General features: G+C 43.0%; 3 protein-coding genes across 4 annotated transcripts; all 3 read left to right on the top strand.

Moving 5' to 3' along the window:
- The first annotated feature begins 27,064 nt into the window (after positions 1-27,064).
- Positions 27,065-29,327, top strand: aplnra (apelin receptor a). The gene has a single exon (XM_029678902.2). It carries the CDS (start codon positions 27,258-27,260, stop codon positions 28,341-28,343), a length of 1,086 nt encoding a protein of 361 aa, XP_029534762.1. The 5' UTR covers positions 27,065-27,257; the 3' UTR covers positions 28,344-29,327.
- Positions 29,328-47,683: 18,356 nt separating this feature from the next.
- On the top strand, positions 47,684-50,444 carry LOC135574726 (putative nuclease HARBI1). Its single transcript, XM_065026597.1, has 10 exons — positions 47,684-47,811; positions 47,899-48,073; positions 48,164-48,225; positions 48,308-48,394; positions 48,481-48,522; positions 48,591-48,765; positions 48,845-48,880; positions 48,978-49,530; positions 49,810-49,921; positions 50,016-50,444. The coding sequence occupies exons 8-10, from the start codon at positions 49,462-49,464 to the stop codon at positions 50,384-50,386; spliced, it is 552 nt and encodes a 183-aa protein (XP_064882669.1). The 5' UTR covers positions 47,684-47,811; positions 47,899-48,073; positions 48,164-48,225; positions 48,308-48,394; positions 48,481-48,522; positions 48,591-48,765; positions 48,845-48,880; positions 48,978-49,461; the 3' UTR covers positions 50,387-50,444.
- Positions 50,445-60,197: 9,753 nt separating this feature from the next.
- LOC115139952 (4-hydroxyphenylpyruvate dioxygenase-like) lies at positions 60,198-65,331 on the top strand. 2 transcript variants are annotated; one of them, XM_029677857.2, is made up of 15 exons: positions 60,198-60,315; positions 60,545-60,640; positions 60,824-60,850; positions 61,101-61,163; positions 61,505-61,609; positions 61,740-61,782; positions 61,911-61,993; positions 62,208-62,297; positions 62,388-62,491; positions 62,609-62,686; positions 63,377-63,539; positions 63,722-63,793; positions 63,899-64,021; positions 64,401-64,517; positions 64,698-65,331. In XM_029677857.2, exons 2-15 carry the CDS (start codon positions 60,638-60,640, stop codon positions 64,806-64,808), a joined length of 1,182 nt encoding a protein of 393 aa, XP_029533717.1. In that variant the 5' UTR covers positions 60,198-60,315; positions 60,545-60,637; the 3' UTR covers positions 64,809-65,331. The 2 variants fall into 2 exon arrangements, with proteins under 2 accessions (XP_029533717.1, XP_064882667.1); XM_065026595.1 differs by lacking the exon at positions 60,198-60,315 and having other exon boundaries at positions 60,501-60,640.
- Positions 65,332-72,089: the final 6,758 nt, after the last annotated feature.

Here is a 72,089-nt window from a genome sequence, read left to right as displayed (position 1 = left end):
TAACAATAATATGAACAGCAAGTTGATCCTGTGATATTAATTGAACCCTTGGTCTGACATGTATTTCTTAAGTAAAAAGTTCAACAAATCATACAAATTTAGATTGAATAACCTGCCGAATGACCTGCTTTGAAATAATATAGTTTACCTTCCGAGTCTTTAAGAACAGGCTAGACATGATGATAGTTTTGCTGTAGACCCACCTGGTGCCTTGTAGATACGGGGCGTATAAATGGAAAGTCTAGACAGGCTCAGTGGTCGATTGTCATCACTCAACTATTCTGATCATTTTATTAAGGTCCTCATTGTCACTCTTGGACACATGAGATCCAGTTTCTAGATTGTTCTTTCAGATTGTTCACGAGCAGCAGTCATGTGGATACCATCCACGACTGACCGTAGCTGCAAAGCCAGCAAAATGCCAAAAGTTTGTTTCAGACCTCTTTTCATGTACTATACAGATGTAGGATCTTAATTTGATCACTCTGTTGCAGGAGAACTTTCCTGCTAGGCAGGAAATGTAAAACTTGTAGTGTATTTGAGGTTTAAAAGATTCTGAAGTTTGTCATTTCTACTTAGAACTTTCAGAGTTGATTTTTCCAGAAAATGTGTCAACCCCTACAAATCTTTACCCCTGAGTTGAATTTGGAAAACACTGTTATTATTGCTTTGCATCAGAGTTTTTTCTCATCCTGCCAAATGATGGTAATTGTTCCTTTAGAAGTGTGAGGGGTGGATGGGGGATGTTGCAGCTGTCTGAATCAACTGGATCAGAGTCAGCTGGGTGGGGGTGGGGATGTGTGGGGTGGTGGAGGCAGGGAGCTCATAGGGGACCCCTATTCCTTTGTGCCACCATCAGCCTGCACAGCACATATGCCAGTCCCATGGCCACCCTGAAAACCTGGGCCCCATGCAGCCCTCACAACTGTAACTCTGTATAATAACATGGCCTGTTCTTCCACTAATGGATTCCTCCACCATGCAGCCATCCTCTTCACTTTTTCAATGCATTCTTTATTAAATTTGATTGACTTGCTCTGCTGTTTCACAACATCCGTACCTCCTTTCCGTACATATGGAAGCTTGAACATGTTGAGGGGCAGTTTTGGAAAGCTGAAAAAGTCAAGGGCTTTGTCCAAATATTTTCTCAGAGTTGCTGGCCCATATTACAGGGTAGTAAACCTTCCCCCACCAGGCTTGGGAGAGTGACACATGGCTTTGACATTGACTTTGGGCCTGTTTTGGCATCGTTAAAAGTACATTTGCCAGGCTTCAACACAAGGCGGACAGAGTGATGTGTTTTAAGGGGCCCCACGTCTGGGCCTTTTGTGTTTTAACAGTGTCCCGCTTCCTCTTTCAGAATCCCTGAACTACACGTCTAATGCAAAGTCAACGTCCACAACCTGTTGGTCCCATTTCACTATCAGGTGCTGATCAGGGACTCCTATTCAACAGGACCACCGCCACACAGGCCCTGCCCTGTTTGTATGTGTTTTCCTATTCCTTTCCTACATCCTCTAGTCCAATGAATGTCTGGTTAAAGGGTTCAGCCAGGCTCTAGGATAATAATCATGAGTGGTAATGAGGCTAATGTCATAATCAGCTGCCTGTTGAGGAGACGTGTGATAAGAGGAAAACCTCTCAGAGTCTGATGTGTGATGTACAGTAAGCACAGAGGCAGAGACAGAGCTATAGAGAGGAGACTGAGGTCTGCTCTGACAATCAGAGCCACTGTATGGCCCGCCTGATTAAGGGAAATGGCCCCAGAGGAAACTGTGTGTGTGTGTGTGTGTGTGTGTGTGCGTGCGTGCGTGCGTGCGTGCGTGCGTGCGTGCGTGCGTGCGTGAGTGAGTGAGTGCGTGAGTGCAATCTATATATATGTCCCCAGCAGACTCCAAATGTGTGTACATGAGCACTTTGCTTGAGTTGTGTTTTCAGACGCCAAGACAATAGCAACATCGAAACAGATGTAGAAAAGATTAGAGCGGGGTATGTTTTCACTTACTCTCCCCCTCGCCTTGTGATTGCACATCAAAGTTGCAGAGTAAGTGCTAAAGTGCTGGTGATTGATTTGATTGTGTAGCTCCTTGGAGCAGTAGTCTGTTTCTGAAGGAGCAATGAACCCTAGCTGTAGACAGAGGTGACATCACAGACAGCCTCAGAACAACCATAACTAGAAGTGTTATTTGTGTAACATATGCATCTCTTTGCTCAGCCACTGGCCATTGTCATTTACCCAACAGGAGATGATGCTTGATAGTGGGTTAGGTTGAAGGTTGTAATGGTACCTGGTAAAAGTGGTGAACAGTGAGAACAGCTGACATGGGTTAAGGAAGTGAGAGAGGCAGTGAGACTGGCACGATAATGGTGAATACAGACCTGCTGTTTGTTTGCTCCCAGCTTGGGGAGTTGGGCCAGGCTGCTTTCAAAACTCCCTGATTTACAGTTTGGTGCTGTCTATCAAGCAGCTGACAGATGGACCCAGCACTGCACTGCCCCCTCAGCAGCACAGCAGACACACATCACTGTCCAAACTCCCCCCATTTCCATCTAGAATGCTGAGGTGAAGTCCATGTGTTTTTGGTGGGAAGATTTAACAGGTACCATAAACGTCTTCTTGTAGAACATCAACAGTTCTGTTGTGTACCAGATTTGTCCATGGATCCACCTGTCATTCAAACAGCTAGAACATCATCTCACAGTTGGAGGTCACTGCAGGAGATTGAGACAAAGACCTGCCTCTGTTACACGAGATTCAGTGGCATTTGACACTATATATTAACTTTACACATATGGTGAATAAACATGGGTAATACTTGTTTAACCCTTATAAAAACATTGTTATTCGCAGCTCTGAAATAAGAGTGAGAAAGTTACACATCCCCTTGGTCCTAGCAGTACAGGCGTTGTCGTTCTGACAGACAGCCACTCGGGACAGAAATACTGTATAAATATGATGGCTTATTCCTGGCATGCTAACAGTACGGGCCACAACACACTCCTTAGTTTAGACGTTTTATAAAAAAGGGTTGATTTATTTGAGTTTTATAAAGATCTCTGAGGGTTTGACTGGCAAGGCTCCAGTTTAGGGTTAGACTGTTATATAAGTAGACTTTAATGTTGCTTTCTCAGGCCTGATCTATATACAGAAATAACAAAATGTTCAGTCTACAAATCACTCTTGCAATATATGGTAAATTATTGCCTTGATACAAAACATGTGATGGAAAAATAAGCAAATCTGTGATGTATTTGTAGGAGTCAAAAGCCTTGTGGCATCCGATCATGATACATTCCCTCCTTGTTTTTGCCAGTGAGACCTGAGACTGGGCTTTCATTCCCATCCTGATGCAAGGTATCATATGACAGCCAGAGGTTCCGGGCGGACATTGGTTGTGTGTGGAAAGTCTGAGCACCTGGTTTTCGCGTGGCCACTGTTTGGGTTTTCACTAAGCCTCTGCATGACAGGGATAACCATTGAGTGTTTTTGAATCTGGGGGAAGGAGAAATAACAGAATGTGACACCCTCATGTATAAAAGGGTAAATGTCAATTATGGAATGGTTAGACATATCCAAGACTCCTCTTACCATATGTCCGAGGTTGGCCAATGGTTTAGAACGGTAACCGTAATGTTAAATGGAGACAGGCTAGCCTCACAGCACCTTATTTCCACCTAATTGAGTAAAAGGAGTTTTGTTTTGTCAAGAGATTTTGAGCCAAATTGGAGTCAGATTCCTATAGATCTCCTGGGATGGGTAGGCAGGACAGGGGCAGTTCAACCCCTCTAGTGTCTACCGGGGCCAGTGGATCCCAGCTGTCTCCAGCTCCTAATCCCTGTCATTTTCCACAGAGCTGGGCTGTCTGGGCCAATAAACAGGGGAGACTCTCCTCCGCCAACCCCAACCCTCTCATCAGCCTTAGCCTTTGTCCTTCTATTCCTCCCTTTTAAAAGAGGGGAGTCTCGTCCTCCTCTCTTTCATCAGCTTTATCTGTTGCCTCTCTATTTTTCTCCTCTCATGTTATTGTTTCTCATGTTTTCATCCCCTTCTTCTCTCAGGTTTCCTACCCCCCTTCTCTCAATCTTACTCCTTCCATGGAGTGGCCTTGCAGAGAGACTGCAAATGAATGTGTCTTTCAGATCTACTTAAACTTATTTCATCAATATTGCGACTGTTCTTTTTATTGCTTTGGTACTATAGGCTTCCCTAAATATCTATTTATAAAATCATTTATCTTTCATCTCTCTGTGTCTTCATAATTTTCCATCAATTTGCAAGTGGCTGAATCTCACTGGAGAAATCATCTGAGCGAGGGAACCAGCGCCCCTCTGTCGCAGTATGTGTAGCCCATGTATCTGATGCTGTCTGGACAGGGAACCAGCGCCCCGCTGTCTCAGTATGTGTAGCCCATGTATCTGATGCTGTCTGGACAGGGAACCAGCGCCCCTCTGTCTCAGTATCTGTAGCCCATGTATCTGATGCTGTCTGGACAGGGACACAGCGCCCCTCTGTCTTAGTATGTGTAGCCCATGTATCTGATGCTGTCTGGACAGGGACACAGCGCCCCTCTGTCTCAGTATGTGTAGCCCATGTATCTGATGCTGTCTGGACAGGGACACAGCGCCCCTCTGTCTCAGTATGTAGCCCATGTATCTGATGCTGTCTGGACAGGGACACAGCGCCCCTCTGTCTCAGTATGTGTAGCCCATGTATCTGATGCTGTCTGGACAGGGACACAGCGCCCCTCTGTCTCAGTATGTGTAGCCCATGTATCTGATGCTGTCTGGACAGGGACACAGCGCCCCTCTGTCTCAGTATGTGTAGCCCATGTATCTGATGCTGTCTGGACAGGGAACCAGCGCCCCTCTGTCTCAGTATGTGTAGCCCATGTATCTGATGCTGTCTGGACAGGGACACAGCGCCCCTCTGTCTCAGTATGTGTAGCCCATGTATCTGATGCTGTCTGGACAGGGACACAGCGCCCCTCTGTCTCAGTATGTGTAGCCCATGTATCTGATGCTGTCTGGACAGGGACACAGCGCCCCTCTGTCTCAGTATGTGTAGCCCATGTATCTGATGCTGTCTGGACAGGGACACAGCGCCCCTCTGTCTCAGTATGTGTAGCCCATGTATATGATGCTGTCTGGACAGGGACACAGCGCCCCTCTGTCTCAGTATGTGTAGCCCATGTATCTGATGCTGTCTGGACAGGGAAACAGCGCCCCTCTGTCTCAGTATGTGTAGCCCATGTATCTGATGCTGTCTGGACAAAAAAAGTATAACATGTTGCCGATGTAGCATTTGATTGATAGATGCCAGCAAGCATTTGGCCTCCCATGATGATTTCTTAAATAAAATAATTGAGCTCAACTCAATTCACCAAGAGATGCCTTTTTGGATTTGGCTTCAGACCAATCAAATCACTTCCTAAGCAAAACGTAATTTTCCGAAAAGATTGCTAAATCGTCCCTTTCCTAAACCATGGATGGAGATGGAGATTTCAACTTGTGGTTTTGACTCAATTCTCTCAGGCCAATGATAATGATGGTGATTCTGTTCTAACCATAAATGAATATGTTGTGCCCCTGGCCTGAGACGACGGAAGGTCAGTGTGTAGCCTAGATGTAGTCTAGTAGGCTCACATTAACTAGCTAGCTAACTTAGCTGGTTCATTGTTGCCCATGCAAGGAAGTTAGGCTAGCAAGCATTTTAGATAGGTAGCCTATGACAACAAAAACGAAACGTGTACTGTATGACAGAGCCATAGACTGTTTTGCTGGCATTGGTGTTCAACTAGTCTACAAGCAAGGTGAGTGATTTTATTTTTATTTTTTTACATGCGCACGCACACACACACACACACACACACACACACACACACACACACACACACACACAAAGCAGTACCATGGACAGCCACATGATATTTATCCACATCGATTGGACTCAATTGTTTTTGGCATCTTTAAGTTTGTTTTCAGTGTATTAAACTAAGCATACAGTATATAGCCTTGTTGATTTGATGATGTTTAAATGTTTCAGTGTAAATGGTGCTGGAAGAGCGGAGGTAGTGATCCTGTTGTCTTTGTGCTGACTTGCGGTAACTCTGTGGTTCTAAATCACTAGCTGTATAGTAAGCTGTAGAAAACATTAACTTGCTTGACCATGCTGCAGGTAACATACTGTTTGTTACATGCAATATTTGCTTTGTGGACTTCACCGGATAGACGTTGCTCTCCGGTTTTGTGATGAAACAAACAAATGTGTAGTTGAATGTACGTATTCTGCCACTGTGTGACTGTTGTCTTTTTGTTGTCACAGCCTTACTGTATATCACGGTGGTGCATGAACGAATGAGTTATAGAGCAAACAACGCAGTTATCCCAACATAGGCTGTAATATAGCTTTTTTACTGGCTTGTTTGGCTTCCTCAGTGATTTTACCCATGCACCGCTACTGACTCCGTGTAGGTTTACTGTCAAATACAGTGGGGAGAACAAGTATTTGATACACTGCCGATTTTGCAGATTTTCCTACTTACAAAGCATGTAGAGGTCTGTCATTTTTATCATAGGTACACTTCAACTGTGAGAGACGGAATCTAAAACAAAAATCCAGAAAATCACATTGTATGATTTTTAAGTAATGAATTTGCATTTTATTGCATGACAGAAGTATTTGATACATCAGAAAAGCAGAACTTAATATTTGGTACAGAAACCTTTGTTTGCAATTACAGAGATCATACGTTTCCTGTAGTTCTTGACCAGGTTTGCACACACTGCAGCAGGGATTTTGGCCCACTCCTCCATACAGACCTTCTCCAGAACCTTCAGGTTTCGGGGCTCTCGCTGGGCAATGCGGACTTTCAGCTCCCTCCAAAGATTTTCTATTGGTTTCAGGTCTGGAGACTGGATAGGCCACTCCAGGACCTTGAGATGCTTCTTACGGAGCCACTCCTTAGTTGCCCTGGCTGTGTGTTTCGGGTCGTTGTCATGCTGGAAGACCCAGCTACGACCCATCTTCAAAGCTCTTACTGAGGGAAGGAGGTTGTTGGCCAAGATCTCGCGATACATGGCCCCATCCATCCTCCCCTCAATACGGTGCAGTCGTCCTGTCCCCTTTGCAGAAAAGCATCCCCAAAGAATGATGTTTCCACCTCCATGCTTCACGGTTGGGATGGTGTTCTTGGGGTTGTACTCATCCTTCTTCTTCCTCCAAACACGGCGAGTGGAGTTTAGACCAAAAGGCTCTATTTTTGTCTCATCAGACCACATGACCTTCTCCCATTCCTCCTCTGGATCATCCAGATGGTCATTGGCAAACTTCAGACGGGCCTGGACATGCGCTGGCTTGAGCAGGGGGACCTTGCGTGCACTGCAGGATTTTAATCCATGACGGCGTAGTGTGTTACTAATGGTTTTCTTTGAGACTGTGGTCCCAGCTCTCTTCCGGTCATTGACCAGGTCCTGCCGTGTAGTTCTGGGCTGATCCCTCACCTTCCTCATGATTGATGCCCCACGAGGTGAGATCTTGCATGGAGCCCCAGACCGAGGGTGATTGACCGTCATCTTGAACTTCTTCCATTTTCTAATAATTGCGCCAACAGTTGTTGCCTTCTCACCAAGCTGCTTGCCTATTGTCCTGTAGCCCATCCCAGCCTTGTGCAGGTCTACAATGTATCCCTGATGTCCTTACACAGCTCTCTGGTCTTGGCCATTGTGGAGAGGTTGTAGTCTGTTTGATTGAGTGTGTGGACAGGTGTCCTTTGTACAGGTAACGAGTTCAAACAGGTGCAGTTAATACAGGTAATGAGTCAAGAACAGGAGGGCTTCTTAAAGAAAAACTAACAGGTCTGTGAGAGCCGGAATTCTTACTGGTTGGTAGGTGTTCAAATACTTATGTCATGCAATAAAATGTAAATTCATTACTTAAAAATCATACAATGTGATTTTCTGGATTTTTGTTTTAGATTCCGTCTCTCACAGTTGAAGTGTACCTATGATAAAAATGACAGACCTCTACATGCTTTGTAAGTAGGAAAACCTGTAAAATCGGCAGTGTATCAAATACTTGTTCTCCCCACTGTATAATGAGTACATTGGTTAAATCACCAAAACACAACATAATGATATCGTCTCAATTTAGATATTTTAACAGTTAATCCAATAACAAAAACATGTACAATTGCCTTTTGAATGTAGTATGCTACAGTACTGTAAATTACAGTACATTTACACTGTTTTCACATTAGGTAACACTCTTACACTACCCATTAAAATTGTCTGAACATCACATTTCCATCATTTCTATCCCATGTGTGATCAAAAGTGTGATTATTGTAGACATATTTCACAATGTAATCAAATTAAATAAATTAAAGAAACATAGTGTTTAGCAGGCACTAGTTTGCATCAAGACTGTTTTGAGCATTTGGCCATAGGTTTTCGTCGAAATCGCAGTAAATATCCTCATTGTTCATGCACCTGGGGAAAAACCTTCTGGCATGGTGAATCCAAGCCTGACATAGGTCTGGATTGAAATCTTTGCATGTCTCATCCATGGCCTGAAGGAGGGTGGTACGCTCAAGGGTCTGGAAATCATGCATCTTCCATCTGTATAGTAATTGTATTGTATTTTACAGCATTGTATTGTACTTATGTATTGTAGTGGTCCTGTACATGGTTCCATTCATAAGAGCATGACAATAGCAACACCAGAGTTGTGGGTTTGGTTCCCACTGGGGTCACATAGAAAAAATGAATGGACTATTGTCACTGAGGATAACAGTGTCTGTTACATAAATTGCATATATTATGGTATCATCAAATCAAATCAAATCAAATTTATTTATATAGCCCTTCGTACATCAGCTGATATCTCAAAGTGCTGTACAGAAACCCAGCCTAAAACCCCAAACAGCAAACAATGCAGGTGTAAAAGCACGGTGGCTAGGAAAAACTCCCTAGAAAGGCCAAAACCTAGGAAGAAACCTAGAGAGGAACCAGGCTATGTGGGGTGGCCAGTCCTCTTCTGGCTGTGCCGGGTAGAGATTATAACAGAACATGACCAAGATGTTCAAATGTTCATAAATGACCAGCATGGTCGAATAATAATAAGGCAGAACAGTTGAAACTGGAGCAGCAGCACAGTCAGGTGGACTGGGGACAGCAAGGAGTCATCATGTCAGGTAGTCCTGGGGCACGGTCCTAGGGCTCAGGTCCTCCGAGAGAAAGAAAGAGAGAATTAGAGAGAGCATATGTGGGGTGGCCAGTCCTCTTCTGGCTGTGCCGGGTGGAGATTATAACAGAACGTGGCCAAGATGTTCAAATGTTCATAAATGACCAGCATGGTTGAATAATAGTAAGGCAGAACAGTTGAAACTGGAGCAGCAGCATGGCCAGGTGGACTGGGGACAGCAAGGAGTCATCATGTCAGGTAGTCCTGGGACATGGTCCTAGGGCCCAGGCCAGTTGAAACTGGAGCAGCAGCATGGCCAGGTGGACTGGGGACAGCAAGGAGTCATCATGTCAGGTAGTCCTGGGGCATGGTCCTAGGGCTCAGGTCCTCCGAGAGAGAGAAAGAAAGAGAGAAGGAGAGAATTAGAGAACGCACACTTAGATTCACACAGGACACCGAATAGGACAGGAGAAGTACTCCAGATATAACAAACTGACCCTAGCCCCCCGACACATAAACTACTGCAGCATAAATACTGGAGGCTGAGACAGGAGGGGTCAGGAGACACTGTGGCCCCATCCGATGATACCCCCGGACAGGGCCAAACAGGAAGGATATAACCCCACCCACTTTGCCAAAGCACAGCCCCCACACCACTAGAGGGATATCTTCAACCACCAACTTACGGCACAACCCAAGGGGGGGGCGCCAACCCAGACAGGCTGACCACAACAGTGAATCAACTATGTTGGCCAATGCAAGCATTTCTCTGCACCTGCTGTTACATTTGCTAATCTGTGTATTTGACCAATACATTTTGATTTTATTTGTAACTGTAACGCCGGGTGAGTGATGGGTGTGGAGTCAGACGCAGAGAGCAGAAAGTGAACGGGGAAAAAACGCTTTAATGTCCTCTACAAAGTAACAGGTCCAAACTTGGGTGAAGCCCTAAACACAGGTGCAAACAAACCCAAAACCACTGTTACGAAAACCCGGATAGCGAAAACCCAAAAGACAACGATACACCACTAACGTAACAGTAACAACAAGCCCGCACAAACACCAGCGGGCTAAACAAACTTAAATAACACCCATCCCAAAACCCCAACAAGGAACATGTGAAAACAATTAGACCAAAACAAAGGAAAAGGAAAAAGGGATCGGTGGCAGCTAGTAGACCGGCGACAACGACCGCCGAGCGCCACCCGAACAGGAAGGGGAGCCACCTTCGGTATCAGCTAGTAGACCAGCGACAACGACCGCCGAGCGCCACCCGAACAGGAAGGGGAGCCACCTTCGGTGGTATTCGTGACAGTAACATACAACACATATCTGATCTTGACAATATCAGATTTACTTGAAACTCATCAAATAAAAAAATCATAATAGTCATCATCATAGTAGTACATTTGAGTATGTATCATACTTTTGATATTTCTACTTTACAGACATACATGTACATTATGTAGTTCTCCAAATCTGTTACAGACAAACCAGTTTACCTGTCAAATCTACAGGTTCACCAAATGTTTAAGTGGTCATCAATTAAGAGCAGTCGGTAAAGTAGTAGTAAACTGTATTTTAACAACAATCATATCAAAAGTAAGTAATGTGATGTCAAAATGAATGTGAGCATTTCATTATGAAAGGCTATTACTTTAATATAAACAGGTATTGCAATGTGAAACAGGTATTTCTAAGTGAAACTGAATAAGTTTGGTGAAAAGTGATTGTGTGATTTTGTGCGTTGCCTTTTTGATGTTCTGTTTTATTTTTGAAAGGCTCAACATGTCTTTTGAAAATTCTGTACTTGTAATCCATATGTATGTGTTTATTTTAGTTTTAATAAGAATTGTGAAAATGTACCACATACTTGTGACAATTGCACCAAAGTCATTAAAAACTGTAATATCCAAGGCCTTCAGCACTTTGCAATATGTAAGTGTCTTTAAGTTGGAATATTTCAATATTCTTTCATGTTGCATCTTCTCTCGTGAATTAAAGCGTTGACCTATTTTTACTACACTATGAAAACAACCGGGGATGTACGTTTTTATTTAAACACAATATTTATAATTATCAACCAATCATGCTGCCTCTACAACAAATAGCTTACCTTGAACGACCATTAAACAAAAGTTTGACTGAAGCATCTCGGTTGGAGGACAAACTGTCCCGTTATAGCACATCCTGTTGGGGCTGCTGTTTTGTCCATTGACAGGGGGGCATGGTGCAGAGTGGATGGGGTGGGGGTGGTCCAGGGTCCTGAGTTGGGAGAAGGGAAACACCTTGTGACCCCCTTGTTCCTCCCATGACATGACACAGCTACTGGAGGTATAGAGACAGGGACGGACAGAGAGGAATGCTGCCAAGACAAAAACGAAATCTCCACTATGTTTGGATGCAAAACTGTCTGCCCATATTAGGATATGAAGTTACTGATGGTCTCTGCAGGTCAAGTATAGTAGGAGAAGAAATCCAAATTCACGAAGTTAAGAAAGTGAACCGGCTAACTTGATCACAGCAGAAATGAATTGAAATGCAGAGATAGAACTGGAGAGGCACCAGTCTAGCCATTGAGCTTTTGTTTTATGCCTTTCTTGGCTATGATACAGCTGCTTGGAAGATAAATAAGTCATATGTAAATAAACAGAATCTTGTTTCTCATAGCAACAACAACAATGAGGTCTCAATCTATCAGATCAGAGTTTTTTTTTCTCTGCCTGTTGTTTGGGTTTTGATAGATGGCTCCCATTGTTTCCAAGGCTCAGGGAACGGTCTGAAACTCCTTGGTGCAGGAACACAGACTAATGAATGGACTGCCCTGTCCAACTCATCCATGGAAGTAGAGTTCTGCTTTGATAGACCGCCAGGTCAATTCCTACACTTCTGCTTTTAATAACATTGAACAAATAAAGGCTAAAATACTGCGGAGGCTGCAGAATGAAGTTTCCAGACTGCAGATAACGATGGTCTTTTTACATAAGCAGATCCCCCCCCACTCATTCAATTTTGGGATGTTATTTTCAGCTTTATTATCAGATATTTTGAGCATTTCCCCTTCCAAAAAAATAAAGTCAAAGTTTTCGACTGTCTGTGATGTGGTGCGTAGCAGTGCACAGTGCAGGATTTTTTGATCTTCCTTCGTACAACAACAAATGTTGGTGAAAATCTAGAGGAGAGCTCAGACTGAAAACAGATGTATAGCTCGTTAACAGAAACGTGCTGAGGGCAGAAATGAAACAATAGATGAACCTTATCAACCCAAACACTTCTTACAATCAGGTGGGGTTCTATTCAATTCAATGGTGAGGTCAAGGCAGGACAGCTGTGGGAAAAGGATAGCAGTTTGTGTGACCTGTCAGTGACTTCATGTTTGAGAGGCTAATTAGGTCCACCCAACGTCTCCAGGAAGTTGTTAGGGGCCAAGGCCTAGTTATGGTAAAGGAGAGCAGAGTTTGATTTGTAATAATGCCTGGGGTGGCAGGTAGCCTAGTGGTTAGAGTGTTGAGCCAGTAACTGAAAGGTTGTTGGATCAAATCCCCAAGCTGTTGTTCTGCTCCTGAATAAGGCAGTTAACCCACTTTTCCCCGGTAGGCCGTCATTGTAAATAAGAATTTGTTCTTAATTAACTGACTTGCATAGTTAAATCAAGGTTCCGTAAAAAAATAATTGCACTCTGGTTCCCATCGGGATTCACTCATTTCTTTATAACCTTTTGCACAAGATACAGCAGCTCACCCACAAGTGTGTCACTTCAAGTGACCTAGAATCAAGAGCAGGAACATGCAATCTTATCCAAAACACAGGACAGTGCTCATCATCTGTAAATCTAATGAAGTTGTAACAAGTTAGCGGCTCTGCGGATCACCACAGTGGGAGCTGTGCCTTCACACAGGGGGTGGTGGGTGGGAGTGGTGCTGTTGGTCTGTGGCACAGAAGTCCCGATGCTTAGAAGGCTGATGTGAAAGGAAGCCGCGGTTTATAGCAAGCTGCTGTAGGTATCAGCACAAGTGAGAAGAGATATACACACAAATATCAGACATAGTCTACTATATTAGACTCACCCTCACCAGTATTTCAAATCAAATCAAATCAAATTGTATTAGTCACATGCGCCGAATACAACAGGTGTAGACCTTACAGTGAAATGCTTACTGACGAGCCCCTAACCAACAATGCAGTTTTAAAAAAAAATACAGATAGGAATAAGAAATAAAAGTAACAAGTAATTAAAGAGCAGCGGTAAAATAACAATAGCGAGACTATATACAGGGGGGTATCTGCAAACATGTCAGTCTTTTTATTGGCTCTCTAGACATACACACAGAAACAAATGCAGTGTAGTCTACACAGACAAAATATTTTGTATCAAATCAAAAATCAAATCAAATGATATTTGTCACATGCCCCGAATACAACAGGGTGTAGACTCTACCGTGAAGTGCTTGCTTGCAAACCCTTCCCAACAATGCAGTAACACCAAACAAAAATTGTAACAGGAATAAAATACCCAAGAATGAAGTTATATACAGGGAGTACCAGTACCAGATCAATGTGCTTGGGTATGAGGTATTTGAGGTAGATACTGTATGTACATGGAGGCAGGGTAAAATGACTAGGCATCAGGATAGATAATAATAAGAGTAAAATAAAGAGTAGCAGCTGTGACGACCCTCCCACTCTGTCTGACGTATTCTTTCTCTTTGCTCTTGTTTTCCTTATTAGGATGTCGGCGCTGGGAGGATCGTCAGCACCTGGGCCCAGGTGTGTCCTGGGATAAATACACCTTTTCCCCATTCATTGAGGAGACTCTCTCCATGCAGACACACTGTTAGATTTTGGTTGTGGCATGTTTGTGGCTGTTTGCTTGCTTGTTTGTTTGTTTGTTTGTTTGTTTGCTTGTTTGTTTGTTTGTTTGCTTTGGCACCTTTCAACACCCCTCATTATCACATTTGTGCACGCAACCACTCACTTACACTACTGACTACACACACCATTGTTAATTGTATTTACGTTACCTCAATTAATAAATATATTTTTTGTTATTCCTAATCTCCACTTTGTCTCCCTTTTTGTTACGGACTTCGAGCCGGTTCGTGACACAGCAGCATATGATGTGTGTGAAACTGTGTGTGTGTGTGTGTGAATTGTGTTCCTAATTAATTGATTGATTCATGGATCAATGTGATTGTCTCTGTTTATAACCCGTTTCCTTTGTTTGAGGTGTGGCCACCCAGTGGAAGGCACAAGTGAGAGGGAAGCTACGCTGTTTGAAGCTGTGACAGAGCTCTTTTGGAAGCCTTGGGGTTTTTTCTAAGATAAGTATAGTATTACCTTGATGAAATAAAGATTTAAGTTAAAGAGAATGTTAACACTTTCCCTCCACCTGCACGGAAACCTGTTTGGTTTGTATTTCTGGTGTTATCCTCCCTACATTTGTGCTGAAGTGGGTATGGAAACAACTTGGCAGATATGGTGAACTGTGAATTGACATGCCTCTGATCCTCATTTAATGTTCTTCCACTCAACCCCAAACTGAAAGAACCTGTGTAGCCAATGGTAGTGTTATCTAATCACAACCCCTCTCAGCCAGGGTGTGACATGTATACTGTATACTATATAGTCTTGTGAATGTGCATAGAGTCAGTGCAAGATGCGATCAATGCAGATAATTAAATGGTTACTTAGCAGTAAATGGGTGAACAAGTCTTATGACTTGGCGGTAGAAGCTGTCTCGGAGACAGTCTGTGAGCTGTCTGTGAGCTGATGCTCCAGTACCATTTGCTGGACAGTAGCAGAGTGAACAGTCATTGGCAATTTTTTGGGCCTTTCTCTGACACCGCCTGAAAGAGGTCCTGGATGGCAGGGAGCTTGGCCACAGTGATGTGCTGGGCCATCCACACCACCCTCTGTACTGTTTTGCGATCGAGGGCAGTGCATTTGCCATACCAAGTGGTGATGCAGACAGTCAAAACGCTCTCGATGATGCAGCTGTAGAACTTTTTGAGGATCTGAGAGCCCATCTTTTCAGCCTTCATCTTTTCAGCCACTCTTCACGACCGCCGGTGTGTGGACCATGTTAAGGCCTTAGTGATGAACTTGAAGCTCTCAACCCACACCACTACAGCCCCGTTGAGGTGGATGGGGGCTTGCTCTCCCCTCTTTTTCCTGTAGCCCACGATCAGCTCCTTGGTCTTACTGACGATGAGGGAGAGACTGTTGTCCTGGCAACACACTGCTTAGCCTACCTCATCGGTGTCTGTGATCAGACCTACCAACATGTTGTCAGCAAACTTGACGATGGTGTTGGAGTTGTCATTGGCAATGCAGTTGTCGGTGAATAGGGAGTACAGGAGGGGACTAAGCACACACCCCTGAGGGGCCCCCATGTTGAGGGTCAGAATGGCAGAGGTGTTGTTGTCTACCCTCACCACCTGGGCCCGGCCCATCATGAAGTCCAGGATCCAGTTGCTGGATCAGTCCCAGGGTCCCGAGCTTGGTGATGAGCGTGGAGGGGACTATGTTGTTAAATACTGAGCTGTAGTCTATGAACAGCAGTTATTTATCCTCTTGTCCAGGTCGGAGAGAGCAGTGTGAAGTGCAATTGACATTGTGTCATCTGTGGATCTGATGGGGTGGTAAGAGAATCAGAGTGGGTCTAGGGTGTCTGGGATGATGGTGTTGATGTGTTTCATAACCAGCCTTTCAAAGCACTTCATAATTGTACTTTCGTGGCTGTTTATTTACCATCACAGAGAGATGCTGGACCGCACTCAGTCAGCTGTATAAGGAAATAAGCAAACAGGTAACCACTCAACCAGAGGCGGTGCTCCTAGTGACCAGAGACTTTAATGCAGGGAAACTTAAATCAGTTTTACCAAATTTCTATCAACATGTTAAATGTGCACCCAGAGGAAAAAAAAATCTAGATCACCTGTACTCCACACACAGAGACGCATACAAAGCTCTCCCTCGCCCGCCATTTGGTAAATCCGACCACAACTCTATCCTCCTGATTCCTGCTTACAAGCAAAAATTAAAGCAGGAAGCACCAGTGACTCGGTCTACAAAAAAAGTGATCAGATGAAAGCAGATGCTAAACTACAAGACTGTTTTGTTATCACAGACTGGAACATGTTCCGGGATTCTTCCAATGGCATTGAGGAGTACACCACATCAGTCACTGGCATTATCAATAAGTGCATCGAGGACGTCGTTCCCACAGTGACTGTACGTACATACTCCAACCAGAAACCATGGATTACAGGCAACATTCGCACTGAGCTAAAGGGTAGAGCTGCCGCTTTCAAGGTGCGGGACTCTAACCCGGAAGCGTACAAGAAATCCTGCTATGCCCTGCGACGAACCATCAAACAGGCAAAGCGTCAATACAGGGCTAAGATTGAATTATACTACACTGGCTCCGAAGCTCGTCTTATGTGGCAGGGCTTGCAAACTATTACAGACTACAAAGGAAAGCACAGCCGCGAGCTGCCCAGTGACACGAGCCTACCAGACGAGCTAAATCACTTCTATGCTTGCTTCGAGGCAAGCAACACTGAGGCATGCATGAGAGCATCAGCTGTTCCAGATGACTGTGTGATCACGCTCTCCGTAGCTGACGTGAGTAAGACCTTTAAACAGGTCAACATACACAAAGCTGTGCTGACCAACTTGCAGGTGTCTTCATTGAAATTTTCAACATGTCCCTGATTGAGTCTGTAATACCAACATGTTTCAAGCAGACCACCATAGTCCCTGTGCCCAAGAACAAAGACAACCTGCCTAAATTACTACAGACCTGTAGCACTCACGTCCCTAGCCATGAAGTGCTTTGAAAGGTTGGTAATGGCTCACATCAACACCATTATTCCAGAAACCCTAGACCCACTCCAATTTGCATACCGCCCAAACAGATCCATAGATGATACAATCTCTATTGCACTCCACACTGCCCTTTCCCACCTGGACAAAAGGAACACTTATGTGAGAATGCTATTCAATGACTACAGCTTAGTGTTCAACACCATAGTACCCTCAAAGCTCGTCACTAAGCTAAAGATCCTGGGACTAAACACCTCCCTCTGCAACTGGATCCTGGACTTCCTGACGGGCCGCCGCCAGGTGGTGAGGGTAGGTAGCAACACATCTGCCACTCTGATCCTCAACACTGAGCTCCCCAGGGGTGCATGCTCAGTCCCTCCTGTACTCCCTGTTCCCCCACAACTGCATGGCCAGGCACGACTCCAACACCATCATTAAGTTTGCAGACAGCACAACAATGGTAGGCCTGATCACCGACAACAACAAGACAGCCTATAGGGAGGAGGTCAGAGACCTGGCCGGGTGGTGCCAGAATAACAACCTATCCCTCAATGTAACCAAGACTAAGGAGATGATTGTGGACTACAGGAAAAGGAGGACCGAGCACACCCCCATTCTCATCGACGGGGCTCTAGTGGAGCAGGTCGAGAGCTTCAGGTTCCTTGGTGTCCACATCAACAAACTTGAATGGTCCAAAAACACCAAGACAGTCGTGAAGAGGGCACAACAAAGCCTATTCCCCCTCAGGAAACTAAAAAGATTTGGCATGGGTCCTGAGATCCTCAAAAGGTTCTACAGCTGCAACATCGGCCTGGACCAGCAATTGCTCGGCCTCTGACCGCAAAGCACTACAGAAGGTAGTGCATACGGCCCAGTACATTACTGGGGCTAAGCTGCCTGCCATCCAGGACCTCTACACCAGGCGATGTCAGAGGAAGATCCTAAAAATTGTCAAAGACCCCAGCCACAGACTGTTCTCTCTACTACCCCATGGCAAGCGGTACCAGAGTGTCAAGTCTAGGACAAAAAGGCTTCTTAACAGTTTTTATCCCCAAGACGTAAGACTCCTGAACAGGTAACCAAATGGCTACCTGGACTATTTGCATTGTGTGCCCACCCCCCCAACCCCTCTTTTTACGCTGCTGCTACTCTGTTTATCATATATGCATAGTCACTTTAACTATACATTCATGTACATACTACCTCAATTGGGCCTACGAACCAGTGCTCCCGCACGTTGGCTATCTGCATTGTGTCCCACCCACCACTTGCCAACCCCCTCTTTTACACTACTGCTAGTATTTGTTCATCATATATGTGTAGTCACTTTAACTATATCTACATGTACATACTACCTCATTCAGCCTGACTCACCGGTGTATGTATGTAGCCTCGCTACATTTATAGCATCGCTACTGTATATAGCCTGTATTTTTACTGTTTTATTTCTTTACCTACCTATTGTTCACCGAATACCTTTTTTCACTATTGGTTAGAGCTTTTAAGTAAACATTTCACTGTAATGTCTACACCTGTTGTCTTCGGCACACGTAACAAATAAACTTTGATTTGATTTAATTACAGATGTGACTGCTAGAGGGGGACTAGGACAAGGAGAGATTGAAAATGTCCGTGAAGACACTTTCCAGCTGGTCTGCGCATATTCTGGGAATGCATCCTGGTATTCTGTGTGGCCCAGCAGCCTTGCGAGTGTTAACCTGTTCAATAGATTTACTCACATCGGCCACGGACAGCGACAGTCATCTGGAACAACGGGAGCTTTCATTCAAGACACTGTGTTTTCCTTGAAGCAGCCTTAAAAGGTATTTAGCTCGTTTGGGAGTTCTGCATCACTGGGCATCTCACGGCTGGGTTTCCCTTTGTAATCTGTTAACGTCTGTAAACCCTGCCTCATCCGATGCGCTTCAGAGCTGGTTTAATAGGATCCCACCTTCCTCCTATATTGTCCTTTTGTATATTTGTTGTCTTGTTGGAGGTCATAGCGACTTTCTTGTGTACATTCATGTAACGTGTCCCGCTCCTTGTAAGCGGTAGCTCTAGCCTTTAGCCCAGCCAGGATATTGCCTGTAATCCATGGTTTTTGGTTTGGATATGTTCGTATAATCACTGTCGGGGTGACAACGTGTATGCACTTATTAATGAAGCTGTGACTGATGTGGTGAACTCCTCCATTGTACTAGCAAAACAGTCTTGTAGCCTTGCATCATTGGACCAATTCCGTATTGAGTGCGTCACTGGTACTTCCTGTTTGAGCTTTTGTTTGTAAATAGGAAATAGGAGGATAGAGTCGTCATCTGATTTGCAGAAGAGAGGACGAAGGAGGGCCTTGTATGCGTTTCTGTGAGTAGAATAAAAGTGGTCTAGATTTTTTGCACTCCTAGTGGAAAAGGAGATGTGTTGGTAGAAGTGAGGTAGAATGGTTTTAAGTCTCCCCACGTTAGTCTCCACCTACCAGAAACGCTGCAGCTGGGTTTTTGCGGTTTCTTGTTTGTTTATGACCCCATACAGTTTGTTGAGTGCCAAAGTGATGTTGGCTTGTGGGGGGGATGTAGACAGCCGTGATATTTATGAATGAGAACTCTCTTGGTGAATGAAAAGGTCTGCAGCTTACTATGAGGTATTCTATATCAGGTGAGCAAAAGCTTGAGATTTCCTTCACACGGAAGCAGTGCACCAGTTGTTGTTTATGAAGAGGCACACCCCTCCCCCTTTGGACTTTCCCAAGGCGGGTATCTTCCTATCATTCATGGAGCAACCGCTGAGTTCTCTGTTCAGCAGCCAGCCAAGTTTCTGTAAGGCATATAATATTATAGCTTTCCAAGTCTCTCTGATGGGAGACTCCAGAACAAACCTCATCCATCTTATTCTCGAGTGACTGGACATTTGCGAATAAAACGGAGGGGGGCGCCGGTCGATTTTTCTCTTTATCGCAGTCTCACCAGGACGCCAGCCCATCTATCGTGTCTACGCCTGCAGCGTTTTGGTATCCCATGAAACCAATGATTAGGGTGTGTTATGACAATGGTATAGCTGAGTCTAAGTCGAAATCGAGGTTAGTAACTGTCGATTGGATGATAAACACGAAAAAGTAACTAAATAGCAAAGTCGGGTTGGAACTCGTAAGATGTCTGCCTTCTCTATCAGTGCTATCTTTCCTTAGTCCTTTACAGAGAGCATATTACAATGTTATAATATAACATAACTGGTTTCAAAATGTCAGAAACAGGGTCAAGAACCTTCCCCACAGTTCTTCAGGAGCTGACAGACACCCTATGCCTAGTGTCTTACCTCAACCACAGGCCTACTCAGGTGACTCCAGGCTGTGACCCTGGCCCCCTCGTCCCCCTGGCCCTGGGCGCCTGGGTGTGATTTGTTGGGATTGGGGTCTGGTGCATTGGTCCACAAATCAGGAGGGACAATCTGTTTGTGGCTGACAGCTTTATGCTTCAAACAGGTCCCTGGTCACAGATGTCCTTCCAACCATTGCTCCTCACCAGACTGGAGCTGACATGTGTCCATTATAAATGTCCCCAAAGTTCCCTGTTTCTGATCTCACTGAACTTTGTGTGAGTGAGATAAACAACAGATAAATTGTACCCTCTGCTCACTTGCTGTTCAGGGTATATTGGACATTCATCAAATCCAGCTGTGCACGTAGAACCTGTTGTTTTATATGGAGGTAATTTAAGGCAATCTAAGCCAAAGATGGCTGTCAGTCAAAACTCAATTCAAAGAATATGAAATATGGGAATTCTTGAACATCCACTCCCTGAGGTGATTGTGGAATTTGGTTCTTTCCAGAACACTCAAGATGACCGATATTCTGTTTGGATTGTTGGAAGGGAAACAACCATGTTTATTCCTCCAGCTCCTAAGATGGTTAAAACGTGTTTCTTAGAGTCTGCAGGCAGAGCAACACAGTCGTGATTTGACCAGGGTCACAGTGAGACAGAAGCAGTCATATTGCAACAGCAGGGTCATTTGAACGCAAAATCAAAAGCACTCACAACTGTGTCAGGGACACCTTAGCCAGCTCTCACATGTGTGGTCAAACCCTGAGACGGCAACAAAAAAAACTCTGGGACAGGGAAACACTTTTACCAAGGTCACAAAATACACTTTAGTAAAATGGTCACCGTGTTAGGAATATGTACATATATGTGAACAGATGAAGCAAGAGAAATCAATCCAATCTTGATTATAATCTAATAAACACAGATTTAAGTATGGAAAGATAGTTTCATGTGCTTCAAACGTTCAATATTAGTTAGTAGGATTTGTTTTTATCTGTAAGGATGTCCCAGAATGAGACGATGGGCTAATCTGACCATCTGTTTCTTATCTGTCCTCCTTAATTTTCTACATTTGTAAATGTATTTATCTAAAGACTTCTAGGCCTGAAAACAGCATGCAGCCAAACCTCTGCCTGGGGGGTGAGATGGAGGCGGAGCACTGCCTAGATGTGTGTGCGTGCGTGACTTCATGGGGAGGAGTGTGCTTGTCTTCAAGGACTAAATGCATAGTTTTTGCCTGACAATATTTCCTTCCCCTTTATTGTGTTGTCGTCCTGCAAACCAAATCTATTGAAAAAAACTTGTTTTTTTTCGGAGAATTTTATAATGTACAGTACTCACACATGTAACAAGGTGAAACACTTGAAGATCTTGAATGCACCCTAAGTCAATGCCAGGTGTTGGTAATTGCCCATTAAGGGTGGGCCTGCCAAATGCCCAGGTATAAAAGTTGTGTTTTTAGTCATTTAGGGGATAGATACCCTTAATATGTAGGTGATTTGCCAGAAAGAATACAAATATTGATTGAAATGTATACATTAACGATTGAATGCCTATAAATGTGGTGAGGAAACTGATGATTTAACGCTGAAGAAATTCGGCTTGTCACCAAAAGCACTCACAAACTTTTACAGACTTCTACAGATGCACAATCGAGAGCATCCTGTCGGGCTGTATCACCGCCTGGTACGGCAAATGCTCCGCCCACAACCGTAAGGCTCTCCAGAGGGTAGTGAGGTCTGCACAACGCATCACCAGGGGCAAACTATCTGCCCTCCAGGACACCTACACCACCCGATGTCACAGGAAGGCCATAAAGATCATCAAGGACAATAACCACCCGAGCCACTGCCTGTTCACCCCGCTATCATCCAGAAGGCGAGGTCAGTACAGGTGCATCAAAGCAGGGACCGAGAGACTGAAAAACAGCTTCTATCTCAAGGCCATCAGACTGTTAAACAGCCACCACTGACATTGAGTGGCTGCTGCCAACATACTGACTCAACTCCAGCCACTTTAATAATGGAAATTAATGGAAATTGATGGAAAAATGTATCGCTAGCCACTTTAAACAATGCCACTTAATATAATATAATGTTTACATACCCTACATTACTCATCGTATATGTATATACTGTACTCTATATCATCTACTGCATCTTTATGTAATATATGTATCACTAGCCACTTTAAACTATGCCACTTTGTTTACATACCCTACATTACTCATCTCATATGTATATACTCGATACCATTAACTGCATCTTGCCTATGCCGTTCTGTACCATCACTCATTCATATATCTTTATGTACATATTCTTTATCCCCTTACACTTGTGTGTATAAGGTAGTAGTTGTGGAATTGTTAGGTTAGATTACTCGGTTATTACTGCATTGTCGGAACTGGAAGCACAAGCATTTCGCTACACTCGTATTAACATCTGCTAACCATGTGTATGTGACAAATAAAATTTGATTTGGATTTGATTTGGTTTGCTTGTTATTCATCTTTTTACCTTTTTCTTTTAACCAGGAGAAGCCCATTGAGACCCAGTCTCTTTTTCAAGGGAGACCTGGCCAAGAAGGCAGCAACAATCAATACATTACAGAATTACAACATACTACAATACAACAACATGATCCAGCCTAAAAAAAAGCATTTACACCCCTCCCTAACAGAGTCTCCCATCAAGAAGTTGTTGGCAGCAGTGATTGCAGCAAGCCCTAGCTGCTGAAGATGGTGTCCGAGATTAGCTTTCATTGAGTTGCTTGAGTAATTGAGAATAAAACCTATTTCTGTATACTTCTGGCCTGATCATTCTCATGCTGCATTTCTTGATATGAAGAACATGTGCATTGTTAGCTTAGGCCCGAGGACCTCACCTTGTTTGTAAAAAACAAGTGACATAATATCGGCTACAGGAAGAGATATTTATGTTTATTTCCCCCACGTTACACACACACAATAAATAGCTGAGAGCTATTGGCTTTCAGGAGGATATTAGACAGTGAGTACTGCTGACCTGAGCGGGTGTTGCGTCTACTGGGCAACAGCATCTCCGTGCTGATGAACAATGGCTCAGAAGTGTAGTGAGTCCAATCATCTTTGTGCTCTGACTCCTCCCAAATATCCCCATTGCTTTGTCTCTGTCTCTCACTCTCACTCACTCCTGAGAAGCTGCCCAGGGCTTATTTTGTAAATCAGGAGGTGCCTGAACAAAACATGAGCTCGAGAGGGGCGTGACCTGGGGAGCTCTGAGGGGCAAAAATCTACTTTTTCTTGTTCTGAGAAATCAAGGCTATTCCATGCGAGAAACTGAAGATCTGGTACAACGCTGTACTACTCCCTTCACAGAACAGCACAAACTGTCTCTAACCAGAATAGGAGTGGGAGGCCTCGGTGCACAACTGAGCAAGAGGACAAGTACATAAGAGTATCTAGTTTGAGAAACAGACGCCTCACAAGTACTCAACTGGCAGCTTCATTAAACAGGGCCCGCAAAACATCAGTCTCAACATCATCAGTGAAGAGGCAACTCCGGGATGCTGGCCTTCTAGGCAGACTTCCTCTGTCCAGTGGCTGTGTTCTTTTGCCCATCATAATCTTTTATTTGTATTGGCCAGTCTGAGATATGGCTTTTTCTTTGCAACTCTGCCTAGGAAAGGGCTTTATTTCTGGCCATTTTGATCCTGTAATCGAACCCACAAATGCTGATGCTCCAGATACTTAACTAGTGTAAAGAAGGCCAGTTTTATTGCTTCTTTAATCAGAACAACATTTTTCAGCTGTGCTAACATAATTGCAGAAGGGTTTTCTAATGATCAGTTAGCCTTTTAAAATTATAAACTTGGATTAGCTAACACAACGTGCCATTGGAACACAGGAGTGATGGTTGCTGATAATGGGCCTCTGTACGCCTATGTAGATATTCCATTAAAAATCAACCGTTTCCAGCTACAATAGTTATTTACAACATGAATAATGTCTACACTATTTCTGATCAATTGGATGTTATTTTAATGGACACAAAATGTGCTTTTCTTTGAAAAACAAGGACATTTCTAAGTGACCCCAAACTTTTGAACGGTAGTGTATATACTGTATTTTATACCATCTACTGCATCTTGCTGCTTGGTCAATGCTCATCCATATATTTATATGTATATATTCTTATTTCATCCCTTTAGTAGCTGTTGTGGAATTGTTAGATTACTTGTTAGATATTCCTGCACTGTTGGAACTAGAAGCACAAGCATTTTGCTACTCTTGCAATAACATCTGCTAACCATGTGTATATGACCAATAGAATTTGATTTGATGCACAGATCACTCACAGGTGATGGCCAATGAGCTCAGTGCCAAACATCTCTTTCTCTTTTTTTAAACTAAAACAATATTTGGAACTTGATAACATATTTTGGTAGGCTACACAAGACAGATAAGTATTGTCTTTTCAGTAGGAGCCATTTTCCTTCCAACCGGTGTTTTCCCGCGATTGCATTTCAAATATTGCGAAAGGCCTGTTTTGTTTGCATGCTGTTCACTGACAGATTTACCGCGTTCCCGACCGCTATGCCTTTTTGTTGGGCTACACACAATCCACAGCGAAGCTATTTTTTTATTTGAACACGTTATTGTTGATCATCTGTGGCTAAATTATAAGCCTTCTAATTGTGTAGTAGGCTATTCTGAATTATTTCATTTATTTCTGAAAAGACAGGAGTAATTATATAACTTTGGCAAATGTATTAAACATTTTCAGGGGTGCGGCAGCTCCTCCAGAACTGTTCGCGCGGCTATGATTCTACAAGGAAATAAATGATGAAGTGTAACGCTGGAGAGATGAGAGTTGCAGGCTCATGTCTATCAGAGCAGAGAAAGGGAGAGAGATCATAGAAGGTGAATCTCGTTCTAGTTCTGTGAGAGATGCAGGCACGCTTGTCGCACAGGCACCACAACGTGTAGATCGAAAACATAGGTTAGTTACAATGTTGCGCAAACCATAAACTCGTTCCGGCCCAACCCGAATCAACACTTAGAAAATCAGGCCTGGGCTGAAAATCTACTTTTCACATTACGTTTTTTTAGGTGGCAGAAGAATAACGAAGAGTCACTGAACTGACCCTCCAAACCTTGTTTTGTATTTTCCTGAAAATACTCTTCTATGATCAGAAAGATTTTGACATGCACATTTGGAATTAAAGACACTTTTATGTTTCTTGATTGTTTGATGAACATCATATTCTACATACTGTAAACGTTTCATCTACCCATTCATCTCAAATATTAAAGGAGGCTTTAACTGTGTGTGATCAGAAACTTAAAAAAGGAGTTGGGTGCTTATATTTATCCTATTTCAAGTGTGAATTGAAAATGTTTTTTTTTTTGCATATGCCAACTCCCCCTGATCCACCTTTGGGGAGTGGGTCACAGCCCCCCAAAAAACAAGATCTAGCTGTAGCCTACAGTTGAAAAATCACTGCACTTGTTTCCTTAAGTGCATAGGGACTGAGCAGAACTTGGGCGGTGGGAAGAGGTCCAAATAGGCCTAACATTTTCCCTCAACACAATTTTTATTTCAGTTTCTAAACAGTTTTTATTTAAAAGCCGGAGTATATTAGTTTATGTGTTTTAATTTTGGCATTAGCAAGTTGAGCCAATAGGCCAAATTACCACGGTCAAAGTGAGTCAATCAAAGATGGGTTAAGGCGAAAACAGCGTTTCCTTTTGTTATTGTTTATCCTGCATGTTTTTGTCTTTTTATCATGGAAATTAATCCCTAGAGGTGAGAATTAAATTCACACACCATCTGAGCTGTCTGTTTACATTGAATTTAATCGTTAAAACCGTTGAACCAATTGAACCAATTCTAAAGTGCCCGCCTATCAATCTAATTTCAATTTCAAGTTTTTATCCAGACACACCGAAGTTCTGCATGCAACAATGTTGCATTGGCAGCTGAATAGTATCCCTTATTATTGTAATATGTTAACTATCCTATTGTTATTGTTGTTTTAATTAGAGCATGTTGATATCCAAATGTAAGTGGCAAGACCATCAGGTTAGGAAATAAGCACTTACTTTTAGCATTGTTGCATTTACATTGTAACGTAGTAGTTCAGTCGTGAATTAGAAAACTTGCCTGTCCAGACATGCGGTGAACCCTAAAGATTGAGCAATAGTTCTCCAAATCAGTTGAACATCTTTGAAGCCGTGTGTTTAATTGATTGGTCTAATGTTGAAATCATTGCAGGTGCACCAAACATGTTGTCCTTTTACAATATCTTAACAAAAACATTTGCATTGGAAGTAGCACTATTTTCTATGAGCTTACTGTCTATAGTCTCACAAACCTGTCGAATTAGTCTGTATTTTTTCTGCACTATTTTCAAAATGAAAGGTTATTCATTTAAATTGACATAACTTAAATTGATGTAAATTCTAAACAATAACCTTTTCAAAAATATTGCAAAACATATACGTTTTTAGGGAGCCAATTTAACCGTATATTTTCGCTTTTCTTTCCATTTTCAAATGATATGAATAAAGCTTGACGGGGCGTCATCGCAACTGGATAAATCCTAGTGTGTGCTGTGCTAGAGAGAGGTAAGAGGAGGGTGGTGCCGGGGCTAAGTGTTTAATGGGGAGGGGGATTCGTCCTGGGAGGGAGGGAACAAGGGGTGTGGAGCACTGAGTTTAAAAAGCCAAGCAGCATTGCCCCACTCACTCATACTGTCTGTGTTCTTCTCCAGCGACTGATAGGGACTGACCATTCCTGTAACATGAATGTTTCTCTCGTTTTCAGCGTTGACAATTGGTTTATTTGAATTTTACTGAACCAGTTTTGGACTGCACAGAAACGGGTTTTTTCCACTCTAACGGATTTTTAGCATTATAATTTATTTTTCGTTCCAAACAAAAAATTGACTTCAGCATGGATCCAACTGTGGAGTATAGAGATACCGATGATTATTATTATGGTGACAATGAAACTATGTGTGACTACTCTGAGTGGGAGCCGTCCTACTCCCTCATCCCTGTCCTCTACATGCTCATCTTCATCCTGGGCCTGTCTGGGAATGGAGTGGTCATCTTCACCGTGTGGAGGTCCAAGTCCAAGCGCCGAGCAGCAGACGTCTACATAGGCAACTTGGCCCTGGCTGACCTCACCTTTGTGATCACTTTACCCCTCTGGGCGGTGTACACTGCATTGGGCTACCACTGGCCCTTTGGTGTGGCCCTGTGTAAGATCAGCAGCTATGTGGTGCTGGTCAACATGTACGCCAGTGTCTTCTGCCTCACCTGCCTGAGCTTTGACCGTTACCTGGCTATCGTCCACTCTCTGTCCAGCAGCCGGCTGCGGTCGCGGGGCACAATGTTAGCCTCCCTAGGGGCCATCTGGCTCCTCTCAGGCCTGCTGGCCGTGCCCACTCTGCTGTTCCGCACCACCATGGACGACATCAACAGCAACCGCACCACCTGTGCCATGGACTTCAGCCTGGTCACCCTGAACGAGAGACATGAGTCCCTGTGGATCGCAGGGCTCAGCCTGTCCTCTTCCGCCCTGGGCTTCCTCCTGCCTTTCCTGGCCATGACCATCTTCTACTGCTTCATTGGCTGCACCGTCACACGCCACTTTAACAACCTGCGGAAGGAGGATCAGAAGAAGCGTCGTCTGCTGAAGATCATCACCACCCTGGTGGTCGTGTTTGCCATCTGCTGGACCCCATTCCACTTGCTGAAGAGCATGGATGCCCTCTCCTACCTGAACCTGGCTCCCAGCTCCTGTGGATTTGAGCGCTTCCTCCTGGTGGCCCACCCTTATGCTACCTGCCTAGCTTATGTCAACAGCTGCCTCAACCCCTTCCTGTACGCCTTCTTTGACCTGCGCTTCCGCTCCCAGTGCCTGTGCCTGCTCAACCTGAAGAAGGCCATGCATGGACAGATGAGCTCCATGTCCTCCACGCTCAGCGCCCAGACACAGAAGTCAGAGGTACAGTCTCTGGCCACCAAAGTGTAAAGAGAGGGGACGGATAGGTGGAGTGGAACCGCTGGCTGGATCCCTGTGCCACCACAGGAACACTGACTGGCAAACGCACAGACTTTTGGTGTCCGTAATGAAATGCTTTTAAGGTGTAAAAGAGACAATGAACCATATCAGATGAATTGACTTTGTTTTCCTGAACATGGGTTTGCATATATGTTTTCATTCTTGAGTGTATGTGCATTTCTCTCCCATTTCCAACCCAACGGGTGCTTCACTGGGTAGGGGAGAAGCCCAGGGAGTCCTCGACCCTACAGAGGTTCCCTCTAACCCCTGGACTGGACCCTGAAGCTGGGGCCAGCTGGCTGATCTCCATATCGCTGCTTCCTTTTCTTCCACAAACTTTCAGAAAGTGACAGAGGTAAATATTATTTTCAGACACAATCATTTTCCTGTTGTCTTTTTCAAATGTTATTCTTTACTCTACAAGGGACCAGAATTCTGAACAAAGAGGCAGACAGTCATAGAGGGTTTATTTGTGTTGTTGTTATGTATTTCATATGCAAACCTGTTTACACTGGGTAAATCACAAATTTGTACAGTATTTTCGTACTTTTGCTGTTTAAGATGTGTTGATATTTTTTGTTTTATTACAAGCACTTGTTAAATGAATTAAATGTTAAAGAGGGGAAAGTTTGTTTGCAAAGAGACTATCTTCTTAAGCTTGTTGTTTGTGAAGGTAGGAGACTGGGCGGAGGGGGGGGGGTGATGTAAGAAGAGCTAAGGTGTTGCAGCTTAATTACATACTTTGAGGAGGAGACAGGGGGGGGGCAGACAGGCAGATGGCAGCAGACAAATGTTGTCGGGGAAGCAGGTGGGGTGGGGGCTTTACAGTGCACTCTTGGTGTCAGATGGGAAAAGGAAACTTCATGAATGTTTTATTATTATGCATATATGTTGTATCTTTTGACATCCGTGTAACTAACTACTGTATTAAAGAAATATGTTCTATAAAAATAATGTCCTTGTTGATCTTTTTGTTGAATTTCCTCAAGAAATACGGGTATGTGTATTCTCTTTGCCTTTGGTTCTGTTTGAAATAACACACAAAGTTCTGTCTTTCATGAAATTCAGGACTAATTGTTATGGTGTGTTAATGCTTTATTCATTCTGCACATGTGAACTTTCACATTAGTTTCATCAGAGAGTATAGGATTTCAACATCATTCTGTTATTTCAGTGATAAGGATGCCCAGAGGGCTGCAGCTCTGCTATGAATGTCTTGCTCTTGGTTTACAGCACTGGACCAAACACTCAACCCTATTCAATCAAAACCGGTATACAGATCTGAACGATAGGGAAAAACAACATTCCTACTACACTATTGCTTTTGTGTCTGGATACAGGTTTTGATTGAATAGAGCCTTGACTGGATCACACTATACTGATGTGATTTAAGCACAGCAAGGCGTGAGCTTGAACTTGTCTTTAAACATATTTTCATTGAGATCCTTTATCAATTACCTTCCAGGCAAAGGTTTACTTAACTGTGTCTAGAGACTTTTACAGCATGCCACATGTTTCATTCCCTAGAAATACAAACAAATATTGGCACAGCGTTGCACCAGTAGGGGAACTAGTTATACTGGGCTGTCTATTCGGTGGCAGTTATCTTAGAGGTTAGAGGGTTGGGCCAGTAACTGAAAGGTTCCTAGTTTGAATCCCAGAGCCAACAAGGTCAAAAATCTGTCGATGGGCCCTGAAGCAAGGGACTTAATCCTAATTGCTCCAGGGTTGCTGTTGATAATGGCAGACCCTGGCTGTAACCCAACAGTCCGAGGGTGTCTCAGGGAGAGTTGGGATATGTGTAACAGTATAGCTTCCGTCCCTCTCCTCGCCCCTACCTGGGCTCGAACCAGGGACCCTCTGCACACATCAACAACAGCCACTCTCGAAGCATCGTTACCCATCGCACCACAAAAGCCACAGCCCTTGCTGAGCAAGGGGAACAACTACTTCAAGGTCTCAGAGTGAGTGACGTCCCCGATTGAAACACTATTAGCGCGCACCCTGCAAACTAGCAAGCCATTTCACATCGGTTACATATAAAAATCTAATTCAGACATGCGTATTAATACACACTTGTACATGTGTGACATAGGACAAATGTAAGCACCAACCAAATTATGATCATTATTCACTGAGAGTTTGCGGGTCAACACCCCCACATGTTGGCTGAATAACGGGGTCATTACCAATGAGTGACTCCTATGAGGGGCCCTTTGATTTGACAGTAATGAGCTCTGTTGGACATAATCATGAGTTTTCGGGTGCTAGGTTCCCAATCCTGGCATAAATTGGGCTGCAGGACAAGTCGATATTTGTCCCTGTTGACAAGAGATTGCAGTCAGAAGCACTGAGGAGGGACGAGGTGGGGGGAGGAGGGGGTGTCTGCAGATGCTCCAACCGACAGACGCCGAAGATAAAAGTGGATGACTCTGCCTGCTGAGATCAGAGGGAGAGAAAGAGAGACAGACAAAGGGAGACAGAGTGGGAGAGAGTTATTGGACAGGATCATCATTTTACAGTTTTGTCAAATTTCATCCTTTGGCACAGCCAAAACTAACTACATATGTGAAATAGTGAGAGCGAGAAGTGATTCATCTTTCTGTGTGTGAGAGATCATATGTTACTCATTTGCCATCTGGGAAAGGGAACGTATTTGACAATGATAGAGCATAAAATAAATCCCATATGATTGTAATTCTGAATTATGCCATAACCTAAACCCTTAAAGGACCACACAACAGTCAGAGAAAATTACACAACTAAATGCAAGCATTCAAGTTTGAGAGACTACTCATGTTGATTGTTACACCTGGTTACCTGATTACAAACAAACTACTAATAACAGATCATGTAAGAAGAGATAGGATGCAATCTTGCATATGGTCGACTGGCCAGACCTGTTGTTGTTATTGAGATGAGTCGGACTGACAGCTTGTCTGATGGTGTTAGCCAGTGGCAGTTTTTGGATAAGTCACCCAGAATACCAGCTGACCAAGGCAGAGTGGGAATATGAAGGCTACAGCCAGTGAAAAAGCATCAGTGTTAGCTTTTTAAAATCCCAGACACGCTTTCTGTGATTTTGTGTGTGCGTGTGTGTGCGTGTAGATCAGTCTTTCTTAAAATACGGGTCGCGGACCTGTTAATGGTGGGTGGCGACATGTCAGAGTAAATGTATCATCATTTCATGAATTACTGGAATTGATTTGGCCAAGAGCAACTGATGATGTGCTGTCAGCCAATGACTAAGGATGATGTGCTGCCAGTCATTCCCACTCACTCACTTCTGTCATCAGATGGAGTCAAGCTAGCCGCAAGTTCTGACTGAACTCAATTGTCATGAAACGCAAGTACCGCGATGAGTTTCTCTCTCTTGGTTTCATACAAACTCGGAGAAATAACTGATACTGCAACCCTAAGTAACAGTACGTATGAAGATGAAAAAGGATCAGGCCTACTGTTCATCTTAATGTAGAAATGATTGGTGGAAAAGGTCTAGGTTGGAACTGTCACTGTTAAAATACAAGTCATATTTTTTTTAATTCTGAACTGGAATAAATTGAAGCAAGATGCTTTTTGAGGAAAACCCACTCACACAGTCCAGGGTTGCTCATCTACAGCAGGAAGCGGTCTCCTGCCTGGCTGAGAAAGCAGTAGATGTTCTGATTCAGTTTGGTACCACATACTTATGCTAGTCAGGGTTCTCAAGTACTAGCATAAGTAACAAGTACTTAAAAACAAGTACAGAAACAGTGTCAATGCTGAACATGACCTCAGTGTTACACTGTTAAAAACTGAACCCAGAATAGACTTGCTGGTTGAATCTTCAACCAGCCACACCTCTCACTTCTCAACTGTATGTGTTTCTGGTCTACATCTGTGTGATGTGATCAATCAGTTTATTCCAGTTCAGAATACAAATGATTTATTATATTTGAACAGCAACAGTTCCAACCTAGACAGATATGTAAAAGTGTTTTTAATAGGGGGAAATAAACATGAATAGCTATTTATATTATTATATTTCATTTCATTGTTATTTGTCTATATTGCATTTGTTTTAGGCTGACATAAGGGAAATTAAATGTACTAATATTAACGTATAGTTGCATGTTTTCATAAGGTTGGGTTCCAGGAAAACACAGAATTTCTCATTTGGGTCCCAGGCTGAAAAAGTTTCAGAACCCCTGGTTTAGATGCTCTGTGTTCTACAGGTTGTCGTCCTCATGTTTTGTTGTTGTTCAAAAAAGTGTCAATGTTCAAGACCCCAACCCTATGAATAACTGAAATGCCTCATCAGGGTGGGGGCATGGGAGGATGGTTGTGCTCAGGGCCGGCTCGAGCCTATTGGAGGCCCTAAGTGAGATTAAGTTGGGGGCCCCCCAACCCCGTCAACATTTTTTGTTGATGTAAGGTTTAAAGTTAATTTCCTGCAATTCTACACATTTTACCATGGGGCACAGAGAAAATGTTGCAGTTTAAACACCAAGTTGTCTGCATTTCTACACATTTTGCCGTGGGGCGGAGAGAACTTTGCAATTTTATAAAAAATGGAATGCAATTATACTTATTTTGCCATGGGGCTTTGAGAAAAAGTTATTTCCAGAAATGTTACGCATTTTATCATGACTTATTTCATGCTTATATAATATACCTGAGTATGAATTACTAACACAAACATTGGGGGGCCCCCTGGAGGTCAGAGAACCTGGGCACGTGGCCTGCATGCCCGGTCGGTATTCGGCCATGATTACTACTATTTTAGATAGCTGGCTAAACTATCTACTAATCTAAAAATGTTTTGCTGACATGGCTAATTGAGTGGCTGTCAGTGACTGACATACACTACATGACCAAAAGTATGTGTACACCTTCTCGTCAAACATCTCATTCCAAAATCATGGGTATTAATATGGAGTTGGTCCCCCCTTTGCTGTTATAACAGCCTCCACAGGTGAAAGGCTTTCCACTAGATGTTGGAACATTGCTGCAGGGACTTAGCCACAAGAGCATTAGTGAGCTTGAGCACTGATTTTGGGTGATTAGGCCTGGCTCGCAGTCTGCGTTCCAATTCATCCCAAAGGTGTTCGATGAGGTTGAGGTCAGGGCTTTGTGCAGACCAGTCAAATTTTTCCACACTGATCTCGACAAACCATTTCTGTATGGACCTTGCTTTGTGCACGGGGGCATTGTCATGCTGAAACAGGAAAGGGCTTTCCCCAAACTGTTGCCACAAAGTTGGAAGCACAGAATCATCTAGAATGTCATTGTATGCTGTAGCGTTAAGATTTCCTTTCCTTGTAAGTAAGGGGCCTAGCCCGAACCATGAAAAACAGCCCAGACCATTAATCCTCCTCCACCAAACTTTAAAGTTGGCAATACGCATTCAGGCAGGTAGCATTCTCCTGGCATCCGCCAAACCCAGATTCATCCATCGGACTGCCAGATGGTGAAGTGTGATTCATCACTCCAGAGAACACGTTTCCACTGCTCCAGAGTCCAATGGCGGCAAGCTTTACACAACTCCAGCCGACGCTTGGCATTACGCATGGTGATCTTAGGCTTGTGTGTGCCTGCTCAGCCATGGAAACCCATTTCATGAAGCTCCTGACGAACAGTCCTTGTGCTGACGTTGCTTCCAGAGCCAGTTTGGAACTCGGTAGAAGATGAAATAGCCGAATCCACAAATTTGAAAGGTCCACATACTTTTGTATATTTAGTGTAACAAGAGAAAAAATGCTGATGTGCAACCAAATATCGAAATTGCACCTCTAGTATTCTACTATTCTTACCCGACTGAGTTCCTAAAAATATATATATATAGTGACCAGGGGCCCTAAGTGACCGCTTATGTTGTTTATGCCTGGAACCAGCCCTGGGGGTGAGTATCAATGTTCACACAACTGTCACCCCATGTCAAGATGGAGAAAGCCATGCAGCATATACCCTGCTTAATTGATGTTCACCACCAGTCCAACTCACCTCCCGTAGTCCCCACTCCAACCCCAGAAACACAGGTGTCTGTCCTTGAGTGTTGTCATCAGCGTGAGCTGCCACACTCAAATGGAGCATCTGAGCACCCCACAACTGAACCTAAACACAACTGCAGGTCGCTACTCCGGACCTCCCCTCAGATCTCCCTGCTGTCCTATCCCACCCACACAGCTACAAATGTCCACGCATTTCAGGCGCACCCAAGCACATACAAACACATAGTAATTAGTGTGTATGCATGTGCGTGTGTGTGTGTGTGTGTGTGTGTGTGTGTGTGTGTGTGTGTGTGTGTGTGTGTGTGTGTGTGTGTGTGTGTGTGTGTGTGTGTGTGTGTGTGTGTGTGTGTGTGTGTGTGTGTGTGTGTGTGTGTGTGTGTGTGTGTGTGTGTGTAAACAGAGATCTGACACATTCCACAGCCTGTCAACACTATCCCTACTTTCCCCCCAGCATCCGTCCACCTGTCTCATGAACATACACACACGCACCCGCACACACACACACGCACACACACAGTATCATATGTCAAAATAAAGTTACAGAAAACACCTGAGATCAGAGAATGGAGCCCATAACACATTTGCAGGCCTTTAAAAATACAAACAGTAACTCAAATACTCAAATGTTCATCAAACAAACAAAGCACTTGCTAAAGGCCTGTGTACTCACAAAGATCCTGTTAGAACCTCACATCATTAACAAAAAACAATTAGTGAAGTTACATATAGAGAATGGAACAAGAGAGCTGTGAGAATAGAGGTTTAGGGACCCCTCACCTCCCCTCCCCCACTACATCCCTCCACAGAACAGGGAGGCCTGGGGTGTCATCCTGCTTAGCACAGGGCATAATTATTAGACCCTACCCTGGCTACATGTGAGCTGTAACACAAAGGAGCCACTGGAGCCCACGTTCAGGGGATCAGGTGAGGGGCACTTTAATGGGACACAATTTGGTCCCATTGGGGGGGGGTAGATAGAAAGAATGAAAGGACGGTATCTACTAATGAAAAGTTCTCATTCAGAATTTTAGGGGTGAGTTAAATGTAGAATGACAGAGTGTGTCAGATTCAACAAGTCTTTCCTGGTCACATCGGATTTTAGTGACCACCTTAAAAACACAACCAACATCAGATATGACCATAAGCCACGGATAGGTTTGAAGTGAAACATGATATAATTGGATGTACAGTGATCACTAGCTCGAGCAGTGTGTTATTGGTGATTGTACGAGCACATGCTGTCTAACGATAAAAACAGGCTGAGTTGAGACTGTGGCCTTGTGGAGGGACTGAAGTCTGCTTGTCTGTAAAGGGGAAACCCTATCTGGCTGGAGGATTAGGACTCTCACACAACAGTGTTAATAACTGAATGCGTCTGTGCATGGGCTCCACACCAGTCTAGACAATAGAGCTTCTGATCCATCAAAACACATGGGCCAAACATGACCAAGTCTGACCTCTGAGAACCCCAGAAAGTAGCAGGAACCCCTTTCTTGTCGGGGCAACCTGGACTCAGGGGTAGACATAACATAGTAAACGTACATCCAGGACACTCCAATTAGAATGATATGTTTTGTTTCATATGGTTTCATATGAATTCCAATTTGTTGTGGCTAACGTTAGCTAGGTGGCTAGCGCTTACATTAGCTATGTGGCTAACATTAGTGAGGCTAGGGGTTAGGGTTAAGATTAGGAGTTAGGTTAAAGGGTTAATGTAAAGGTAAGCTAACCTACTAAGTAGCTGCAAAGTAGATAAAAAGTAGTAAGTAGTTGCAGAGTTGCTAATTAGCTAAAACTGTCTGTGATGAAATTTGAACATGCAACTTTTAGGTTGCTGGACATTCACGTTATACTCATACCCATCCATCCCAACCAACCACCCAAATTTTTTTGCCTTAAGTAACCTATTGCCTTATGTAACCATACCTCACATAGCAAACATATCATACTAATTTGAGCGGTTTGGATTTCAATTTACTATGTTATGTTTAGTCTATGATACCAGGCTGGTCGGGGTGGATGAAACTGATTCCTTCCCCAGAAGATGAAGGAGTTAGCTTTATCCTATATAAGGACATAATGGTATTTCATTAAAAGTCCTTGTGTATATTTCAACTAAGTTATTTGCCGATTACCAAACCTAAATACAACCAACAACCATCCAACAGCTCCAGAACCAACTCATTGGAATGCCCCCACCCCATGACCCAACTAGCAATTTAGGACTCTTAATATTGGGATGGTATTTTTCCATGGGTTCATCTCCCTGCCTGTCCTGTGCGTTTACAATACATCAGTTCCACACACCCTTCCACACTGTGGGTTTCTCTCTATTTGTCTTTCTCTCGCAGAGGAGCCCCCCAAAGTGAGTTCCTTTGATGTTTTAAATACCCCCCCACCCCCATCTTGCTTCTCCACAGCACTGTAATGAGCAGTTTGAGAAGAAAATAGAGAAAGGTACATTAACTTGAAGTTAAACAACACTTTATAGGAGACTACTCAACCAATGTCAACAATCTCTGACTTCACCCCAGTTCAAAGGAACCATTTATCCTTCTGCAAAGGAGACCAGACAGTGTTACAGTGTGATAAATATTCAAAGAGCTTGCAAAAATGAAGCGTAATGGCAGTCTAAAAGTAAGTAAATCACTGAAACTGAGAACAGTTTGTCTTTTGGGAACCTCAAAGTTCAATATCCTAATATCTCTTGTGAGATTTAAGCCTCCACTTTCATAATTTTCAAATTATTTCATGCCATGTACCTTCTGGAAAATTCATTTTGACGTTTTGCAAAGCAAGCCTCCATAGCAGGGCTTGAACAATTGTTCAGCTATGTCCGATGCACTTCAGCCTGAACCAGCTGCCTTGTGTTGTGTGGAAACCTCAGTTTCTGTTCCATGCATTCCGATCTCTCTCCCCTGTTCTTAACGTGTGTGAAGCACTCATTCTGCACACATGCTCACACCATGGTATTTGTGAGCCCTGCCCTGACACACAGCCAGCATTCCTGTGTGTGTGTGGCGTAACCCCAGAAATTGCAGGTTGTGAGTGAATTAAAGAGGAGAGACGTAGATGAGCAAAACCTGACTGAGAAAAATCGTATTTCCATAAGTATTTTTCAACCCTCAGCCAAAGGGCAGGCCGGTGGGGAGCCTGTTAATCCACCTGGCTGGTTCCAATCTGTTGGGGTCAAAGGGCAGACCCCCTATACACTCTGACAGTCCATGGGTCACTCTGTCAGGACCCCCTCATAATCCTCCTGTGACCGCAGGACAAACATTAACTCATTTCACAAGGTCTGATCCATCAACAGACGTCTCAGGGCAGACCTCATCCATTCTCTGTGTGGACTCAATTCTCTCCACTCTGAAAGGTCAGAAAGGACAAATGGACCCCCAGGCAAAGATTATCATTGTTGATCAATGCTGCAAGCTTATCTCACCACTCTTGTCGCTTATTTGAAGATTAGGTTTTTCATATGTTTCATTTATATATGTCACTATAGTTACGAAATCGGTTTTGCGGAACAAAACATTAATACGAAGCTCCATTGATAGTGATTGATAGGAATGACTATAATTGCTGTCTTTACAGTAATGAGCTTGTTTTTCTCCAAAAATACTATGGTGTCTGCAGTCTGTCTTCTCTGTAAGACACTCATGTGCTTTGATGAATGGTGACTTAAATAATATCCATAATGGACGATGGACGTTGAAAAATCGAGATAGTGTAACTTGAGGATGGGGGAGTATTGTAAAAAAACAAAACTTTTCTATGTGGCCAGCAAGTTGTCAACAATCACTCACTGATTGGGATTTAAACCTAAACAAAGATAGCAATTGAAGATCTTGTAATCTGAGCTAATGGGATAATACAGGTCTTTATGCATTACAATGAAAAGGAGAACAATTGGACGGTCAATACACAACCATGATGTTACAGTGTCTAGAACCATTATCTTTAATCCTCCTCCTCTCTCTCTGTCTCTGTGTCTCTCTCTCTCTTTCTCTCTGTCTCACCCTCTCTCTCTCTCTCTCTCTCCCTCTCTCTCTGTCTCGCTGTCTCTCTCTCGCTGTCTCTCTCCCTCTCTCTCTCTCCCCCCTCTCTCTCTCTCTGTGTGTCTCTCTCTCTTTCTGTGTGTCTCACTCTCTGTCTCTCTGTAACTAACTCTGTCTTTCTCTGTCCCTGTCTCTCTCTCTCTTTGTGTCTCGCTGTCTCTCTCTCTCTCTCTCTCTCTGTCTCACCCTCTCTCTCTCTCTCCCTCTCTCTCTGTCTCGCTGTCTCTCTCTCTCGCTGTCTCTCTCCCTCTCTCTCTCTCCCCCCCTCTCTCTCTCTCTCTCTCTGTGTGTCTCTCTCTCTTTCTGTGTGTCTCACTCTCTGTCTCTCTGTAACTAACTCTGTCTTTCTCTGTCCCTGTCTCTGTCTCTCTCTCTCTCTCTCTCTCTCTCTCTCTCTCTCTCTCTCTCTCTCTCTCTCTGTCTCACCCTCTCTCTCTCTCTCTCTCTCTCCCTCTCTCTCTGTCTCGCTGTCTCTCTCTCGCTGTCTCTCTCCCTCTCTCCCCCCCCTCTCTCTCTCTCTCTCTGTGTCTCTCTCTCTTTCTGTGTGTCTCACTCTCTGTCTCTCTGTAACTAACTCGGTCTTTCTCTGTCTCCTTCTCTCTCTGTCTCTCTCTCTTTCTTTCTCTCTCTTTCTCTCTGTAGCTGTACTACACTGTACTGTGTCTCAGATAATCTTCCCCTAGGCTGTATGTTGAGTAGTGACCCATTACATCATCAGCTGTCCTGTTCGACCAGGAAGTGCCCTTCCCTCACTAACCTGTTACACCAACACACTGTACAGGTGAGATAGCCCAGACTTGTACTGTCTACAGTAAGGCAGCAGTATTGGGATGTGTTACGGATAAAGTTATCCTGTGTGTGTGTGTATCCTGTGTGTGTGTTTCTTTTCTCTCCTTCTCCCCTCACAGGTGAAAATCATCACTCCCCAATCAGTCAACAATCAATCATCAATCAGAAGACACACCTCCTCCTACTTCCTACCCTATCACAGTTCCTTCCCCATGGTTTAAAAACCCCATCATTTGTTTGTTCTAAAGCAATCTCTAGCTCAATCTCTAGCTCAATCTCTCTGTAAATGCCATGTCTGTAGGTCTCTGTGTTTCACTCTCGCTTTGTGTCTTAACCTCTCTTTTGTTTAAAGCCCCTCCATAGCACTTTGTCATCACCTGTGAGTATTGTTTTTGGTTATGGTGTTTGTTTGTTGCTGGTGGGAAAAGGGGGAAACCAAGACAAGTCACCCATGGGCATACACTACCCGTAGGTGAACTTTGTTAAATACACTAGTTAGAACTGGGCGGACCACCCACTGTATTTTTGGTTAGTTAGTTAGCTGTTGTTAAAGTAGGCTAGTCTAGCTTAGGGGTGTTTTTGAATACTTATTGTTTCTTTCCTTGGGTCCAGCTCAGCCCCTTTTCCTGCTCCCCCCATTACCGTGTGTTTATAAATAAACCTGGAGTTTGACGGTAGATTTCTGTTGTCGTGGTTATTTCGTTCACACTTTTACTTTGTCACAATAATAATTTGCATGAGTTATGTTACGGGTCTCATTACCATCCCCCCTAGACTGTCGGGCCAAAAGGGATTCGTAACAGAATGGTAACAGTTTGGCCTTTTGGGCCTTCACTGGGTGGGAGATCTGAGAAGTTTTTAACAGCCATCTGATAAAAGCAGATTCTCTGAATGGACCGATGTTGTTTAGACATGTTGTTTTTATTCATGCCCAGGACCACACCTTGTTCCACCCACTGGTACCAGTGTCAGACAGGGCTGCTTGGGCGAGGAGGATTTCAGCCAGTTGGACGAGTGCATAAAAGGATATAAAGAATGAAGACTAGACCCTTGTATTTTGTAATACAGTAAGTGAAGCATAAAATACTAGATGTAAATCAGGATCGGTGGCACTTCTCGCAGAATTCTGATCATTGACATTCTACAGGAAATTAAAATACTCCACATTGTGAGTCGCGTACACTTTAAGTAGTATCATAAACTGAGCAATAATACTACCTAATACTACCTAAGTACCAGACACAGTAGAGGGTACAACGTGTGTATTCCTGAGAGACAGCTGTGTTGTAGCAGAGACTGATGTAAAAACAGAGGGCGTGACACTGACTGACCTCAAAACGGGTTGACTTCCTTCCTCATTGCCCTGCTAATGGTTGAGATGTAAAAAATGGACCTGATTATCCATTTGTGATGTGTGGGTGTGATCATTAGTAATGTCCAAATTAGATATGCATTGAATAAAGCTTGACTTATTGATGATCTGTCCTTTATTAATAATCTGATATATGTGGCACCTTTCAGACATCATCGAGAAGGTGAAAATCATGCCCCCGTTAAACATTTTTTTCAGGGGGATCTTTTTGATGAGACAGCAGCTATTTGATGAAAAAACAACATTCAGTTCAAATGAACCTTACAAATAGCAGTGTTGGGGCGATCTGAAAAGCCATAGCCAATCAATAAATAATATAAGAATACTCGTAGGAAAGGTTTCCATCTTTAGCTCACAATCTGTGGATAACAAACGATTAGAAAGATTCAAACATTTTGTAACACATCACAGCACAATTGAAAAATATATGGCACATGGAAACCAAACAAGGGCGGTCTGTGGTGATAGGTGGGATGGGCTGAGTGTGGTTAAGGGGTGGGATTAAAGAGCTGAGGTCTGTGGTGATAGGTGGGATGGGCTGAGTGTGGTTGAGGGGTGGGATTAAAGAGTCTGCTTGGTAATGTATTGTTGTTATATATAAAAGTACCACGTATGTAAAATGCATATGTAAAATGTGTATGTAAAATGTATAGTTAAAATGTATGTATATGTAGCAAAAAAGCTGTAAAAAAAAACGACAATATTTGTCCTCCGAAGAGGAGGGTGGTGGAGGGGTAAAAAGTAAATAAATTTATATATATATTTTATGAACAAAAGGAGCAGTAAAATAACTGTGCTCCCATGTCAACACCAAGACAACAACGATAACTTTGTCATCGGTTTTAACTGTGCAATAAACATCAATAAGCAGCTAGGCAGGTTCAAAAAGAAGGAAGTGCATATGTGTTTTGAAGGAAATGAACAACGGCAATGTGGGGTAAGATGGATAGACAGACAGGCAGCCACCTGGATCCCTCATCCTGTCCGCTACTGACTACGTGTCGTAGAGCGTTGGGCCAGTAACCGACAGGTCGCTGGTTTGAATACCCAAGGCGACAAGGTAAAAAATGTGCCGATGTACACTTGAGCAAGGCACTTAGCCCTTATTTTCTCCAGTGGTGCTGTACTACTATGTCTGACCCTGTAAAACAACACATTTCACTGCACCTATCTGGTGTATGTGACAATAAAATAACCTGGTTTTCAGAATCATTGGTCAAGGATGGATGGGCATGTGGCAAATAAACCTGGCCACAAAAATAATCAGAAAATGTTTTTGAAACCCTGATGACTTCCATTATTACTAAACTGAACTGAATGATGACTAGATTCCTTATAATATTGAGAAATTTCAAAACAACCTATCACAGGAGAAACCAAGGCATATTAGCAGTGCTTTTGGGTGGACATCGTTATGTGATGCTTCCGATGACAGCGTGCCTTGGCCAGAGCTGAATGTGCTTGGTTCGTGGCCTTCCGGATTTGGGCGCTCAAGGCTCATCCTCCCTGGGGTACAAAGCTCCTCTTCACAACATCCTCTATCCCATCCATTGTGAGAGAGTGGTGCCTCTGGGCACACTGCCCCCATGCCCATTACAGACCTAAATGCATCTCCTGTCATTGACCATACCCAGTGCCAGTTCAGCTGGATGCATACAGGTGCTCGGATCCGGCAAAAAATAAATAATAATAAAAACAATGACCAAAAGGGTACATTCTATTGAACCAATTATTACCAAACTCAAATAATAAGTTCTGACATGGTAAGAATCTGACTCATTCAGGTGATCTGACATGACTTAGATAGTCCCATATCATTGATGTGAGAAGACTGGGCTTCCAAGGCTATGACTTAGTGATGCTCACACAGGAACATTTGCATTATGATATATATCAGGGATGTTCTTCCATATTTCTCACCATATCTCACCCTGTAGACCTCTGCGACGCCATCAAACATTACTGCCCCTAACCCTTGCCAGGTGCCCTTGACAGCTTCCTCGATTTGAGCACACATATCAATAGGGGCCAATGCTGCACAAATAACAGAACAAAGCTGCCTCAGTGATTACTTGGTGTGATGCTGTGCTCTGTCTGCACCTCCTTCCTGTCACATGCCCCTCCCATTCTCTGGCATCGTGAATCCTAGGGCCTGTAGAGACCCCCCCCCCCCCCTTCTTCCTGACAGGTGCCCCCAGTATTAGTTGGCTTGCCTTAGCTCTGCACTGGAATCTATCAGATCCTGGCTGGGCTACGAGGGCAAGCAGGGATCTTGGGACAGACGCTGGCGACGATCAAGAGATGCATGGCTGTTTTAAAAGTTGCAGTTGTGTATTCTATTATTGTAATATAGAAAAAATTGTTAAAGTTGCAAATACAAAGAACAAATTGCAAGCACCTACTCCAATTACATTTCCAGCACAAACGTTTGCTGTTGATGAGAAACCAAAAAGCCAAACCATGGTTGACCAACAACCTGACCAAAATAGTGACCTTGCTCATGCCCATTCTAGGATCTCTATGGGTGTGCATAAGGGTCCCTCTCGCGCTCTCTTCTACTTCTTTATGAAGCTGCCATCTGCTGACCAAAAAGAGGTAACACTCATCACTTTGAAATTCCTCAGTTTGGTCAGCAAATGGCAGCTTCATAAAGAAGTAGAAGAGAGAGCGAGAGAGACCCTTCTGCACACCCATAGAGATCCTAGAATGGGCATGAACTAGAATGGTTATGAACCTTCTTATGACGGAGTTAAGGGTCACCATTTTGGTCAGGTAGTTGGTCAACCACGGTTTGGCTTTGCTGTGATAAAGATACATAGCCGGAGGAAGTAAGTGTGTTGCAGCACCCGCTAATAAATGTAAATGAAAAATAATAATAATAAAAAATACTCTGTGTGAGCGGATAAAAATACTCCTCAGCACAAATTGAAGAATGTATCTGCACTGTATGTTCGTTAACTAGCTAGCTAGCCAGCCAGTTTTAGTGGAATGATTCCATAGAATTGTCAAATTAATACTTACTTACTGACTTTATTGTCCCCATGGGGAAATTTTGTTGCAGTGTCATGTACACATTTAAAGTGGCGTTTAAATACAAAACAAAATTGACAATACAACTTTCATATCAGTTACATACCAATACATTTTTTAAATAATATTTATAATAAATAAAGAAATAACACTTTTTTTTTTAAAGACTAGCCTGCTGGCCTTAGGGAGTCGATAGGAACATTAGCCCGAGCTATTTAGGAGGGATATCACACCTGGCACAAATTATTGTCTAGTTCTGTTTTTCCTGCTGAGGGGTGTGCCCAGAGGGGAGTAGTTCAAAGTCTGGGTACAGGGGGTGGCCTGGGTCTAAAATGATATAGTGAGCCTTGCGGAGGGCCCTGACCTTAAAGATCTCATTCAGGCCTGTCTGTTTGACTCCAAGTACCTTGCTTGCTGTGGTGATAATCCTTCTCAGCATATTTCTCTGGCTGACAGTGACATTGCCAAACCAACAAACAATACAAAAAGTTAAAATACTCTCAATAAAATATATGTAAAACAGAGTCAGTATAGTACAGTCTACATTAAAAGATTCCAGCTTTTTGAGAAAGTACAGTCTCTGTTGGCTCTTTTTGTAGATCAGGTCTGCACATTTACTCAACTGAAGCTTATTGTCCAAGAGGACTCCCAGGTATTTGTATTCCTCTACGATCTCTATGTTCTGACCTCTGATAGATGCTGCAGAGGTAGGTGTTGTACGCTTCCTCAAGTCTATGCACATCTCTTTGGTCTTGTTGGTATTGAGGACCAAGTGTGATTCCTCACACCACTCTACAAAGTCATCTAGGACCGGGCCATGATGTTCCTCGTCATCATGCAACAGGCTGATCAAGGCAGTGTCATCAGCGAACTTAACAAGGTGTCTGTCATTATGGGAACTAGTACAACTATTAGTGTACAAGATGTACAGGAGTGGGGACAAAACACATCCTTGAGGAGCGCCTGTGTTGGTATTGCGTATATCCGACATGTGGGGACCTATATTGACACGCTGTAAGCGTTGGTTCAGGAAGTCCAACAGCAACAAAACCAGCCAATCATCTAAGGAGAAGTCCCGAATGACTCTCTGCGCCAGAATATAAGGCTGGATTATGTTGAAGGCAGAAGAAAAGTCAACAAACAGAACCCTAACATGGGATTTGGCACCTTCTAGATGTCTATAGACCATGTTAAGGAGGGTCAGAATGGCATCATCAACTCCTCTGCTAGGCTGACAGGCAAACTGAAATGGGTCGAGAAGCTTCTGGGTGACGCTGAGAATATGACTTTCCACAAGTTTCTCAAGGCATTTCATTACTAAGGATGTCAAGGCGACTGGGCGGTAGTCATTCAGCACAGAGTGGAATAGATGCTTTAGGAATTGGTATAATTATTGAGTTTTTCCACAATACTGACATGTGTTGCTGGTCGATCGAGTCTTGGAAAATGTCTGTAAAAACACCAATTGTTCAGCACAGTGCTTTAACACATGTCCACTTATTTTGTCTGGGCCTGGGCTTTTGTATGTGTTACATCCCCTGAACAACTTTAAAACAGACTGTTTAACAACAACTCTCTCAAACATTTGTAATGATGCTTCCATTTGTTTTACCTCCGACACAAAGTTGTCTGATTCAAATCTTGAGAAGAAAAGATTCAGTTCATTAGCCATGTTCTGGCCCTCATATCCCCCAAAGTCAGCACTGGTTTTTCCCCTGCCTATGTGGGGGCACAAGCCATGGATTTAATCCCTTGCCAGGCCACCCTTGCATTTCCTGAGAAGAGGGTCCTCTCCACCCTTTGCTTGTATGCCTCCTTGTCCAACATCCCAACAATATGAAAAACATTCCATTCAAACAATGCAGTCAATCCACAGCCATACACTGACTGAAATCAGTTGATGATAGGACTTAGACAAGTTGTACATGCAACTAGAACTGACATTGTATCATGTAATACTCACAGCTTTCCAAGAAAACAACAATTGAGACATTTATGGTCTGTTTACATATCTTTTAGGGGTTATTTGTCCAGAAAATTGTCATAAAACCCATATAAACTGTGTTTATAATTATATGACAATATTTTACGTTGAAAATATTTATATAACACTTTTCTGATGTATCACATGCCTTAGGCCTACAAGCAGAGGAGGGGAAGCAATCTTTCCCCATTGAAAGCAGTGCAGCCAAACCTGATTTCATGGAATAACTTTATTTATTATAACTGGTTTATAGCTTCCATCCAAATGTTGTGAATGGTATATATTCATGTCAAAGTCACCAGTGTTAATAATGGGATATGATAAAGGGTGAGTCGGTCAAGGATCGATGCAGACAAGGTGGTAGATTGTACGACAAGCGACAGGTTTATTCAGAGTGAAGATATCTGGTACGGAGTATATACGGGCCCCTCTGTTAGCTCATCAGAGACTAGCAAAAAGGCACTTGCTAACAGTGGGTACAAGCTTCATATACAGAACAGAAAGTAGGTTGATTTCTAGGAGATCGGATCTTCGGATTGGATCAGGCTGGGGTGTAGTCATCCGGCATTGGCTCTGTTGTCTGTCCGTCATCGTAGAATCCTGCCATGCCTGTTCTTGGTCGTCACACCATGTTCAGCTGAAAAGGAGATCTGGTGTGTGCGCTATCTTCAGTCACTAAGTCTAGGCTTTCTGCCAATCTGTGGGTGTCTTATCTGGGTGTCCTCGGCAGCTATGTGTGTACTGTATGTGCGTCCCTATCTTCTGGGGTCAGTGTGTAATGTGTGTGCGTCCCTATCTTCAGGGGAGTTGTGGCCGAACTGCCGGCTAGCACCTGTGGCTAGGAGTATCCTGTTGTGACAGTGTTCTGGATGATTTGAGTGAGTGTGTGTGTGAGAAATATCCTGTATGGGGCCCAACCTGTTTTACTTATGAAAATATGTTGTCTCAGCTATAGTAGTGTAATGTCACCTACATAGGAATTAGCAGTCCTCTACACCAGTCAACTCCATTACACATAAAAGTTACTTCAACTTGTGAATGCTAGCTATGCTAGCCATTGTTTCCAGTCAACTCCATTACACATAAAAGTTAAGGTTGGTAGAAAATTCTCTGTGCATACACCAAACAGTATCCATCTTGTAACGGCTAATGGAGCACCACATTATCCCGTTGCACTATGCTAGCTAAATTAAATGGTTCTGTTCACCACCTAAACTGGAACAGTGTATGGATGCATTGCCTATCACGCTACAATTCTGTAGAATTTTTTTTTTTGACATGACTGTAAACTTCTATGGCGCCTGCTATTGCTTCAAAACATAATGTTTGTTGCTCTCAATGTTATCTTGAGCAATAGTTAGCTGGTTAGTGAACCAGGTAGCTAGTTAATAACCTTGCCAGAAGATACACTGACCCTACAGTTACGCTTGTTTACACTAAGCTGCACTGGGGCCTGTTGCACAAAAGTAGAATTAAGACATCCGGGATAAATGACTCAGCTGAGCTCAATGAAGCCAAAACATGTGCGTCCAGGCTTAATTGGTTGCACAAAGACCAAGCCAGGATGAGCAGACACGGATTCATTAAACCAGGTGAAACCAATCCTGGATAGGTGCGCGCTCACGGCTCACTCAAATAGACCCCGCCACAGATCACAGATTAACTGATTTACCATGGCAACTAGAGCCGCGTACTTTTCCCCGTCGGAAGCACAAATCCTCATGGAGGCATACGAGGAGGTAAAAGATATAATTAAGAAGAAAGGCAACACCGCCACAGTGATAAAGCAAAGAGAAAAAGCGTGGCAAAGTATTGCAGACCGCCTGAATGCGTAAGTAGTGCACAATTACACACTCACCGCTCCGCTGAAACATCACAATTACAATTCAAATATTTAATTCACATCTCCAAAAATGCAGTTGTACTGTAATTATGAAACGGTTAAATTTTTATTGAAATGCACTGCAGATATGAGTGAAATTGTGTAAAGTAACTCCATCACACTGTATAAAGCTATGATCAATTTTTTGATATTTTTACTGAAAACAAGACAAAAATACCAAGTAATTTTTGCAGTGTGACTCCATTAAATGTGTGTGTGTGTGTGTGTGTGTGTGTGTGTGTGTGTGTGTGTGTGTGTGTAGATTAAACATGAACGGGCCAAAACGGACATGGCAGCAGGTCAAAATCAAATACAAGAACATTCTGCAGAATGGTATGGTCCCTGACTAATATTTAACAAAGCACAAGCATATATTGTACCCAGAAGGTGCCTGCTCACACATTGTCTGTACTGTTTTAGCAGTGAAAAAGAATACCCACAGACAAGGCACGGGTGGTGGGTCACCAAAGGCTGACCTTACCCCAGCAGAGGACATGGCCTTGAGCTAAATAAAGGCAGGCCCGTCTTAGAGGGGATCCCTGGGGGAAAGAGACGAGCATAGGTTCCTCCCAAGATGCCACCCGCTTCATTCAAGGTATGTCCTTCCATCTCTACATGGGATACAACCACATTCATATTGAATCAATTTGGACTGTCTGACTTTGGTTTACCTATTGCCTTGCAGTGCCTGGCAGCACTGTGTTCCTGTTAGAGCCACCAGCACAAGCACCAGACGATGCTGATCCAGTGAGTACTCCATCAAAGGCATACTGTAGGCCTGGCATGTCTTGTCTACTAGCTTCAATATGAATCCGATTAAATGTAATAGGGTGAAGGCCCCAGTGCAGCAGCAACAGCACATGATGGAGACGATGATGAGGAGGAGACCATCTCTCTGGATTCCAGAAGGCATGAGGTATCATGTTAAGACTGTGAAAGTACTATTTACTCTACAATGGTGAGGAGTCCTCATCAAAATCAAAAAATCTAATTTCTTTACAGGACCCAGATGCTATACAGTGGGAAAACCAGCCTGGCAACATAGTGCGTATTAATAAAAGGACACCACATCCTGCCAAATTCCAGCTGCGCTAATTGTATTGTGTTCACAGAGCTCACAAGCTATCAGAAAGTTGTATGGCAACCACCTCCGGCACCAAATAGAACTGGCAGACATAGACATTCAGTACAAGAAGAAAAAGATGGAAAATCTTGCACTGGAGTCCGAAATAAAAAAAGAGGACAATTAGGAAACTGGACCTTGAAATAAAAAAACTTGAGAGGGAGGTGAGATATGCCTTCAATGTACACTGTATGCTAACTGTAACACAAATGTATTAATCATTATTTTTCTTTCCTCCCCCAGCTCCAAGAAGATGACACAGCTCAAAATAAAAATTAGGTATATTCTCGTAAAGTCAAGTGAGCCATGACATATGAGCTCTTATTGTGAGCACACAGGACGGTGGCATCTTTCTAAGGTTTTTTTATTTTCCCAGCAATCAGTACAACCAAGTCATCGTTATAAGGCATCGCCCTCTTTTGCCCACCCCCCAGCACCAGGTGTGGCCACTAGCCTATATGAAGGCCCAAAATTGTGTGTTCCTTTCTGCTCTGACAATGGCATGCCCATTCGTGCGAGATGTGGTGGATGAAGAAGCACTTGTGCTGAGGAGAGCCTTCAGGCGAGAAAGGGTCTTCAGGGACCGGTTGGACCCACTGGCCTTCCTGATGACCATCTATATGAAAGATACAGGTTTTCTGCAGATGGCATCAGGTATCTATGCAGACTACTGGGTCCCAGGATTAAGCACCGCACTGCACGGAGCCATGCACTGAGTGTGGAGCAAATGGTTTGTGTGGCCTTGCGCTTTTTTGCTAGTGGAGCCTTCCTGTACTCAGTGGGGGATGCAGAACAGCTGAACAAGGCCACAATTTGCCGCACAATAAGGAGTGTGTGTCTGGCTATCAAAGCATTAGCAGATGTCTTCATCTCCTTCCCTGGCCACAGAAGACTCTGTGACATCAAAGAGGAGTTCTATAGGATTGCAGGTAAGAGGATCTACAAATTACAGGACAACAGTTAACACATAGTAGGATACTCATTACTTTGTGACAGGTTTCCCCAATGTCATTGGTGCAGTGGACTGCACACACATAAGGATAAAAGCCCCCTCAGGTGCCCATGAGGCCGATTTTGTGAATAGGAAATCCTTTCACAGCATTAATGTTCAGGTGAACATAACTTTTTGATATTGTCCATTGACGAACACTCTGCATTGCCAGTGATGTGCATTGATTGGTATAATATTCCTCATCTTATGATTTCAGATGGTCTGCAATGCTGACTGTGTGATCAGCAATGTTGAGGCAAAATGGCCTGGCTCAGTCCATGACTCCAGAATCTTTCGGGCCTCTGAAATCTATCAGTGCCTATCACAAGGTAAGCCACACAACCCCTATTTATAACCATCATGGCTGTGTCAAGAATATCACTGTGTTTATGAGGTAGTAATGATGAGATTTTGTGTTGACAGGTGAATTCTCTGGTGTGTTGCTGGGAGACAGGGGGTATGGCTGCCAGCCTCTTCTCCTGACACCTTTCACAGACCCCCAGGAAGCACAGCAGACCTACAACCATGCCCATGCCAGGACCAGTGCCAGAGTTGAAATGACCTTTGGCCTCCTGAAGGCACGCTTTCACTGCCTTCACAAATTAAGGGTCAGCCCTGTTAGGGCATGTGATATTACTGTGGCTTGTGCTGTCCTCCACAATGTGGCCTGCCTGAGGAAGGAGAGGGCCCCCAGAGTGCCACCAGCCATGGACTGGGACAATCCGGCAATCTTCCCTGATGACGACAGTGGTCGGCTGCTGAGGGACCAATATGTGTTGAATTATTTTAGTTAGTATGTGTGCTTTCAATTTTGGTTAAATATGTCCTGCGGTGGCAGAGGAATTTGGGTTTTTTGGGTTCGTTTTTGACGAATTTGGCCTCTTATGATGTTTGTGCGGTATACTGTGTGTAATACAAGGCTGCAGGGGAGGCTACTGCATCCATTCATTTGTCTGTTCAGTTGATGTGTATGGATTTGTCCTGCATTTATTTTAGTGTGCAGACATGCAGGGTGTGTTATATACAGACCTTTGAATGTGTATGTATCATTTTGTATAATATGCTTGGATTCTGTGCTTTCCATCTTGTAGAGTCACTGTGACTTCAGTTTCGAAAGGAGCTGATGGTTTACCTGCTTTGTTTTGTCCTTATTCAATAAAGGAACATAATGTTACACATTGTGTTTTTATATTCATATGGAATGTGTATTTGTTTATATGACAGAGTACTAGGGCCACACTGAAGAAAAAGGATAAAGTCATAAATTTATGAGGCTGGTTCTTTCTGCAGAAAAGCTACATATTGTTTTTACAGTTTTGATACTTATGACAATGTGATACTTAATATTCTGGCACATCAGCATGTCTTTGTTTATGAAACCATACTGAAGTACAATTTCACGAAATGCCCCACATCTGTCATTTTAACAACTGTCCTCCTTTAAAACAACTGGTTACAATATTATGACTTGTGTTTTTTTCCCCTCTGTGGCCCTAATATTCTATCATTTTATATATAGCCTTATAGTCTATGGGAAACTGTAAATTATCTAATGATAGCAACATCATCTAAAAATCATTTTTTATCCAAAATCATTGAAATTAATGATCACAAAAGTTTAAATAATAACAGTGGGTCTAGTTATATGTGATAACAATGTATAGTGAGCAGTGAAATAACTATTGGTTTCCATTTGTGGTGACTGCTGACTGACATTAGGGATGAGATTAAATAGATCCTGGAATTTAGCCTGGTCTGGAGCAGGCTAGCTCCACAGAATAAATCTCCATGGTAATTTATACCATAACATATCCTCCTGCCCCCTATCCATCTTTAGTGCAACCGGATTACGGATCAATTGAGCCAGGATCACCAAGATATCCTGGCTTAATCCCTTATCCTAGTTTTGTGCAACAGGCCCCTGGGGTTGAAATCAGTGTTGCCAACTCCTCAGTAAGGAAAGTAGCTATTGGCTGTCCTAAATGTCGCTAGAAGTCGCCCATGACATCATCACCTAATTTGTATAATATGCCATGTGCATGTAATTGTGATGGACGCTGTAGGAGAGAGGAATAACGTCGTGGGAGAGACAAGAAGTGAGTAAAAAACACCCTAAATATTTTTAGAACTACAAATGAACTTTCTTCTGTCGATTCTGGGGGGGTTTATTTCACAATTCCAACCCTCCTCCTTTATCCGGGATTGGGACCGGCAAAAGTGACCCAAAAGAGACACTCTGGCGGAGTTACTTAGTTGTTTATTATTATTTATTTATTTACATTTACATCCCGCCCTGAATGTAAACCAGGGCGGGATTAGTCAGCTGCGGCTTCCCGCATGCGCGATTCATTTGCAGCCTAGACGGGAGGAGTGAACATCTCCTGCTCTGACTGAAACTGGGAGGTACTGCTGCGCGAGGACTGGACCGCCTGTGAGTGCTTTGGGACGGGGTGGGGCCCACGGCAGCACCCGCTGCTCGTTGAGTAAGAACGATACGTGCTTTCACGTCAGAGTCTCCAAAAGTCTCTAATAACACCAGAAAAAGTATTTCAATATTCTCAATGGAGCAGTGTGGATAAAGGTAAAATTTGCAGTACAGTAGCATATCCCACCCCTGGATTGAATTAGGTTCTCAGGCCCATATCTCACACCTGCTCAGTGTAAACAAGTGTAATGGCAGGGTCGGTATCTTCTGCCATGTTCATAGCCTAGAATAGATATATCATAGAAATCCAGTGAATATGAAGGGCGGCAGGTAGTCTAGTGGTTAGAGGCGAGCCAGCAACCAAAGGTTTGCCAGTTCGATCCTGTGTCTGACAGGAAAAATCTGGTGGGAAGTGAGCTGGCAACTGGAGGGTTGCTGGTATCAAATCCTAGATGTCATTGCCTGCTGTTGTGCCATTGAGCAAGGCACTTAACAGCTCTCTGGGTGCCCAGTGTAGCAGCCCCCCGCACCTCCCCGAAACCTGTAAGTGTGTCTTTCAAGAGGTTTGGTTTAAAGTGGAACTCAAATTTTGGTTGGCAATTGACCAATAAATTGATCTTAATATTTGCAAGTTAAATTGTCATGGGCATTGGGATGCAAAGTGAAAGTTTGAAATCCTTGATGTAAGATCCTGCCATGTATCATAGTTGTTTATTTTCTTTGCAGTGTCTTCCACTGACTTCTGTTACAGTGATAACTATTGAAGTACTATCTGTGATATTTAATTTTTCAAGTCGTTTGTATGGCATTGTATGGAATCTTTGACATTTAAATACCACCATTATCTATTGCAAGTATATACTATACTACTCCCCCTCTCAGAGCCAACAACATGGCCAGACACATTTCTGACTTGTTTGCCGAAGGTTGGTGGGTTCCACTCTCCTATAAACTTGGATACAAGAATGAAAAGAGATGAGAATCTGGAAAGTTTCACCTTTGAGGGCTATGACATTGCCCAAGCTGATCCAAGAACCATTGCGAACACTCGAGATGGCATTTTAAATTGGGGGAGAATAAGTCATTTGTTATGGAATTTGAGTAGCTTTTTATAGCAGTAAAATCATTAGGTAGATAATGTACTGTGGTTATCCCTTTGATTATGTGTTTGATATAATGTGACTTATGCTTATAAACTTACCTATAGACTTATACAAATATACTGTACATACAGATGGTATTGCATGTAGCTAAGTAGATTATGTCCTGTAGAAATGTCCGGTAGATCGTTTTTGTTTGCCGGGTGACACTAGTGTTTGTAGGTTGTTGTCCTCAGATCCTCAAAAAGTTCTACAGCTGCACCATCGAGAGAATCCTGACTGGTTGCATCACTGCCTGATATGGCAACTGCTCAGACGACCGCAAGACACTATAGAGGGTAGTGCGAACGGCACATCACTGGGGCCAAGCTTCCTGCCATCCAGGACCTTTATACCAGGCGGTGTCAGAGGAAGGCCATAAACATTGTCAAAGACTCCAGCCACCCTAGTCATAGACTGTTCTCCCTGCTACCGCACGGCAAGCGGTACCGGAGCACCATGTCTAGGTCCAAGAGGCTTCTAAACAGCTTCACCCCCAAGCCATGAGACTCCTGAACACCTAATCAAAGATAGGCTATTACGTTTTGCAGCTGTATCACATGATGATGCTTTATTTCTGAATATAAAGTGTGATAGGATGTATTGTGCCTAACCCTCATTAGGCTATATACTGTTAGATCAAATAGAAACTCCAGATAAAAATGTGTTTCCTTTTTGCAGGTGCAGATTTACAGCATAGATTAACAGCAGAGTGGAATATCCATCACGGCAGTTTTCATTGACAGAGTGTGTGTGTGTGTGTGTGTGTGTGTGTGTGTGTGTGTGTGTGTGTGTGTGTGTGTGTGTGTGTGTGTGTGTGTGTGTGTGTGTGTGTGTGTGTGTGCTATAGCCATGGAATATTGTATTATACTATATTTATTGAAGCACTTTGTTTGCAGTTGCAGTACACTGATAATGCTGATTTTGAGGCCATATCCAGTTAAATTCCTTCTGTCTCCCATCAAGGTCAGTAAAATGGTTGATTATGTATATTTATGTATGAAATGGGGGTGTAGAAGACAATTGCTGGAGAGCTTCCCTTTGTGACATGACAGGAGGCTGCAAAGCCAACAACGGTGCCTGCCTGATGAGATGTAGGGCGCAAATTTACAATATAAAGCCATTTAGAATGGTGTTTAACTTGATTCACCAATAGTTTTCATTGTGATTCATAAGTAAGTAGCTGTATTCAGAATCATAAACAACATTTGTTTGAAATCCCCTTTTATTATGACAAAAAGGTTAGGTGACTGCTTATAAAATTAGACTACAGAAAATAATCCTGCAGCAACAGGAAGTGTGAATTATTATGTGTATATTAATGGACAATTTTGTAGGGGTTAATACATTGAGGGAAAGCCTTTTTAAATCTCCTGCAGGAACGTGCTGCTGCACAGGGTGATGAGATGAAGATCCTACATCTGTATGACTTCCCAGTTCCCTTTGTTTCTTTAAAAAAAAAAATTATTTAGCCTTTATTTAACCAGGTAGGCCAGTTGAGAACAAGTTCTCATTTACAACTGCGACCTGGCCAAGATAAAGCAAAGCAGTGCGACACAAACAACAACACAGAGTTAACCATGGGATAAACAAACGTACAGTCCAGTAACACAATATAAAAATATATGTACAGTGTGTGCAAATGTAGAAGATTAGGGAGGTAAAGGCAGTAAATAGGCCATAGTGGCGAAATAATTACAATTCAGCATTAACACTGGAGTGAATAGATATGTGGAAGATAATGTGCAAGTAGAGATACTGGGGTGCAAAAGAGCAACAACAAACTTATTTTTTTAATCAATGTTTATTTCTTACGTGCGCCGAATACGACAGATAAACCTTACAGTGAAATGCTTACTTACAGGCTCTAACCAAAAGTGCAAAAAAAGGTATTAGGTGAACAATAGGTAAGTAAAGAAATAAAACAACAGTAAAAAGACAGTGAAAAATAACAGTAGCAAGGCTATATACATTAGCGAGGCTACATACAGACACCGGTTAGTTAGGCTGATGGAGGTAGTATGTAGATATGGTTAATGTAACTGCATATATGATGAACAGAGAGTAGCAGTAGCGTAAAAGAGGGGTTGGTGGACATATTCTAAGTCAGAACCATCCAGAGTAGTGATGCTAGGCGGGCAGGCGGGTGCGGGCAGCAATCGGTTGAAAAGCATGCATTTAGTATTACTTGCATTTAAGAGCAGTTGGAGGCCACAGAAGGAGTATTGTAAGGCATTGACTCTCGTTTGGTGGTTTGTTAGCACAGTGTCCAAAGAAGGGCCAGATGTATACAGAATGGTGTCGTCTGCGTAGAGGTGGATCAGAGAATCACCAGCAGCAAGAGCGACATCATTGATATATACAGAGAAAAGAGTCGGCCCGAGAATTGAACCCTGTGGCACCCCCATAGAGACTGCCAGAGGTCTGGACAACAGGCCCTCCGATTTGACACACTGAACTCTATCTGAGAAGTAGCTGGTGAGCCAGGCGAGGCAGTCATTTGATAAACCAAGGCTATTGAGTCTGCCGATAAGAATGCGGTGATTGACAGAGTCGAAAGCCTTGGCCAGGTCAATGAAGACGGCTGCACAGTACTGTCTTTTATCGATGGCGGTTATGATATCCTTTATATCGTAATTGGTCCTTCAGTCCTTTACCACTGATGAACCTTCTACCTAAAAACAACCTGACTCAATTGATCAATACCTCTGAGGAGTGACGCCCCCTTGTGCTACAGTTGCTGATTGGTCTGTGTTTGAAGTAGCCATTGTCATCTCTCGTGATCAGGTATTTGTATAAATGTATTTAAACAATGAACATACACAACATCATTTACAAAACCCCTGCAATTCACAGCACCTGTTAATCACTTATAGATTGCATCAGTCATTTTATGCTGTCAAATGAACCTTTATTGATTTATGTTCGTCTTTATTAAATGTTTCTTGTTGTAGTACAATATGTTCACTACAGCCCTACGACCTGGTTATCCAGTGCCATCCCCTCATTTGTACCTCTTTTTTTCCCCTCTGACATCTGTTGCAACCTAAAAACTCCCATCAGACAAGTATGTTCAGTTGTTACTCAAAGTTCTAAATGTGACGTGTAGCTGCACTTGAACACAAGGATGCAAAGCAGTGAGTGAGCAACGGGTATTATTGCTGTTTATTGTTCACCTTGTGAAGTGTATTGTTCTAATGATATTGAAGTGTCATTTAGCAGTCATCAAATCAAATCACATTTTATTGGTCACATACACGTGTTTAGTAGATGTTATTGTGGTTCTAGCAAAATGCTTGTGTTTCTAGCGCCGACAGTGTAATAATGACAAGTAACAAGTAATATCTAACAATTTCACAACATTACACAATACACAGAAATCTAAGTAAAGGAATGGAATTAAGAATATATATGCCACTGACGAGCAATGTCAGTGGCATAGACTAAGATACAGTAGAATAGGATAGAATACAGTATAAACACATGAGTACAGTATAAACATATGAGATGAGTAATGCAAGATATGTAAACCTGGAGGCCAGGTAGTTTGCCGACCATAAACACCCTACAGGAGCAATTAGGGTTAAGTGCCTTGCTCAAGGGCACATCGGCACATTTTTCACCTCATCGGCTTGGGATTCAAACCAGTGACCTCTCGGTTACTGGCCCAATGTTCTTAACCGCTAGGCTACCTGCCGCCCATTATTTAACATTCTGTATCACTTTTTAAAGTTACATTTCACTGTATCCTTCGCAGCACACACAAATGACAATAATACAATTGTTTACTGTAATCTTGAGCATGGTTCTTTGGAGGCTCTAGACTAGAGAAAAGTTTTCAGTGTGATTTGTGAAGCATATTGTAAATATCAGCTGTGATCCTAGAGCAGAAATGTTTTATCTTTCCATACAATCATATACCATGTGAACTATTTCTATGATTGAAACATGGGTTTTTGAAACAAAGTAATTAGAAATTCACCCCATTTCTATTAGCTTATTCTAAGATGTTGCAGCCCTTTCAGGAGGTACCACTTAAAACAAGTTAAGAATTAGAAATCAAATAGACTGAAAATATTAACAGATCTAACATAGCCATATAGTTAATATGGAACAAAAGTAAATGTACTATTTCACTTCATGTAAAAAATATCATGTAAACAACAGCATCCCACCTGATTTTGAGCATTCAACTCAGCATGTCTGTGTGGCTGGCTGCACTGACTTCAGATAAGGCATCTTATGAGAAGGTAACATGTAGCCTATGACAACTCCCCAAATTCCTTTTGGGTCAATCTATTATCTCTGTGTCAGCAATTACATTTTATCCAATTCAATGCAACTGTGTGAGTTTCCTGTCTGAGCTTTGGTGCGGAGAGGCTTTTTGCAATTGAGACGTGGGGGGCAGCTAGGTAGCAGAGGTCCACAGGACTGATGGTACTTGGGGCTCCGAAAAGAGAGAACATGGAAGTGTGGATCCTTGAAGTGAGGCAGAGAACTGTTATCCCTCGAGGAGCTCAAGGTCTCTGATTTAGAGCGAGGCCCGAGGACGATAGGGGGACATGTTTTCGGGGTGAGAGTTGTCATGGTTCGGCTCAGAACTCTGGTCTTACCAGAGCCCAGTAAGGGTGCTGCTGGAGACTTCTTCTTCTTCTCAAGACTCCTGGTCTCTGGCTGCTCTGCTTGATACATCCGCTGGAGTATATTGTGGGAGTATGTTTGCCTGTTCGGCACCTTGGACTCAAGACTCTTCAGAGCCTGGTCTGTGTAGGCTTGCATTTCTATCTGCAGTTGGGTGATCTGCTCTTTAAACTCATCCCTCAGTGCCTCATTACTGGCCTCCAGCTCATGTTGAAAAACCACTATAAGCTCCTCCCTTTTGACATCCATCTCACCGGTACGCTTGTCTTCCAAAATCTCTGCACCTGCTTTCTCTGTGTTTTCTGGGCCGTTCACCTTTGCCATCTCCAGCTCTCTGCTTTTGACCATCTGAACGAGTTCCAGAATGCCATTCCTTGGGACGTTCATGCCCACCTGTGATTTGACTTGCTTGCGCACCTGCTGGAAAACAGACTGCATCTTTGCTTGAGTTGTCCTCTCTGCAGGGATGTGGTCCTCCGCGCTTTCGTCACTGAGACTGACAGAATTAATCAGGAGAGAGATGGGTTGAGAAATGTCCACTGCTTTGTCAAGAGACTCTTCTCCATCCTGTTCTCCTGGTGTCCCTGCATCCAGTTGCTGTGGTGGTTTATATAAAGATAACTCACTCATTGTTATTCCTCAACTTTCTGCTTGGTCCGTGCTGCTGTATTGTTCTTCCGCACTGAGTAGTGATCTGTAAACTCAGTGACTATACACTGTTCTGTAAGCCCTGCGACTAGGAGGGTCTTAATTGCCCGAGGTGTTGCTTCTTTCCCCTAAGGGTGCTATTTGTCATGGGAATACACTGCAATCTGCCTCATATTCAGTTATATGAATAGTTCTTACTTACCGTTTTCACAGGCCTTTGTGTTTAAAGTGTACAATCACTTTTGTATGTTCTAATAGTTTGGATACATTAGGCTCAGTGGTAATAACAGCATTTGTAACACCTATATGATTAACTATTCTCTGTCTCATGTAACTATTTCATGCCCCGCTTGTCTAACTCTGGTTTTTGTAAATGGCCCAAGCCAATTATCCCAGGCTATCAAACTGACGTAAGTATTTGTTTTTACTAAGCTGCCTGAATTGAACATATTTGGATGATGTATTTGTATTATGTTGTTATACATCAATTGTGAATTAGACAATAATGTAATGGTTGTGCCTTTTCTGGATCAGTTAAGTTACACCATTGAATTAGCAGAAATCAGTAGGCCTCGTGTCAAGACCATGAATAATCATACTTTCTTTTAATATACAGAATGTAAAGATCAACCGTCTACCACTCCAACATCACAATGTTGTGTAAGCAGCACCGTCTTCATTTACTGTCTCTAATTGCGTCTCTTGACAGCAAAAGCCCCCTGGTAACAGAGATAAACAAAACCCATCAGGGACAGTTGCTGAAGGTGTCAAATGCTCATTACTGTGACATTGCACGTTCATTAGTCTGTGGTGCTAAAAGAGAATTGATAGAACAATATCTGTTCTACAAACAGTATCTGTGTTTTACAGAATTTCTGCGTATATATTGTTACACCAGAGAGCGTTCATGTGATAGTCTTGCATGGTAAAGTGTCACTTATGAATACAGGGGGTCAGTCAGTGTAAAGACCCTGTGTTTGAGGGAAATTACAGGGTTATGAAATGCATTGCTTTCGTTGATTGACTTCATCTTATTCACTCCCATTGGAACATAAGGACACACACACACACACACACACACACATATCTAATGATCATGTTGACAAGATACAACCTATTGTTGTGTTGATGCTGTTGAGGCTGTCAAACTTAAGCTGCTCAAAATCCAAGAAGCAAAGAATAGCTCGAGAGGTGTCTCTTTCTGCAGTACAATCTGTCAAATATCTTCTTTAGGAATAATTAGCTTTTCGGCAGCCTTTCTGTTCCATTTCCACACTAGAGATACATGCTTTCCTCATTTATGCAGGAATATAACCAATTTGTTGACATCACTTTCTTAAGACACAGACTACTAGTTCAATTGAGGAAATGAGCTCTAGTGTAGTAGCGTATCATATTCACTTCTATGTAAATCAGTTGGGAGGGCTGTCAATATTGTCACATTGGGCAAAAGTACATCAGGCAACATTGTTATTCACACACAACAATAGATCAATTGAAAACGTCTGGAATAACCATGTTCATACAAACGTTGGTGATAAAGGATTTGTAAAGAATGATACAGAGGGTATAAAACATTGTCATTAACAGATGACTAATTATGAAGAGGGAGGGGTAGGGGAGACTATTGAGGCCTACCAATAGTTTGTTTCTGCAATGTGAACATTGTGGCGACAGCTCCATACATATGTCCAAATAAACAGCCAATAGGAAACCTGTACGAGCGAACCTCCTCTCGAGACTAAATACAAACACATGGCCTGACTAGAAAAGATTGTGAGTGCATTTTCTGTCTTTGCATAGTTTCAGTTTAAAAATAAATAATAATTTCGTTTTTAATACAACTTTTTCCAGTATTTGAGAAGAGAAGGTAAGTGCATTTTTTTCGCATATCACTTTTTGCTATATGTGATGTATGCACCTAATTTATGTGATGCACCTAAGATAAACTTCTAGTATGAAATGTATTCCAAGCGTAGAGTCAATCGTACCATTACTTGTATTTTTTAAAACATATATATTGGGATGAGAAATGATTGCGCAACCTCTCTTTCGCTCTCTATATCTCCGCATACTTCCGTGTACTCCTCCTCGAACAGCGGCAGGGCGTGGAACTTCATTCTGAACGTTTAAATGCTTGCCTTTATTGTAATGAGTTTATTTTCAAGCAGTTGAAAGCCGAAGGGTACAAGATGGTAAGAGAAAATATATATTCATTCGAAAAGTGTTACATTTGTATTATTTAGATACATTTGTCAGTTGTGATTTGTCAGTTGTTATTGAATTTATAATTACTATTTCACATTCAAAGATGTATTAGTCGTTGGAATGATGATCTTAAACGTTATGCTGATGTGTAATGTTTTGTATCTATTTAGACTACCTACACAGACAGAGGTGAACATGTAAGTCCTTCAATTAATACTCTTTGTGAATAGATATTTTAATGAACACACCATCATTTTTTATGGATATGTATTTTAACTAGTTCAAAGTATGATAAAAAAATGTAACTAGACTACCAATATGTTTAAATATGCATAATCGTTCTCTTACATTTAATATTTTCTAATTGCTGTCATATGGACGGACTGATGTATGCTAGATGTATCCCCCTCACATACCAGTATTAAATTGTTCTGGTTTTGTTCGAAGCACGACCATGGCAAGTTCATCTGTTTCGACCACATCACATTCTGGGTTGGAAATGCCAAACAGGTATGAAGCTCATATGCTGATTTTAAATTGTTTTGCATGTTGTTACATTTTTCCTGAACATTCTCAAAGTTAGAGGACTATTCACTGAGGGGGATGGCTATTGGCTCTTTTAAGGGGTGGAGGGACAATAGGCATGAAACCTCAGAGTAGACCTCATCATCCTCTAATTTGATCCAGATGCTTTCCCACTCCATCACCAAGGGGTGGCGCTCCCAGCACACCAGTCCTTTACAGTACAACAACACACTGTATAGAAATTGTGTTAAGGTTTTGTGCCTAAACAGTAAATGTACAAGTGTTTGGTTGTGAGTGACAATGGTGTTTTTCTTCTGTTTCAACAGGCAGCATCTTACTATTGTAACAAGCTTGGATTTGAACCGTTGGCCTACCAGGGTTTAGAGACAGGCTGCCGTGATGTGGTGTCTCATGTGGTCAAACAAGGCAAGGTGAGCAGAGCATTGCAGCATATCCTGAATTAATTATGGCACATGTTAATAATAGATTGTAACTTGTTACAAGTGATGGAAGTTCCTTGGTTGTCTATCATGTAACTTTTGGGCTTTTTGTCTTTCCCAGATTATGTATGTATTCGCGTCCGCCCTCAATCCTGGAAACAAAGGTCCAGTATGACAAAAACGTCACCGTTCATATGGTTAAATATTATGAGATTGGTTGTCACTGACTAGTGTGCTACTTCACTCACTTTGATTTTAATATACTGCACTTTTGTCCATATGCCTTATTCAGAAATGGGGGAGCATTTGGTGAAGCATGGGGATGGCGCCAGGGACATTGCATTCACTGTGGAGAACTGTGATTACCTTGTGCAGGTATCAAAGCATGCTTGCTATTTAATCCAAAATATCATATTTTTCTGGAATGAGGAGAATGCTTCTTTCCTAATGAGATGGGTTGAAAATATTATTAAGCATTGCAATCTTTTTCTTGGATTTATTGAAAAGACGCATATATAGGATAATTATTTTAATCTTCCTGGATCTTTATCACATGTGCATATGTTTATCTGTCTATTATACTCTTTAGAAAGCCAGAGAGCGTGGTGCCATCATAGTGAAAGAGCCGTATGTATTGGAGGACAATTATGGCAGGGTTAAGCTAGCTGTTCTCCAGACGGTAAGTCAGTCAACATCTGCTGAAACTGAGCAGAGGAAAGTAGATTTACAGTATGCTCTAGATTTGGGATTTTCTCTTATATCACTATAGTATGGGGACACAACACACACATTTGTGGAGAGGACAGCCTACAAAGGGCTTTTCCTCCCAGGGTTCCATCCTCCTCTCCACCGGGACCCCTTGTTGGCCAAGCTGTGAGTATGAGCAATTTTACCTGGTGTTGAAATGAGCTTTTATAGATCATTGTAAACGAGACAGACTGTTTCAGTTAAACAGTTGGCGTCACTGTGAAGCCTTATCTAACATTACAGACCCAGTGGATTACTGAACTTCATTGACCATGTTGTGGGGAACCAGCCGGATGGTGAGATGGTGCCTGTGGTGGAATGGTAAGGCATTGTCTAGGTCTAGATTAGATTTAGCAGATGGTGTTATCCAGAGTGACTTACAGGAGTGCCTTGCTCCAGGACATCAACATATTTTTCACCTAGTCATGGATTTGTACCAGTGACCTTTCGGTTACTTTCCCAACACACTTAAACGCTAGGCTACCTGCTGCCCTACTATTACACATCCTGGACTGTACATTTTGTTCCAGACAAAAACATCCATGGATATCAGTTTCCTCCTCGAAAAAAAAACTACCACATACTAATCGCAATATAAAAAAACAGCAGTCTAATAGACAACATTTTAGGGTTCATTTGACATTCTCTAGAATGTTTTCCATCCAATGCAAGTAAAGCCAAGTTGACTGCTCTTCACGTTTCTCCATACAGCAGTGGTTTGGTTGGTGGATAGATGGGTGGATGGGGACGTGTCTGTATTACGTAACCCAGGCTGTTTGGCATAGGTCAGAGACTAATATTACTTAGCAGTTTTTGAGCTGGGTCCCAGGGGCTCCCCACATCTGGAGTCAATTAGAGGTCCACCATGTAGCTCTGAGATGAAAAACAGGGATGGGTTTGATCTCTAAAGGGAAGGCCCAAGGATTAGGGCCTTGGGATAGATATAGTGTAGTCTCTCACCTATCCATTCAACACACAAAGATTCCTGAGTAGTTGGTTCTGTTTCCATAGGTACCAGAAGAACCTGCTCTTCCACCGGTTCTGGTCGGTGGATGACAAGCAGCTGCAGACAGATTTCAGTTCACTGCGCTCCATCGTTGTGGCCAATTATGAAGAGACAGTGAAGATGCCCATTAATGAGCCAGCCATGGGAAAACGCAAGTCCCAGATCCAGGCAAGTCATATGCCTTGTTATTCAATATATAATATGTTAAGTATGTCAAGAGGTATTTACTAACAAAGACATACAAATGTCCTCCATAGACATATATTTAATACTGTACCTTTAAGAAACATAGCATTACAAAAAAGTCAAGTGTAGAGCTTGTACCTTGCTAAACTCACTGGATTTAACAGGAGTATGTGGAATACTACGGTGGCCCAGGTGTCCAGCACATCGCCATGAACACATCAGACATCATCACTGCAGTAAGTCTTTTCACAAATAAAGGCTAAGCTCAACCTGGTCACTATAATATACACATCAATGGAAGATGAAAGCTTGGTGTGGTTAGTGTATTCTCCTTGTTGTAGATCCGTAACCTGAAGGAGCGTGGCATGGAGTTCATGTGTGTGCCAGACACCTACTACCAGCTGCTGAGAAAGAATCTCCAACACTCCCAAGTCAGGATCACTGAGGACCTGGACATTCTGGAGGTCAGAGACACAACTTTCCCTGCTGTTTGAATACATTTTCCAATTATTTATTATATTTAATTTATCCAAATACCTGATAGTTAAATGCATAAGGATGGTAATTACAATCAGTTAATTTGATTTAATTTAATCAGTATTCAGGAATACCTAGGATAGGATAAAGTAATCCTTCTCACCCCCCTTGAAAGATTTAGATGCACTATTGTAAAGTGGCTGTTCCACTGGATGTCTTAAGGTGAACGCACCAATTTGTAAGTCGCTCTGGATAAGAGCGTCTGCTAAATGACTTAAATGTAATGTAAATGTAAATTTGAAGTTCCATGCTCGGTTCTTAGCTTTTCAGCCTGATAAGCACTTTTATGTCCTGTTGCTTTGACAGGAGCTGAAGATCTTAGTAGATTTTGATGACAGTGGCTACCTGCTCCAGATCTTCACCAAGCCTGTTCAGGACCGTCCCACAGTGTTTCTGGAGGTCATTCAGAGACACAACCATCAGGTGAGAGTAGAATGAAATATCATAGAGCATTACAAATGAAACCATTATGATTTTAAGAATATGAGCTTTCTTAGTTTATTGAAAAATCAATTTGCAGTATGTAGTGATGATAAAGGTGGATGTGCAGGTCTACATTTAGACTGAAAATGATGTAAAAACATGTCTTTGTACTCTTCCAAGGGCTTTGGTGCAGGCAACTTCAAGGCTCTTTTCGAAGCCATCGAGGCAGACCAGAATGCTAGAGGGAACTTGACTATCCTGAACCCTAATGGTGTGTCTAACCATATTTGAGCTTGCAAATAATTTGTTCAATGATTTATTGGAGAGCTGTATCTACACACTATATATAAATGGAATTATGATTGACAGTGCTTGTGGAGTCAAACGTAAGGAACGATTGTTCATTATTAGAATAATACAGTGATGCTGTAAAAAGAACATACTAAATCATTTTGACTTGAAGCCAAATTGTTATATTTGTTTTTGTGACTGATCAGAATCAGATATGTTGATGTACAATACGAGCAGACATCATTATACAATTTGAGCCAGCTATATAATTTAGCATTAACTGGCTTTTTATTTTTTTAAATGTGCCTTCACTCTGTAGTCTTAGCTTTATATTGTCTTATTTGCTTTATTTCTTAAAAAATAATAACAAATAAACCACAACCTAACCAGGAGGGAGGTAATAAACTACAACTCAAAATAATGCATAGTAACACACAAATGTCAGTTATTTGTATCCTTTCACTTCAAACTGTTACTTTTAGCATTTGTATTTAAGAGCATGTAATAAAGCAATTGATCTGCATTGAGACTCCATCATTCACAGTGTTTGTTTGTATTTGAGAGTGAACTTATCAAAAATATGTAACAAATCAATTATAAATATACAGTTCCACTCTGTCTTAAAAATAAATACCTGAGAAAACAATTACCATAAGAACCCAGTAAAAGGCTTGACACAAACTGAATACATCGCCATTAGCTCTCATGTACACATAACTCATCATGTACATATTTGCACAACAAACCATCTTTCCAGGTCAAGGTATTTTCAAACCCCACCCTGTCCTTTTAAATGCTAAAGGAGAGGAACACAGAGCCCGCCCCCGGTGTGTGGTTATGTCAGGAACTGTTTTAAATTATTATTATTTTAAAGTTAGCATTTTGTATCGCTTGTTATAGCGCCACCATGTGGTCAATTGGCATGCCATTCCATGAGAGGGTGTGGCCTTTGGCCCTTTACCTTCATGCAAGGTTGCAACCTCCTAGGCCTTACCATCTCATGGGAATAGGCTTTCTTTTGCTGCTTGAACCCCTAATAACAGTTGTGACCCCATTAGTGTATCAGTTTCCCACCCCAGCGACAGTTTGTTAATAACAGCTCTGTAGTAAAGGACATGCCAGGCGGTGTCAGAGGTGGGCCCAAAAGGTTGTCGAGGACTCCGGCCACCCTGGTCGTGGACTGTTGTCTCTGCTACCGCACGGCAAGCGGTACCGGAGGGCCAAGTCTAGGTCCAAGAGGCTTCTGAGCAGCTTCTACCCCCAAGCCATAAGACTACTGAACAGCTAATAAAATGGCTACCCAGACTACTTTCACCCCCCCCTCTCTTTTACGCTGCTACTACTCTCTGTTTATTATCTATGCATAGTCACTTTAACTCTACCTACATGTACATATTACCTCAACTAACCGGTGCCCCTGCACTGTATCGGTACCCCCTGTATATAGCCTCACTATTGTTATTCTACTGCTGCACTTTAGTTATTTGTTACTTTATTTCTTCTTTTTTTTCTTTTTTTTTTTAAACTGCATTGTTTGTTAAGTGCTTATGAGTAAGCATTTCACTGTAAGGTTGTACCTGTGGTATTCGGGGCATGTGACAAATAACATTTTAGTTGATTTGATGTGTTATGAGGGGGGACCCAGAGAGTGTCACTGAGCCAGCTGAAGCCATTGTCTTGCTGCAGCAGCCTGTCATAGGTGACATGCAGCTCCTTGGCGTCCCCCTCACCCAGGCCATCCCTCCAGACACTGTGGAGGACATCCAACTCCTCATGGTGAGAACGATGACAGAGGCAGGGACTGACCGAGGAGACAGGGGAGGGTGTGGCTCTCTGCAGTGACCTCATCCTTTGCAATCGCCTAATTTTTTTATTCATTTTTTTATTTCACCTTTATTTAACCAGGTAGGCTAGTTGAGAACAAGTTCTCATTTACAACTGTGACCTGACCAAGATAAAGCAAAGCAGTGTGACACAAACAACAACACAGAGTTACACATGGAATAGATTGGCAGAAGATGAATGTGCAGGTAGAGATACTGGGGTGCAAAGGAGCAAAATAAATAAATAAATAAATACCAGTATGGGGATGAGGTAGGTAGATAGATGGGCTGTTTACAGATGGGCTATGTACAGGTGCAGTGATCTATAGCCCATCCCACCACCTCATCCCCATACTGTTATTTTATTTATTTTGCTCCTTTGCATCCCAGTATCTCTACTTGCACACTCATCTTCTGCACACGTATCAGTCCAATGTTTAATTGCTATATTGTAATTATTTAGCCACTATGGCATGTTCATTGCCTTACCTCCCTTATCTTTCCAGGTAGAACCAAAAGGGTTCTACCTGGAACCCAAAAGGGTTCTTCAGAGGGTTCTCCTGTGGGGACAGCCGCATAACTCTTTTAGGTTCTAGATAGCACCTTTTTTTCTAAAGCGCTATCTAGGGGGAATTTCCTGTGTTCTCTTGGTCGGGATTAAGTCCCTCCCGGGTGTCCGTGGGGTCTAGGGAGCGGGAAGGATATCAAAACATTTCTGCAGCATTGAAGGTCCCCAAGAACACAGAGGAACTCTGGAGCTTTGTAAGAGTGAGCATCGGGTTCTTGGTCACCTCCCTGACAAAGGCCCTTCTCCCCTGATTGCTCAGTTTGGCCGAGCGACCAGCTCTATGACGAGGCTTGGTGGTTCCAAACTTCTTCCATTTAAGATTGATGGAGGCTACTGTGTGTACGTAAGGTATTTCTGTTTTATTTTTAATAAATGTGCAACAAAAAATATATGTTTTCACTTTGTAATTGTGGAGTATTGTGTGTAGATTGATGAGGAAAACATTTTATATAATACATTTTAGAACAAGAGTTACGTAACAAAATGTGGAAAAAGGGAAGGGGACTGGAATACTTTCCGAATGCACTGTACCTTGTCAATTATTAACTCCCATCAGTCAGTCTCTGCAGAGGATTGGTGTCCTGAATGTAGAGACACCATATGTGTATTAAACAATGTCTCTTGTTTCATAAACACAAGATTGAATTCTCTGTTGGAAAAATACTAATGAACATAGTAGTAGAGATGTATCATTTGCAGACTCTCAGTTTTGGAGGGTGTGCTCATCACTGCCCACTGGCAATGTCCAAGGGCTGTAAAGTCCACCAACAAGGAGCCGGAAGTACAACATTTTGTTTTCTCCTGAGCATAAGAGTCAGATGGAGCAACGTCCTGGTGAATAAACACTCCAGGGTTCCCGTAATATAGGAGACATAAAAAGTCAATTGAAAATCCTAAATCCTAATCTTTTATCACATTTATTTAGTAGTTACCAATCAATCAATCAAATGTATTTGATTGAAGCCCTTTTACACCAGCAGATGTCACAAAGTGTTAGGTATGCATAAAAGGGAGTCAGACGCAGGAGAGTAGAAGTTAGGGAGCCAAAGGAGCCAAAGGGGGGGGGGGACCTGTAACACACCTCGTTCAGTCTCCTCAGGACTTTGAAAGGCCCCACAAGGCCCCACAAACCGCGGACCCAGAATCCGGCAGGGCAGGCGGAGGGGCAGGTTTCGGGTCGAGAGCCAGACCCGGTCCCCTGGGGCGAACACCGGGGCCTCACTGCGGTGACAGTCTGCACTGACTTTCTGGTGCAGCACGGCGCACTGAAGGTGAACATGGGCGGCGTCCCATGTCTCCTCAGTGCGCCGGAACCAGTCATCCACCGCAGGAGCTTAAGTCTGACTCTGATGCTAAGGAGCCAGAACCGGTTGGTACCCCAGTACGCACTGGAAGGGGGAGAGGTTAGTGGAGGAGTGGCGAAGCGAGTTCTGGGCCATCTCTGCCCAGGGCATGAATGCCGCCCACTCTCCTGGCCGGTCCTGGCAATAAAACCACAGAAACCTACCCACATCCTGGTTAACTCTCTCCACCTGCCCGTTACTCTCAGGGTGAAAACCATGAACGCCCTCCAGACCCTCGAAGTGAACTGGGGACCCTGATCAGACACTATGTCCTCAGGCACCCCGTAGTGCCGGAAGACGTGCGTTAACAAGGCCTCCGTAGTCTGTAGGGCCGTAGGGAGACCGGGCAGAGGAAGGAGACGGCAGGACATAAAGAAACGATCCACAACAACCAGGATCGTGGTGTGAAGAATACGGATGTGGAGGTCCTAGGCTGGCGTGGTTACACGTGGTTTGCAGTTATGAGGCCGGTTGGACATACTGCCAAATTCTCTAAAACGATGTTAGAGGTGGCTTTTCGTAGAAAAATTAACATTACATTCTCTGGCAACAGCTCTGGTGGACATTCCTCAATTCAGCATGCCAATAGCATGCTCACTCAAAACTCTGTGGCAATGTGTTGTGTGACAAAACTGCACATTTCAGAGTGGCCTTTTATTGTCCCCAGCACAAGGTACACCAGAAATGCTCACTAACAGGGATTTTAAACAAATTTGTGCACAACATTTGAGAGAAATAAGCTTTTTGTTCTCATGGAACATTTCTGGGATCTTTTATTTCAGCTCATGAAACACGGGACCAACACTTTACATGTTGCAACAATATTTTTGTTTGTGTATTTTCTAATTGCCTGAGATTGACATAGCCTATTTATTGTGGTGTTGAAAATGAAGGGCCCGAAGTCGGTATGCTTTGTTTGTGTGGTTTGTGTGGTGCATTGGCATAGAAACCTGTTGGTGGAAAATTTGTTGCAATTATTTTATATAATTATAAATATGGCCTCAAAATGTTGGAAATCGGATTTCCCCCTAGCTGATCATTGTCTGCAGCCGGCTCTGATCTGTAGTAAAACAGACAGGGAGAGTGAGTTTGTCTGTGGTGGTCGGTGAACCCTCAACCTTCTGGCCTGTAGCCTCATGTGGCATCAACTGTGCCACAAAACGCATGCTGAAGTAGCAAAGTCGATGTCCACGTTTATAAACGCTGGGTCTGTACAGTTATTTATGTGTGGTCTTAAACATTATTTTGAGTTAATTCTTTGAGGGGGAGGGTGTTCCATTTATTTTACAGTACAAGGGGAGGGTCATGTGAACATATTTTTAACAGTGTGGAGGCGGGGGAATTTTCTATCTGTCCCTTACCTGGCTGGTCTTGACCATTCCCATATCTACTACCTCAGTTGAAAAAACATTCTCCATCCTGAAACATATTAGGACCGACTGGCTTTGATCTCAATTGAGAAAATAAGCCTCAGTATTTTTTCTGTTGCTATTTGCTAATAATCTTTTTGAGATAATGCGTGTGAAACATTGTTGCATTTAAACTTTAGATCTCCGGTTATTTTGTGTGCTGATCTACTGGTTTATTATTTGGTGCTGAAATAGCGGAGGCAGCGCACCTGTTTCCTTTGCTCTGGCTCGCAGTTCGTGGTCCTGAATCAATAGTTAGGCCTATGTGTGGATTAATTTATTCTGCCACTGTGTGAGTGTGACTGTTGTCTTCAGCAACTGTGAAACAATGTATGGCATTTCGGCCTCATATATCACAGTGGCGTATGAATGCATTTCTAATGGGATTATAGAGTAGTCTAAACCATGCAATTATCACAACATAAATTGTAATATGGCTTTTTTTCCCTGACTTGGTTCCCCGGTGATCTACACGCACCGCTACTGTTGATGTGTCACTGTTGTGTCTGTGTGCTGTCACTGTGTGAGCTGCAGCCCGAAGCACAGCTCAGGCCTGTTTGATTTTGTCATCAAAAAGCATTGGCCAAGGTCTAAACTGAAGGCCAAGGTCACAGTTTGCCACTGCAGGTTAACATTCACAAGGCCGCTGCGCCAGATGGATTACCAGGACACATACTCGGAGCATGCGCTGATCAGCTGGCAACTGTCCTGACATGTTCAACCTCTCCCTGACCCAGTATGTAATACCTACATGTTTCAACCAGACCACCATAGTCCCTGTGTCCAAAAACACCTAGGTAACCTGTCTAAATGAATATCCCCCCGTAGCACTCTGTACACAACTGTAGCCATGAAATGCTTTGAAAGGCTGTTCATGGCTCACATCAATACCATCATCCCAGACACCCTGGACCCACTCCAATTTGCATACCACCCCAACAGATCCACAGATGACGCAATCTCCATTGCACTCCACACCGCAAACTTCCAACTGGACAAGAGGAACACCTACGTGAGAATACTGTTCATTGACTATAGCTCAGCATTCAACACCATAGTGCCCTCCAAGCTCATCACTAAGCTCAGGACCCTGGGACTGAACACCTCCCTCTGCAACTGGATCCTGGACTTCCTGACGGCCGGCCCCAGGTGTTGAGGGTAGGCAACAACACATCCACCACATGGACCCTCAACACTGGGGCCCCTCCGTGTTGTGTACTTAGTCCCCTCCTGTACTCCCTGTTCACCCACGACTGCATGGCCGCGCATGACTCCAACACCATCATTACGTTTGCTGATGATACGACGGTGGCCTGATCCCCGAAGACGATAACATAGCCTATAGGAAGGAAGTCAGTGACCTGGCAGTGTGGTGCCAGGGCTACAACCTCTCCCTCAACTCAGCAAGACAAAGGAGCTAATTGTGGACTAATGGAAATGGAGGGCGAAGCACGCCCCCATCCACATTGACAGGGCTGTAGTGGTGTGGCTCGAGAGCTCTTTTGATTCATCACATATGCTGCTGCTACTGTTTATTATCTATCCTGTTGCCTAGTCACTTTGACCCTACCTATACAGTGCCTTCAGAAAGTATTTACACCCCTTTACTTTTTCCACATTTAGTTGTGATACAGCCTGAATTTAACATTTATTAAATTGAGATTTTTTTGTCACACAATACCCCACAATGTCAAAGTGGAATTATGTTTCTGAAATGTTTGCTAATTAAATAAAAAGGAAAAGCTGAAATGTCTCAACCCCTTTGTTATGGCGAGCATAAAAAAGTTTGGGAGTAAAAATGTGCTTAACAAATCCTATAATAAGTTGCATGGACTCTGTGTGCAATAATAGTGTTGAACATGATTTTTGGAGGACTCATCTCCGTACCCCAAACATACAATTATCTGTACATTTCCTTAATCGAGCATTGAATTTCAAACGCAGAGACCAGGGAGGTTTTCCAACCAATGCCTTGCAAAGAAGGGCATCTATTGGTAGATGAATTACACCATTCCACTTATACCAGTCCATCCATTACCACAAGCCCGTTCTCCCCAATTAAGGTGCCACCAGCCTCCTGTGGCAATACACCCAGTCACTACAAAGATACAGGCGTCCTTCCTAACTCAGTTGCCAGA

This window comes from Oncorhynchus nerka, linkage group LG13, assembly GCF_034236695.1.
Source record: "Oncorhynchus nerka isolate Pitt River linkage group LG13, Oner_Uvic_2.0, whole genome shotgun sequence".
In the NCBI taxonomy this organism is placed as follows: domain Eukaryota; kingdom Metazoa; phylum Chordata; class Actinopteri; order Salmoniformes; family Salmonidae; genus Oncorhynchus; species Oncorhynchus nerka.
This window is presented reverse-complemented; position numbering and strand designations above follow the sequence as displayed.

Bases quoted from the DNA above. Each gene is read 5' to 3' on its own strand.
- aplnra (XM_029678902.2), top strand. From the start codon at position 27,258: ATGGATCCAACTGTGGAGTATAGAGATACCGATGATTATTATTATGGT.
- LOC135574726 (XM_065026597.1), top strand. From the start codon at position 49,462: ATGTCTTCATCTCCTTCCCTGGCCACAGAAGACTCTGTGACATCAAAG. The intron at 49,531-49,809 runs GTAAGAGGATCT...TTATGATTTCAG, and splicing joins GGAGTTCTATAGGATTGCAG to ATGGTCTGCAATGCTGACTG. The intron at 49,922-50,015 runs GTAAGCCACACA...TTGTGTTGACAG, and splicing joins CTATCAGTGCCTATCACAAG to GTGAATTCTCTGGTGTGTTG.
- LOC115139952 (XM_029677857.2), top strand. The intron at 61,164-61,504 runs GTATGAAGCTCA...CTGTTTCAACAG, and splicing joins GGGTTGGAAATGCCAAACAG to GCAGCATCTTACTATTGTAA. The intron at 63,794-63,898 runs GTAAGTCTTTTC...TCCTTGTTGTAG, and splicing joins CATCAGACATCATCACTGCA to ATCCGTAACCTGAAGGAGCG.